General features: G+C 44.2%; 7 protein-coding genes and 1 long non-coding RNA gene across 13 annotated transcripts; 5 read left to right on the top strand and 3 right to left on the bottom strand.

Annotated features, from left to right (window-relative positions):
• Positions 1–29,202: 29,202 nt before the first annotated feature.
• LOC139833963 (uncharacterized) lies at positions 29,203–29,577 on the top strand. Its single transcript, XM_071824343.1, has one exon. The coding sequence runs from the start codon at positions 29,203–29,205 to the stop codon at positions 29,575–29,577; it is 375 nt and encodes a 124-aa protein (XP_071680444.1).
• Positions 29,578–30,730: 1,153 nt separating this feature from the next.
• Positions 30,731–32,231, bottom strand: LOC127312359 (uncharacterized). The gene is made up of 4 exons (XM_051342900.1): positions 31,739–32,231; positions 31,228–31,340; positions 31,033–31,129; positions 30,731–30,928 (listed from the first exon to the last, which is right to left on the bottom strand). Exons 1-4 carry the CDS (start codon positions 31,928–31,930, stop codon positions 30,779–30,781), a joined length of 552 nt encoding a protein of 183 aa, XP_051198860.1. The 5' UTR covers positions 31,931–32,231; the 3' UTR covers positions 30,731–30,778.
• Positions 32,232–32,884: 653 nt separating this feature from the next.
• Positions 32,885–34,084, bottom strand: LOC139833962 (uncharacterized). The gene is made up of 3 exons (XM_071824342.1): positions 33,860–34,084; positions 33,224–33,289; positions 32,885–32,944 (listed from the first exon to the last, which is right to left on the bottom strand). Exons 1-3 carry the CDS (start codon positions 34,082–34,084, stop codon positions 32,885–32,887), a joined length of 351 nt encoding a protein of 116 aa, XP_071680443.1.
• A 1,266-nt stretch (positions 34,085–35,350) lies between these two features.
• LOC127312358 (uncharacterized) lies at positions 35,351–41,747 on the top strand. The gene is made up of 16 exons (XM_051342899.2): positions 35,351–35,479; positions 35,566–35,715; positions 36,785–36,889; positions 36,980–37,051; positions 37,133–37,204; positions 37,287–37,520; positions 37,954–38,064; positions 38,149–38,268; positions 38,350–38,451; positions 39,017–39,085; positions 39,222–39,328; positions 39,847–39,930; positions 40,011–40,104; positions 40,210–40,329; positions 40,486–40,670; positions 40,946–41,747. Exons 2-16 carry the CDS (start codon positions 35,602–35,604, stop codon positions 41,232–41,234), a joined length of 1,878 nt encoding a protein of 625 aa, XP_051198859.1. The 5' UTR covers positions 35,351–35,479; positions 35,566–35,601; the 3' UTR covers positions 41,235–41,747.
• Positions 41,748–50,117: 8,370 nt separating this feature from the next.
• LOC127315190 (homoarginine-6-hydroxylase 2-ODD-233) lies at positions 50,118–54,808 on the top strand. The gene is made up of 12 exons (XM_051345704.2): positions 50,118–50,293; positions 50,414–50,529; positions 52,687–52,805; positions 52,935–52,998; positions 53,151–53,176; positions 53,306–53,391; positions 53,476–53,635; positions 53,766–53,785; positions 53,939–53,985; positions 54,085–54,165; positions 54,264–54,353; positions 54,559–54,808. Exons 1-12 carry the CDS (start codon positions 50,260–50,262, stop codon positions 54,685–54,687), a joined length of 972 nt encoding a protein of 323 aa, XP_051201664.1. The 5' UTR covers positions 50,118–50,259; the 3' UTR covers positions 54,688–54,808.
• A 592-nt stretch (positions 54,809–55,400) lies between these two features.
• LOC127312356 (uncharacterized) lies at positions 55,401–60,999 on the bottom strand. 6 transcript variants are annotated; one of them, XR_011749709.1, is made up of 4 exons: positions 60,855–60,999; positions 58,816–60,630; positions 55,964–58,613; positions 55,401–55,885 (listed from the first exon to the last, which is right to left on the bottom strand). It is a non-coding gene; the product is annotated as an uncharacterized lncRNA (long non-coding RNA). The 6 variants fall into 6 exon arrangements; XR_011749713.1 differs by having other exon boundaries at positions 57,993–58,613; XR_011749711.1 differs by having other exon boundaries at positions 55,401–58,413; positions 58,518–58,613.
• Positions 56,592–59,884, top strand: LOC127312354 (disease resistance protein RPM1-like). Its single transcript, XM_051342897.2, has 2 exons — positions 56,592–59,377; positions 59,747–59,884. The coding sequence occupies exons 1-2, from the start codon at positions 56,592–56,594 to the stop codon at positions 59,754–59,756; spliced, it is 2,796 nt and encodes a 931-aa protein (XP_051198857.1). The 3' UTR covers positions 59,757–59,884.
• Positions 61,000–64,096: 3,097 nt separating the features above from the next.
• On the top strand, positions 64,097–67,273 carry LOC127312355 (homoarginine-6-hydroxylase 2-ODD-233). The gene is made up of 12 exons (XM_051342898.2): positions 64,097–64,258; positions 64,688–64,803; positions 65,182–65,300; positions 65,413–65,476; positions 65,567–65,634; positions 65,927–65,985; positions 66,077–66,236; positions 66,366–66,385; positions 66,501–66,547; positions 66,646–66,726; positions 66,838–66,927; positions 67,035–67,273. Exons 1-12 carry the CDS (start codon positions 64,225–64,227, stop codon positions 67,161–67,163), a joined length of 987 nt encoding a protein of 328 aa, XP_051198858.1. The 5' UTR covers positions 64,097–64,224; the 3' UTR covers positions 67,164–67,273.
• The last annotated feature ends 2,833 nt before the right edge of the window (positions 67,274–70,106 follow it).

Here is a 70,106-nt window from a genome sequence, read left to right as displayed (position 1 = left end):
TGAATTTTGAATTTCATGCACATCTTAGCCATTTAGGATTTGATGGAGTATATCCTACATAATGGATCAAAAGAAAGCAAGCATGCTACAAGTATAAACAAATTACATATAAGCATGCACCAAAAACTTTAAAGATCCAAGAAAGATATACTTTGGACAAAACACCAAAAGAATTAGATAAGGCATAGAGGTGCCACAAAACAAATTTGTTGTCCAAGTTATATCTAAGAAGCAAATCACAAAAGATTTGTTCAACAAAGTTCAACAAATGAACTAAGAAGAAACCATTGAGCATAAAGGATGAAATAAAGCAAACATGCTCAAGGATTTATCTCATTCAAGCAAATAAATCATGTAAGAAAGAATGAGATAGCAAACTCCCCAAAAGAGCAAGGTTCAAACAAAATAAACCAAACCCTATACACTTTTCACAATGGCACAATGTACCGTAAGGAAAAGGTTTGTCTTCCAAAACAAACACTTGATATGAATCAAGAGAATTTATCAAAACATTTTTCAAAGGGACAAGGAAGACACATGGGAGCAACAAAGATTTGTTGGAAGTAAAATAAGGCAATAAGAAACAATCCAAGGTGAAGATGATCCAAAAAATCAACCACATACAAGGTTATCAATTGTCAAAGACAATGAGTATATTGGAAATAATTTCCGGTGGATTATTGACAATGATAGTAAGGATCAACTTCACAATAAAAGGCATAGGGTAAGTATATAGAATTATGCACTATGCACGGATGAAGATTCTTGATAACTTCAACTAGTCACACAATCACACACGGCAATGATTAGAATAACTTGAAGCAAACGGTGTCCCAAATAAGATATAGAGATATGTATTTGAGGAAAAACCGCACCAAGAATTTCATATTCAAACAAGAGCCCACAAGATGAGTAATAAAATATTTTTACTATGAATGGAGCTTGTTTGAGCAAACATGCCACCTAGAAACAAGATAATTAAGAGCATCAACTCTAAGTGGCATAACCTCATATGTTCACATTTTCTAGGCTTGTGATATGTACAAAACATATTACTCCCCCATAATGTGATAAAACATTTCTTCTAAATAAGAGGCAACTAAAATTCAACTAGAGATGATTAATGGACATTTAGAATTTGAATTTCTCATGAGTATGACATACCACATAGTGACTAGATAATCTTGCAATATCAACACTAAGTGGTGCTACCCATATACACACATTTTATAGAAAGAGAGATGCACAAAGCATATCACTCCCCCAAAATGGGATGCTCCATTAATCACTCAAAGAAAGCCAAATAAGATATCATCAAGATGCATTAGGCTCAAAACAATACATAAGTATATGATGAGTCAAACAAACATACTTGAATACACAAGATAAGCAAGTAAGACACAACACATACATACACATATTTGGTACAAAACCAAACATGCAAAGGGGCAAGTAACTTACAATAAACATGAAGAGTTGAAGTATAAGTTACCGCAAAGAGGAACATTGGATATAAGATATAGATGATAATCCATACGACTTGGCTTGGTCAAAATATAATATATGAAGATCCCTTAATTCTTCATGAAGTAGCCAAGTCTCCAATGACCTCCACATGCACCTATTGATCAAGTTTGAGATTGTTGGTCCCCAACCAAGTTGGGTCCTAAGAGATTAGTCACAATAGGCTTGGCAACCCAAATGGTTCTTTTCTTGAAACCACTTTGAGTTCCAACAAACTTGGCAAACACATTGCCATCCTTATCCTTCCCTAGAGAATAATCATTATCAACAATTATAGGGTTAGATAAGGTACCACCTAAGCAAGAAGAAGCAAAGTGCCCCTTCTCACGACATAAGTAGCAAGTGTTCCCCTTTCTCTTCTTTATTGATTTCTTCTCTTGGGGAACAATATCTTGATTCTTCTTGGGAAGTGCCCTATCTTCAACTTGAGGTCGAGCATGAGCTTGACCTTGACCTTGTGGCCGTTTCCCTTGTTGTTTCTCACTCAAGTGCTTCTTCTTCTTCAATGGGCATGATCTAACATGATGCCCTTCAACCTTGCACTTGAAGCAAACCAACTTGGCCGGATCCTTGACTTTGTCTTGGCCCTTCTTCTTGTTGCTCTTGCTCTTGGACTTGTTCTTGTTATTGGAGTTGAATCCAAGTCCACTCTTGTCATTGGGGGATTGTTGCACACTTAGCATCTTGTCAAGTGCGGATTTCCCTTCATGACGTTTTTCCAAGTCTTTCTTCAAAGAAAGGACTTGGGCCTCGAGCTCTTTGATTTCCTCTACATGGTTAGTAGAAATACAAGTACTAGAGGAAGTAGAAGCTTCATTGTTAGAGCAACAAGGCAAAGAAAGTAATCCAACACAAGGTGTATCACTAGTTTGACTAGATGGATTACAAGGACTAGCACATGGCAATATAGCATTTGTAGTAGAGATTGTGCTAACATCCATATGAGGCTCACAAGATGTTACCTTAGTGATACTTGCCTCATGAGCTAACTTTAGCCCATCATAGGAAATTAGAAGATCATCATGAGAGCTTGAGAGTTTTTTATGACTTTCTTCCAATTCCCTATAATTGTTAGTTAGCAACTCAAGTTGAGCCCTTAGCTCAACATTCTCCTTTAAGGTCGATGCTTCACAAGAATTAAAGTTAGTAGCACAAGCATCAACAATAGTTTTCTCATTTTCATGCATATAGGATTCAATTTTTTGTGTAAGCATGAAATTAGCATGCTTCTCATCTTTTAGCTCATGCTTGAGGAGAGTGAATCTCATTTCCCCATTTTCAACATGGGACTCCAACTCCACTATGGTTTCCCTATATTTATTCAAGGTATCCATAGAGTGTTCGAGATAAGCACGAGCTTCTTTATTACCACGAAGAGAAGCATATACCATTCCCATATCATGCACCAAGATATTATGTTCTTCATCATTATCATCATCATCACTCTCATCATTAGAGGATGTGTTAGGAGTCAAAGTAGGAGATACCTTTGGTCCATTTGCCATAAGGCACATGTGCATACCGGAGGATGAAGATGAATATATTCTTGAATCCTCATTTGAAAACATGTCTTGATCCATAGAGTGTTCGATTTCCTCTACATTGTTAGTCAACAAACAACTAGAGGAAATAGAAGCATTTTGATTATGGGAGCACGACAAGGCAAGCATATCCTCATGAGATCTATGTAAGCAATTTACACATGATATGCAAGGACTATCAACACAAGCATGTAGATTATTTTCAATGCAAGATGTGTTTAAGTCCAAAGAGGAAACATTGCAATGAGATAGAGATGAAGAGTCATCACTATTGAGCACAATATCAACATTGCAATTTTCCTCACCACTCACCATATCATTACCTTGTGTCTTGCAACACGTTGGTGAAGTGGAAGAAGATGATATATCATCACGACCGGAGGTGGAAGCAACTTGGAGCTCTTCATGATGTGAAGGGGAAGAGAGCTCCTCGGAGTCACCACCGACCAATTGAGAAGTGGATCCACCAAACATTTCCTTAAGCTTGATCCACATCTCATGATACGATCTTCGCTTTATATATATCAAGAACCTATGAAAATCTGGTCTCAAAGAGAATACAAGCTCATTAGATACTTGAGCTTCAAGATGTAAGTTTTTCTCATCCTCTAAAGATAGATTTTGAGGATCCATCGGAGGAGAAAAACCTACATCTAGGAATTGCTCTATATGTGGACACAAGGTCCGAAGATTACAAAGCAAGCAATTTCGCCACAAAAGATAATTTGTGCCATTAAAGACAATTGTGTCATTGTGCACTATACTAGCCGACATCTTTACTCTCAAGGCGGTGAAGCCTAAAACAAGGAGAGACCTTGCTCTGATACCAATTGAAAGATCGAGATGTCGCCTAGAGGGGGGGGTGAATAGGCAATTACAAACTCTTGCGGATTTGTCTTGTAAGAATGCGGAATTAAACTAATGTTTAGTTTACAAGCACAAACCCTAAATATGCTAAGCTCAACTAAGTGTGACAATGGAAACTAGAGCTAAGCAAGATAGGCACAAGATATATGTAGCACAAGTGATAGCAAGATATATGTACTTCAAGCACGATGGCTATCACAAGGAAAGAGAGCTCGGGTATAGAAATAACCGAGGCACGCGGAGACGAGGATGTATTCCCGTGTTCCCTTGCTTTGCAACAAGGTACGTCACGTTTGGAGGAGTGGAGGTCCCACGAAGGATTCCCCGCGCCACGAAGGCTCACCCTATTCTCCGAACCACACCCACGAAGGATAATAGCCCTTTCCTTATGGTTAGCTTTTCCTCCGCTCCGGAGATGGCAAGCTCCACAACCACTTCACAAGCTCCACGAAGGAGAAGCCCGGGCCTCTTCACAATCTTCTTGAAGAGATCACCGGAGCACCAACCGCCAAGCCAACTAGGAGGTTTCCCTCCAAGAGTAACAGGCTCACGGTCTCTCACTCGAACTAATCGTGGTGGAGAGCTCAACACTATGCAATGATGCAAAGCAAGAACACCGGAGGTGTTCAAGTCCTTCACACTCAAATCCCACCAAAGCAACGAATGCTAGGATGAGATTGGAGAGGAAGAACAAGGGGGAAAGTCAACTAAAGACTCCAAGATCTAGATCCCAAGAGATTCCCTCACTTAGAGAAGAATTGGTTTGGTGGAAGTGTAGATCTAGATCTCCTCTCTCAAATCCTCAAATATGAGCAAGAATCATGGGGGGGAACAAGAGAGAGAGCAACTTCTTCAAATGCAACAATGGAGGTGAGAGAATGGGGAAGAAGTAGTTGTCTCAAGGTAGGAGAAAGGTATTTATAGCAAGGGAGAAAGAAATAACCGTTGGGGGGGAAAAGACAAAGAAATAGGCAGAAAAACGGGCCAGAAAAAGTCCCCAGCCGGCGGCCCAATTTAGTTGAGCCGGAGGCGTGGCAGAGAGCCAACCGGCCAACCGGACAGCAGTGGGCGAGCGCGCGCCGCGTGGGCGGCGGAAAGGCCCTGTGCCGCGCGAGGAAGCGGCCCAAAGCTGCACTGGCGGCGGCCCAAGCCGCGTGAGCGCCGGCGGCCAGCCGGCGGGCGCGCGTATTCTGGCCGCGCGGGGCGCGACAGGGGTGCGAGCCGGGTGGGCCGCCGATGCGAAGCGGCCAGTCAAGTTTCCGGTTGGACCGACTGAGGAGTGAGCTGCACGGCGCACAGGCAGTTGGCCGATCGGAGAGCAGGGCTATCCGGGTGGGCGGTGTGCTTGATCGGCCGATCGGAGAGACCGGACAGCCGTCCCCCTTTTTTCTTTTCTTTACCTTTTCTTTAATAACTATTGCTCCCGAACTCCGATTAACATGAAACCAATTTTGTTTGGAAGATAACAACGAATGCTATCTAATAGAAAGTGAAAACCCAAAAATCTGTAGGAGGGGATTTTATCATGAATATAAAAGGTAGAACCTTATATCATGAATAACCGGTAAAATCACCCAACCTCGAAAACGCAATAGAAGATGCATGCGGACTCCGTTTTCGATGAACTTGGGCTTGTTGTAAAGCTAGCAACAAGCTCAAGAACCTCACATAGAGAAACACCAAGAAGCAATAAGGATATGCAAAGTATGCAAAGGATTGAGCTCCCTAAGACGATGTGATCAAGTTACCCAACCGAGAGCCCCTCTTAATAGTACGGCTATCTATCCTATAATCCGGTCTCCCATCAACCACCTCGAGACCGGTAAAAGGAAAACCTATCAAGGTCATACCTTTGCCTTGCGCATCCCATCACTTGATCATTGTCGCTTCGTGTATACTCACAAATGCTCCCCCATACACTATGATGGGAAAGCCCCATTGATGCACATCTTCACATGTCCATTATCACCAAATGGACGGCAAGCTTCAAGCATGTGATTCACTCAAGATGCTCATCTTGAACTTGCCCAACTCAACCTTGTATCTTCTCATACTCACATAAGATAGAGCATGGCTAATATTGAGTTCCACATAAGAACTCCATATTCATTTCTTCTTCTTGATCATATCACATATATATCTTCATACCGATGATCTTGATGCCAATACACAAGGTATATCTTTATCTTCATGGCATCCATACTTGAATCCAACACATGGAGAGCAAGTAGTACCTATGGAATATTCCTTCATATAAACTCAATGAAAACATTAGTCCATAGGGGTTGTCATTAATTACCAAAACCACACATAGGGGCAATGTACCCTTACAGTACCTTATTCTACCAAAGCCAATACGTTTGGTCGTTCATTGTTGGTCTTGGTCGTCCTTCGTTGCACCCGCCTGGGCCAACCGTTAACATGGGCCAACCACAGCCCATTGCCTCGCCAGGTTATAATACTTCCAGTAATCACGCATGGAATCAGGAAATAAATAATCACGCATGGAAATATCACGCATGGAATCTAATCAGGAAATAAATCAAGAAATCAAGAAACGACCATTAATCTCCCCATGAATCAGGAAATAAATCAAGAAATCACGAATGACGCATGGTATGTAATCTCCCCGATAATCACGTATGGAAATAAATCGAGGAAAAAATGACCATTAATCTCCCCATTAATCACAGGCAACTTAGCCTCGACCGAAACACGAACTTAAAATACGGACCGACAAAAAAAATGAACTTAGGCTCGGTTCTTTTCAGAAACATCTACAAAACTCCGGGCTAAGGTCATCTTCATCACGGTCGAGTTCATCCATCTTCATCTCGATCCAGTGATCCATCTTGATCGCCATCTTTGAGTCAATACCTTCTCGGTCGCCACGCCTCCAAGAGGGTAATGGCACCAAGGTAAGTTCCGACATCACGTTTTACTCATGTTCTTAGCATCACGTTTTACTCATGTTTCTCCGTTTATAATGCGGTCATGTTACATTCGCAATGTGGAACAATTGCATATCTACAACAGATCCTGGGAGGCAAGCTGCGAAACTTATTTACGGTCGAATAAAAAACAATAGAGGAGGTGATCTAATCTACCATGCTATCCTCGTCGACGAAAATGTAAGTATTCCAACAATAGAGGAGGTGATCTATAACTCCATGGGTACATTAATGTCTCATGTCTCCGGTAGCTTTAGGTGAACTTGAGCATCACCTTTGAATTAATTATTCTAGAGCAGCTCAAGTCCCTCTACGATTCGGGTGATTCATGATCTCTATAAAGTGTAAAACATGCCAAATCTCTATAATTCGGTTAAGCACGTGTTTATGACTACTTCCAAGTGTTATGGAATAGTAGGGCAAGGAGCTAATCCTTGCCACGACATAACTTTTCTAGGCAAGCACACATCGGATGTGAGAAACATCGAGAAAGTGCAAGCATGCCAAATGCAACCTGCTCAACATACTTAACTTTGAAATTTCTACACGACACCATGCTATTTGTCGACGAGAACCCTTGAGCTGGTTATTAGTGCATATTCGGGAATTTTAAAAATGCAAGCATGCCAAAATGCAACCTGTTCAACATAATTAACCTGAAATTTCTACACAGACCATGCTATTTGTCTTAGAGAACCCTTGAGCTGGTTATTAGTGCATATTCAAGAATTTTAAAAAATCTGCAAGCATGCCAAAATGCAACCTTGTTCAACATAATTAACTTTGAAATTTCTACACAGAACCAATAACCTTTAAAGCAGAGCAAGCGAAGTGTCGAGCCTTTGGATAAAAATAAAGACAATCATCGAATCGAGAGAGGAGTAAGTGATAAACAAAACAAAATGAAGACAATCATCGAATCTAGAAGTACCAACCTTGTCTCCTGGTTTCTTTGCAATGGGCCTTGCTTCCCAGGTTATCATACTTTCATTAACATAGCTTTGGCCTTTGATGACGACACCATCAAGCTGGAACCTTTTCACCAGGGAGAATCTTAATGAAATCGTTTGCTCAACTCACACAGACACTTATTTGCACCTTGAGCATTATAATGATGTTAAGCTAGGAGCTAACAATAACTATGGAACAAAATTGTGCTTGATCATTATTTCAAAAACATTGTTTTGGCAAACTATTCTTTCTTACAAGACAGTATGGAAAACATTGGTATTCTTTGATGTCGTTTGAACATTGCTATTATTTCTATCCGTTTGAACATTGTAATTTTCATAGGGTGATAAGATGGAAGCGATAGCATCTGGACAAACGGCGTTGCGTGTGAACAACGAGTTGCGAACGGGCCATGTATACTACATCGAGGTATTGGGTTCCAGCCTGGTGGAACACTGCAAAACGATTGTTACACAATGATTATTACACCACTATGCACTCTTGGACCCAAATTGATTTATTTGGGCCTACCATTTCCATACCTATCTTGCCAGAGACCGGTTCATGACTTTCGGTTGTGTCGCAACACCGACAAACAGACAACTTGCGGGTGCATAGAAATTTTTAGTAAAAACTTTGGTTCACACTTTCTTACTTTGTCGGCTATTGAATTCATATTTTTAAGCATTTTCGGATGTAATTGGGATAGTCGTCTATGTTAGCCCCGTCTGATTCCTCCCGTCAACCAATCGTAACACGCCATGCCGAGAAGTCGTCTTTGATGAACAATAGGTATGATAAAATAAACTTGAGTTTTTTTATCTTACGATTATCATTATCTAAATTCTTGTTTCTTTACAAGGTGGGAGTTCATACGTACGCGCATATGGGACAAGCACGTGTCGCGCCACATGATGAAATGGCGACGTGCCGAAGCGGGATATGTCTATCTTATACGCCATCCTTTTTGAGGTCGACACGGCACAATGTAAGTTGGGATGTACCATTTGACATTATAATGAACTTACATACATGACTATATTTACTCATATGTTGTTTTCACAAATTTCGTAGGGGCTTTGAAATCAACAGGACAACAGCCAACTTGTTTTTGATCAGGACACTCTCCTAGCTTATTATGATCTTTCATCTTTTTGTCAAACACTTCGCCACTTATAATGTGTCCACTCTAAAACGTATCGGGGCCTTTGTGCGACAAAGGCTCAAAATGGGGTTGTATGTGAACCTCCAGAATATGGAAGGGCTTCAAAAACAAGCGGCTTGCTCTGGTGGACTCGAACATGTCTTTGGGGGCCCTTTGAAGGAAAGAATATGAAGATGTAATATGTTGCCCTTTCAAAGTTGTCTACTTAGAATCTTGATTACTACGTGAACTCTCTGTTCTCCATCTCATAATGCCCTCGCACATATCAAAGGCGATCTCAATGTGTCCAGTTTTCACATGATGGGCTATTATGTTTCCATCTTTATTTATTTGCCCTCTTGACTATCTTGACATAAAAAATAATATTATGCAAGCTACTTTTAGATTTCCATTGCCCATAGACAATACAACTACATATTCATAAAGGATATGTGAATTACATAAATGCGAACACACTTGGCGTACAACTGAGACAATCTGCAATTAAAAAAAAGATGGAAAAATACATTTCAGTACATACCTGTTTTTCTCACTCTGTAAATGTTTTCAGCCAATTTAATTAATCTTTGGTGCATGAACCATCAATACAGTGTTTATGCAAAGTAGACACACGTCAGCTATTTTCTTCCAGATTAAGTATGGACCTGCCACGAAAATATTACGTCAATAGAACGATCATTATTTTGAGATAATAAAAGGCATCTCATTAATTTAATCTCTAAATTTAATTCATCAGTTTAATGACAAAATATTCAGTCAGCAAAAAGGATCAATCACCTGCATTTTTAACAAAGCATCTCATTTAATAAATCCCTAAATTACATGAATCAAATCATCACATTTAATAAACCCCTAAATTACGTGAATCAAATCATCTTATTTAATAAAACCCTAAATAATAGCAATCAATTCAATGATGAAATCAACTCGCCTCAGATAGTATCTCGGCATGCTCATATTAATTGACACGGACATCACGCTATGGTAATGTAATTAATACATTACCCATAATTGCGACAAGGAAGCAGCCATATAAAAGATATCTCAAGCATGGCTGGGGCGAGAGGTCTCGTGAATCCAGATTTCAACCTGACCTGTCTCCAAAACAATTTTCAAGGGATGTCACAAGTCAGATCTGCATATAAATTCAGCGAGTTCAAGGTATGTACAAAGTCATTACCATTACATCATTACCAGTACAGTAGTGCATGATCACACTAAGTACATAATGAGCATCTGTGGCATAATTATCATGCATGGGATATTAGAAACCCACAAAAATCACAGTACATAGATGGATTTAATTTTCAGTTTTGCACACTCCTAGAATTATACAAAGAGGTTTGACCTGTGAGAAGGTGGAGGGCTTCAGGTTTCTTACTTTTTCTACTATATTATAAAAGACGATGATATCACTCATATCACTAAAAATAGCAAGAGCCATGTTTCTTACTTTTGTATTTTTAATGACTCTTTCATACCTTTCATAGATGAGCTAGGATTTTTTTGTTTGATACATTTCATACTCTTTGATACCAATCTGGACTGTACTGCTGCATCTAGAATAGGGTCAAACATAAGAATCAGAAAATGTACTCATGTCTGGTATAGAGTACTAATTAAACTACATTTACCATTACTACGAAAGCATTAAAATTGTCGAAAGCAACTTGTGACCAATGAGTTTATTTTTTATCTCAATGAATATTTTTCATAGATGAGCTCAACCGATGTTGAGATGAGCGAGAGTCAGGAAAATAATATGAAACAGACTGAAACGGAAGGCAGCACTGAGGTTAGGCAATGAATATAAAATGATGTTAATGCACTTTACCATATTCCAGTTAAATATATATGACTACTATTCATAGATGAGCTCAACCGCTGGAGATGTAGGAGAGGTTAAAGAAAATGATGATAAACACAGTGACATGGTAGACATCGCTAAGGTAAGGCAATAAGATCATATGCGGTTAATGCACATTATCACATTCCATTTTTAAAAAGCACTTCTTCATCTTGCTGACTTTAGTTCTATTTTTTAACTCTATATGATTACTGTTTATAGATGAGCTCAACCGTTGAAGAGGTGAGAGAGATCAAAGAAGATGATAATTATCAGAGTGACATGGTAGGCTGCGCTTAGGAAAGGCAATGAATATAAAATTAGGTTAATGCACTTTAAATAAAGCAATTCACTATCTTTTTATTTTTTATCTCTATTATGACTACCTTTCATAGATGAGTTCAAGATGGAGATATGGGAGAGATTACCGAAAATGATATTGACGATACCAAAAAATACATCATGTCGTTCCTGAGCAAGACCAAACTCTTTCGGATTGATGACGCATGCTTGAGGCGCATTGATTTTGAGGAATGCTTATTTCCAGACGATGGATGGTTGGATGGAGACGTAAGTATACATTTTCATATTTATGTATATTGTAAATCAATGTGCTCATTTGACGCAACAATTTGCTTTGAACTACAGTGCATTAATGCTTACATTTACTGCTTGAGAGTGAAAGAACATCTAGCTACCAGGGCTGGTGGAAAAGTGTGGTTAGAAAACGCACATGTTTCAAACTTAATGAAACATATGGGAACAAATCCCATAAGTGTGAAAGATCCTGCCACTATTATAAAACGTGTTCATAACTACCTAAAACATGACATGGTAAGTTCAGCATACCTATTTGACTTCAATTTGAATATAGATATTATTTTCTACCACTTACTTTTTTATTTGTCGTCAGCTATTTATACCCATTCATGCAAATATGAGTCACTGGATGCTATGTAATGTCGATGTGCCCAATCGACGTATACAAATACTTGACTCCTTTGGTCCAAGCAAAGCCCGCCCCGACTTACAACGGACCGTAATCAACTAATATAATCTCTTATTTATCATATAATGTGTGAAATAATATATATCTTCTAATTAAAGCATGTCATTTCCTTTTTTTATTTAATAGCTACAAGGTCTTCAAAATCAGCTTGAACTTGCTGCTCAGATGAGTGAATTAAATCTAGGTGACAAATGGAAAGACCTAGCGGTAACTACCTGGAAATGGGTGGAGTGTATTCAGGAACCATTACAGACAGATAGGTATGTTACATGAGTATTACCTTTCGGGACTATTCTAAAATTTCTTATACTTGCAGATTCATGTAGACCAATATTTGTTTACACTGTTGCAGCTCATCATGTGGTTTGTTTCTGCTAAAATTCATGGAAGAATGGACAGGCCAGGAACTAGCTCATCCTGTAACGCAGGTATTTTCACAACGGTTCAAAAATGATATTATATGAAGATCAATGCTTCCACTAATGATTCATAATACCTAATTTGCAGGATGGTCTCAAACTATTCAGGAAACAGTTACCTTACATGATGCTTAATACTGACTTAAATATTTTAAAAGGAAGACCAGAATTACCGCAGCCTGATCAAAAGGGAGAGGCAAGTGATGTCCTGATGTGGGAAGGTAATGGTCCTCCTCCGACTGAATTATCACAAGGAAATCAGGTAGCCAATGCCACCTCACCTCCTTTCAAGAAAATCAAGAAGCCGATTAACAAGGATGAAGCAGTTGCCAAACTTAGAAAATATATCCTGTCTGTTAATGACGACGAAGCCAAGACGTAAGTCAAACTTATAGGCAATGGGCCATTTTAAATTGTTATTGTTTTTATCCAGTGGTTAACTCTCTGGCTTTTTTCGTAGACAAATTTGGGTTCAGAGCTCTAACCCGTATCCTCTTAGTATTTCTCTTAAACAAATTAAAGACTTGTTAAAGGATACTAATGGTATGGACAAGGAATGTTTCAACATGGTTGTACGGGTTAACGCAACAGACGAAGCCCGGTTGTTTATGGATACTAATGATCACATTTTTGATCTCAGATTTTCCGTGAGTATTCATGATAAAATTCATCTTACACTACTATGGAAATGTCCTGTTTTATCTAATTACTCTAATAATTCTTACTCTCATCTCAGACTTTAGTGGCTGACTCCTCCATAGACCCTAAGAAACGTTTACTGTTTGACGACAAGCGTGAGATAATGGCAAGGATATGTGACCACTGGCCAGGGATGTTGTACCATGTGTCAGAGTGCAACTCGGTAAGACTGCTATATTCTATTTCTGTTCACATTTACTGTTCAAAATTCATGTTTGCATCTAATTTCCATGCACTCTGAACCCATAAATGATAAACTTATTGGTCTCTTGATTTGCATACTTGGTAAAATTTCATAATTCAATTTTATGCAGATCTGGTTACCATTTCGGCCATATGGGCAATACTACATTCTGTTTCTGTTTGACATGGATAAACGAACAATTACTCTACTTGATCCCAGCCCTGAAAGGGAAATTGTTAAGCCAGAAGTTCATCACAAATATCTATTAAAGCTGAAAGAGATATCAATCTACCTAAACATTACTCTCCAATATGCAATAAAAGGCTGGAAAGATGATGTTTTCCATTGGCATCTCATCACACCATCTGTGTTGCCAACAAACCATGACAGGTTAGAGTCCATGTCATAAATTAATGGTTTTCAATATCTTCAGTCTACAGTTTCGCTAACAACAATGTGTACTTTCTATATAGCCGCATGTCAGGATTTTTGGTTCTAACATATATGCGGTGGTGGAATGGCAAAGAAGTTGTCCGAGCAGATGGCAAGGTGTGTATTGATTTCTGGTTCTAACATATATACTATAAATTTGACCTCTTTGGGAGTACTGACGGAAAATGCATGTCCAGGTTGCTTACGCCTTGCGGATCAAAGCGGTGGTACACATGCTATCCTACAGGGAAAACGAGTGTGCTGACAACATCCCACAAATTGTTAGAGAATTAGTCAACATGGCAGGTCAAGATTTTTTTGTTTGAGAAGTTGCCTTTTCGGCTATTTTGAACGCTTCCTGTAAAAGCCCTTTGCGGCTTTCATTTGACTGTTGGATAATGCTATAATCTGATTATATAGCAGTTGATTCCTACACTATGATGCAACAGTGTTTTAGACAAGTGTTGATTCACAACATGTTAATTACCGGCTTCTTTTAAGGTGTAATGGTTATATGAATGTTTGATATGTCCTTCCATGTTTTTTTGAAAAGAATAGTAGTTTTCATGCTTGAATAACTGTCATGGTTCTGTCACGACACTTCTCTGAATCCGTCTACTCCCAACATGTAATGATCCCTATAGTTTTCTAGCAATGTCTTAGTAGTTAGGACTTAGGACACAGATTTACGGGCTCATTTGCTTTCTTGTAACAGAAATAAATTAATGTTTCATCTGAATATACATCAAACGTAAGCTCACTATCTCTTGGGGAGCTTGCAAAAATAAGTGAAAGAATAAAAAAGATGGATACGACATGAACAAAATTCCATCATCTTGCTTTGAAGAAAAATGGATACATACCGCTGTAGACATATCTTCATTCCATCTACGTGTTAAAAACCGGCAGTAGTATAGCCTGCACCTGGCCGCTCAGCACCACCAAACCCTGGCCCAACATCAGCTTCCCCAACTCATGTCCTGCAGCATATGGAAGTTATCGGATCTGTTAATAAATATATAGCACGATGCTAAACTCAGCAAAAGCAGTATACGAGTCATGTGCTGCAGCGCAAGTTCATTTTAATTGAGTCCGTGATAGAACAAAGCCATGTTGCTGTAGCTAAAAAGAAGGAAAACTTAAGATTTAGTCTCAGGTTCAGTCATGTTGCCCAGTCTATTTTCAGCTAACCAGTGTATTACACAAAGTTAATGCATGTAAATGGAATAAATAGATATAAAAAGAACACATCAATTAGTCCAACGTGCATTTTTTACGGTTGTTTTGATGTCCTACATCCTAAAAATGAGTTGTACGTGATACCTTGTGTGGGGCTGTCACGTATTGGTTTGCAATTAGTCCATCTCTTCATAATTAATATGAGAGATCACCTTCCTTGTTCAAGAGGATTTATAATAAATACCTTCCAAAAATTTGGCCTCTTGCCCAGATTTGGCTCTACTCCCAGCCAAATTTCAAGAGGATTTATAATAAATACCTTCCTTATACATACCCACATAATACTAGCCAAATTTCGGCCTCTTACCCAAATTTCGATCTACTACTCCCAGCGACTCACCTGTCTTTTACAAACAGACAGAAAACTCACGAATTTCATCCACTTGCCTATGTGTTAGCTCTACTCCTCCCAGACCTATGCATGCAAACAGCTAGGGCGGTAGAAATTTCGAAGGCCCCGTCGACGAATTGATTTGATTTCTGGTAAGTTCGACGAATCGTTCATGTTTCTACCGCCTAACTACCATCCGACAGTGGGAAAATCATTTGAGTACTACACTTATACCTTGCAGATGGATCCATCGAAACGATCGAGTGAACGTACTCCTTTCAAAGACTTGTCCAACACCATCAGCACAAGTAACAATGATGATATATAATGTGTAAGTCAATCAACTTACGATCAACAACTAATTATGTTGTGTATTTTATTAGGTGTCGCAGGACACAAGCCAATGGTGGGGAACCTACGGATAGAAAAGAACGCAATAGACAACGTCGACGGAATTATCTTGTGAGATGGATCCACAAAAGAAAGATGAGCTACTTAAGAAGCGGCGTGAATCCTATCAACGGAAGAAAGCTAAACTACAAAGCACACAATCTGTTACGAGCACACAACGATGCACTCACTCAAGCTGGAAAGCACACCACATTGTTAAAGGTGCACTAAACCACATGTTCCTTGGGTTTTTGCAATTTATAGCTCCTATGTTTAATTCATGACTATAATGCAACTAATCCACACGCTCCTTGGGTTTTAACCAGGAGCCACTGCTGCGAACACGGAAAATGTTGTACGTGCTGAAAATGAGGCATACCAATTGCAATCACCTCATATGTCATCTCAATGGCAAGAAAGTCTCGTGACTGGTATGAAGGCACCTACATTGTCCACAAAAAAATAGTGCAGCTATCTAATAATCCATATCTAATGTAGCTACATATGTGATATTTTTTCTGTGTAGAAACTGTTGACATCAATAATAGTTGTACTGATGGACCCACTTCATTGAGCATTCACGCAACACCCATATGTCCAAAGGAGCGGAGGAGGCAACAGGATAGGGAGCGATATGCACATATGGATAGCACGAAAAAAGAAAACTTGCTGAAAAGACACCGTGAATCTCTTCAAAAACGAAAATCATCAGCACTTAACAAGGAAAATGAAGTTCCTTCAGTGAACAAGAAAAATGAAGTTCCTTCAGTGAACAAGGAAAATGAAGTTCCTTATAAAGATGATGAATGGCTAAGAAGGAATGACAACTATGAGAGGCAGTCAATTCCTATGCCATTTCAAGGGCCAGAAATCATCCCTACTGATGTGATTGCAACTTATTGCACACAAGAGTCACATGGAGGTCCATCTGCACTTTGTCAACTAGAAAGCACACCTGCTGTTAAAGGTACACTAAACCACATGTTCCTTGGGTTTTTGCAATTTACAACCACTATGTTCAAATCATGTCTATAATGCCACTAAAAAACATGTTTTTTGTGTTTTCACCAGGAGACACTGCTAGGGACAAGGAAAATTTGGTCCCTGATGATAATGATGCATTACATATGCAATTACCTCATATGTCATCTCAAGGGCAAGGAAGTCTGGTCACTGGTATGAGCGCACCTAAAACCTCTATACAAAATAAGTTCAGCTATCTAATAATTCATATGTAATGTAGCTAAAACAGTGAACAAGGAAACTGAAGTTCCTTTAGCGCACAAGGAAAATGAAGTTCATTCTCAAGATGATGAATGGCTAAGAAGGAATGACAACTATCAGATGCAGTCAATTCCTATGCTATTGCAAGGGCAAGAAATCATCCCTACTGGTATGATTATAACTGCATCGTGTTTAATGTGTGAAGTTGCTTTGCCATATAGACTGATATAAAAATTATTAACGTTCCACTATGTAGATATAGTTGACATGGAGAACTGCAATAGTAATGAACCCACGTCATCCCGCATTCAACCACAACCCGTTGTTGATAGCACGGAGAAGAAGAAGCGGGAAAGGGAACGATATGCACAAATGAATATCGATAGCAAAAATGAACTACTAGCAAAAAGACATGCAACTTATCAACAAAAGAGATTATTAGCAGGCAAGTGATTTGTTATTGATGATTTCTTCATAGCTACATGCACTCTTGCTTACAAGAATTTTATCATTCACGTTATCAGAGCACATTGAAAAAAGGCGCGCAAAGGATAGGCTCCTTTATGCCGCTATGAGTCCTAAGAAAAAGCGTTCTAAGAAAGCTCGCCAAGAGTTACGCCGCAATAGTCTTAATGAAGAATCCATAGCCATGGAGAACCCATGTTGGATCCCTGAGGTTGTTCATACCCCTGATACTCAAGGCTACATACCCACATGTGATTGGCATATCCCCGATTTCAGTGGAACACCTATATATATTGAACCTATTCCAGAGCAAATGTCAGTGGAACCTATTCCAGAGCAGAAGTCACGGAGAAAACATGTAACACCTGGAGAAAGGCATGCCTTGCTAGGTCTTCGAAATGAAGCATTTTATGCAAATAGTAAGAAGCATGCGATATCATCGGCAGATGAAAACCCGTCGATGAGCATGGAAGGTGTAAATGGTTCCGAGACACCAACACAATCAGCCGTGGTTAACAATGGTAATGTTCATGTCTTCATTTTCTTTTGATCCAATTAATTCGTTAATGGTTCTAATGATCATACTTTCATGCATTAGTAGTGTATAGACCTTCAATTACCTATATGTTTTCTTGTGTACTATTTATAGGCCGAACCTACATCCACATTTCAGAAAAGGGGTATTAATTCATCTATTACACTCCGGTAGTTTGCAAACAATTAAACACAGTATACATGCTACAGAAACTGACTTGACGAGATGATGTTAGACTTGATCAGCCTGCCATTCAACTCGACAACGACCTTGCCAGATCTGTGATCATCGACATACTTCAACTCACCAATGTAACTGAAGTAATAGCATTTCACTGCAGATAACTTAACTGAAGTAATTGCAACCAGTAGTGTTTCTAAACTATTACGCCTAGGAGATGGAAATAGATGAGGTCAATGATGACCGTAATTATTTTCCTAACAAGTGCAGTGGCTGACTCATATACTTTCATGCTGTGTATGTAGAAACTACACCTCCAACGCCCGAGATTGTTCAACAACTTCAAACACAGTCACCAGCCAATGATGACCGTAATTATTTTCTCCATATTCATTAAATGCCTATTTGAAACATGTTCTCATAGATGGATAATTATTCTTCAGGCGAGGATGAGGGTGTCATATTGGAAGAAGACTCCGAAGATGAGGAAGGTTACATGTTTGCTGGACAAGGTAATTTGATCATGTTCTAGGCCATATTGTGCACATAATATTAAGACTAATGCAGTTATCCACCATTTCAGAAGATGATGCCGATGAGGATGTGGAAATAGATGAGGTCAATGATGGCTCAGCTTCTGTTCCAAACATCCCAGATCCATATGACATGGTGTACAACAAAATACCAACTGAGACGCACATGCTCAAGCCTGTTGACAACTGCAAGCATACACATTGTGGTGCAAAGAAGTTCGAGCATGAGCCACCGGGGTTTTGCTGTCGTAATGGGCAGATTAAGCTAGCCAACACGGATACACCACCCGAGCTCATGAGGCTTTGGACGAGTGAGGACCCTGATGCTAGACATTTCCGTGATAACATAAGGTTTTTCAATGGGCATTTCTCGTTCACCTCACTATACTGCAACCTTGATGGTGATACCACTAACACATCAAAGCATCCTATCTACACTTTTCGTGCTCATGGCAAAATGTACCACAACATAAGGTCATTTGGCAGAATAGATGGTCTGCAAGGCAGTCACCTGGAGCTTTACTTCTTTGATGATGACCCCAATTTAGAGCACAGGTATCGTAGCTGCCGCAAAGAGCAGTGCGCAAAAGACAAAGAAGTAATCACACAGATAGTCAATATACTGAAAGGAAACCCATACTCTGAACATCTACGGAGTATGGGAGAGGTTGAGGATATTGATGATTATCGTATCACACTAAACCTTGACCAAAGGATGGACCAGAGGACGTACAATGCACCTACCACTTCCGAAGTAGCCGCAGTGTGGGTGGAAGGAAGCGAACGACGAAGACAGTTCGACCACAGCGTGATCTTGCAAGGAAAAAACAGAGATATTTATGGTATCAAGTCCTATCATGGATGCTATGACGCACTATCCTACCCACTATTCTTCCCTAGAGGCGAGCTTGGGTGGCATACCGATATCCCGAAGAGAACTGTGTCCTATGATACTGTGATGACGGCACGTGCAGCTCGTCTAGCTCGTCGCAATAACGACGAGTCCTCTCAATCCCCCGACAATAACAATGATGATGGCGACGAAGATAATGATCCAGGTTTGTGTTTTAATTATTTTTTACATGCGAAGTCCATGCTAAGACATATGATCTCCCGTTTCTAACACCACCCATTTGTTATCACCAGATTTTAGACAAATCCAGAGGTGGGCCGGGCTTGGAAGATTACATGGAAGATTTCTAAAGCGGCCTGGCACGAAAGGTTTTGGGCTGAATTGCCCGTGTATCTTTATTTAGTAGTTTATTATTTTAGATAAGAGATAGAATCTTACTCGTGCACGGTTTAGTGCACGCCCTCATTAGAAAGTCCCTTGGACTATAAATATGTACCTAGGGTTTATGGAATAAACAACAACTCACGTTCAACCCCAAAAACAAACCAATCTCGGCGCATCGCCAACTCCTTCGTCTCGAGGGTTTCTATCAGGTAAGCGACATGCTGCCTAGATCGCATCTTGCGATCTAGGCAGCACAAGCCCCACGTTGTTCATGCGTTGCTCGTACTGAAGCGCTTTTGATGGCGAGCAACGTAGTTATCATTAGATGTGTTAGGGTTAGCATTGTTCTTCGTTTAAGCATGCTTACGTAGTGCAACCCTTGCATATCTAGCCGTCCTCACGCCTATCTCAGGTGTGGGGGCGGCACCCCGCTTGATCATTATTTAGTAGATCTGATCCGTTACGATTGCTCCTTGTTCTACAAGGATTAGTTTAATATCTGCAATAGTTTGGCCTTACAAAGGGGGGGAGGATCCTGTGGCACGTAGGGTGGCGTTCGCAAGTCCTAAACGGGATGTTCCTAGGATCAACTTCATGTTGGTTTTCTGGCCTTGTTTAGGATCGGCTTACGAGCACCGTGCGTGGCCATCTGGCCCAACCTGGAGTAGGATGATCCGATTATGTGGTGAAAACCCTAAATCGTCGTAGATCTCATTAGCTTTATCTTGATCAAGCAGGACCACCAAGTATTCGTACACCCCGTACGGATCATGGGTGGATCGGCTCTTTGAGCCGATTCACAGGATAACCTGAGAGCCGATCGAGGCTCGTATTTAACGTTTACATGTATGCCACCGCAGAAACTAAGCGAGGCAATCTCATCACCTTCACGACCGGGTATAGGTCGGGTGGCACGCCTGCACTTCGCAACGCCGCGTGTGACCGAGAAGAGCATTGCGGGCCGTCGCTCGGAGGGTCTCGGCCCGGCCCGCGGCTCTAGGCTCCCCGCTCTACGGTGTTGACAAGGCCGCCGCCCGCCGGTGGGTTTTGGCGATCAACACATTCTCGGCACGCCGGTGGGACGATCGTCTACATCAACCACATCGCCATCTACATACGAGATGGCGGACGGCACGCCAGTCACCTACGAGGATCTGCCTGACGACCTCAAGAAGCAATACAATGAGATCAAGGCTACCCTCGAAGCCGACCTCATCGGCTCTTTTCAGAGAACCCGTTCTGGTGGCATCAGATGGAAGGGGTTCTCACCAGAAGGTGCACTCGATGGGATAGACCTTTCTTCCCCGTCGGAGGAACGCACCAGGGGTCTGCGGCAGGAGATCAACTACACAGTGGCTCGCTCGCTACACCGCCACTCGAGAACTTGGTTAACGTCTTTGGAGCGTGTCGCTCTGCGCGTGATCCAGAGATCATGAGCCACCGGTACTCGCCGTCGGGACCGGCTCTCGGGACGCATCAAGGAGAATTGCCATTCCGATCCGTCCCACCGCCATTTGCGTTGGCGCAGCACTCTTTGAAGTGCCGAAACTACACCAGGCATTCCTCGTCTGAGAATTGGTGGCGACCCCGGTGACTACCGAGTTCTTAATGGAGGCGCCTAAGGAGATCCCTCATGGGTACGCATGCATGTATGTGTAGGATTGTGGTGACCGGGCACTCACAAACCGAGGCTACAACATCGGGGACTCGGCGAAAACGGGAGGAACGTCGGCGCGAAGCGAGACGTGGCTAACTAAATACGCCACACCGACGAAACTCCGAGCCCGGCTCTGCGGTGGCTCGGAGCTGGAAAAGCAAACGTGGCAGGCCAAGTACGCCACCCGGCGAATCTTCGAGTGCAACTCCTACGGCCGACACGGCGGATCGGATCGATACCATGCGAGAGACCGGTTCGGCATGATGCCGAAAGAAGGGCGATCGGCTATTCCAAGCCGTACCACGACGATTACGAGATGATCCGCTGCCACCAAAATATCGGCTCCCCGACTTCTCCAAATTCGGTGGATCGAGATGGCTCCGGCTCCATCGAGCACGTCGGCCGATATTTGGCTCAACTAGGACCGGCTTCGGTGTCGGATCGGCTACGCGTGAGGCTCTTTTCACGGTCCCTCACGGGATCGGCTTTTGGATGGTACACCTCTCTACCGGCGAACTCCATCCGGTCTTGGAAGCAATTGGAAGAACAGTTCCATATGCAATACCATTCGAAGCTTAAGTCCGGCATTGCCGATCTAGCACAATTACGTCGAAGCGCGGGAAACGGTGACGAGAATACATCCGGCGCTTCGGGGAATCTTAGGAACCGATGTTATTCGGTTCGTATAAGCTGAAAAGGAAGCAGTCGAGTTGGCAGTAGCAGGCCTTGCAACACAGCTCAAGGACATGGCCTCCCAAGCAGATTATCCCTCACTGGCGCACATGGTTCAGAAACTATCGGCATATGAACAGCGCCACCCCGACCTGTACCAAGACAAGTTCAAGCGTGCAGTAGTCATGGTCGATACGGAGGAGGATGAAGTGCCTGCGGGAGGCCAAGAGATAGCAGTGGCTGAGTGGACTCAGGGAGGAACCCCTGTGGCCTGCAAATGGGTAAAGCCGCCAGGGCCGCCCAGGGGATTTGATTTTGACGTGACCAAGACTGAACAAATCTTCGACCTCCTGCTCAAGGAGAAACAGTTGACGGTTCCTGAAGGTCTCAAGTTCCCCACGGCGAAAGAGCTAAACGGAAAGCCGTACTGCAAATTCCACAACTCGCTTTCCCATGCCACCAACGACTGCCGGGTGTGGCGTCAGCACATCCAAGCGGCGATAGAGAAGGGGCGGCTAATTTTCAACCAGTACGCCATGAAGGTCGACACCCAACCCTTCCCCGCCGTTAACATGGTAGGAATCACCTACCCTGAAGGTTGCCAGCCAGGCCCCTCGTTCAGCATCAACATGGTAGGGCCTGGAAACCACTCTGGCAAAGATGGAGATGAGGGCAGCTGCTCTCACAGCAAGGATACAGATGAGGCCGCTCCATGCGATCGGCTCCGTCATGATGGCAAGCGCTATGTCACAGAGGGAGAGGTGAAGAATATAAGATATCAGCGACCCCTCTCTGATCACCTCCTCAACAAATATGTTAATCAGTATGGTCAACGCCGGCGACCCTATTACAGAGAAGATCGTTTGGCTAGAGAAGCCAGAAGATATCGTCGGCAGGATCACGATGAGGAGGAGCATGAGCGCTATGCCACGGAAGCATCAAGGGAGCAAGACGACAACGCCAGGCATTGGGACTGCCCCTTCTTCAGACACTGCTGGGATTCAGGAATGAGCCGATTGCCCACAATCGGCAATTGCCCAGAATGCAATCAGAAAAAGAAGGAGGCAGCCAACGTGTCTGTGTTCGAGCGCTTAGGGCCTCTCCCACCACAAAGCAAACGTGCTGAGTCACCTCGTTGGGCAGATCTTGAAGATTCAGAAGACGAGGGAGAAGTGGAAGAAGACAGGTACCACCGGCCAAGGTGGTGCCCTGACGGACTTAGCCGTTCCCAGAAGCGCAGGGTTCAGCGATTGCGCGGCCTGGAGGAAGCCGAAAGGTTGTACCTGCATACGCTAAGAAAGGCACGGCCCGATCTGGCTGCAAAGGTTCAGCGAACCCTGGATGAAGAGGGTCGTCCACAGAAAATGGAGTGGCGTCCTAAACAGAGGAAAGCCGATGATGAGACATCGGCTGGCACAAACATGGTACTCGTCTTGCCGACAGAGCGTAGCGCTCCACGACTCTACGGAGCACACAAGGTGGACGACAGCAGGCGCATCAAGTCAGAGGTTGGGTTGGTTTCATCCAGCCTGACAAAGTAGCAAGATCAAACCAATGGGCAAACCAGGAGAGGCTGATCCTTGTGATCGGCCCCAAAAAATTTACGAAGGGAACTTACAAAACCTTCAACGAACAAGCAACGTGGAGGCCGATTCCAGCAATCGGCCAAAATTATCCTCACCTACCTCTCTGCCTGGGTTCAACATGTTATCCAACAGAGCCGATACCATCAATTTTCTTGACAGAATCGGCTTGGGGGGGCACCCAGGTATATGGAAATACGAGGATATACAACAGAAGCATCTCATCTTTTGTTGATGGGTAGTGGAATATGGGGGCCGATGCACAGGTCGGCTGTTTTTAAAAAAAAAAAAAAGATGCAAATTCGAAAAAATTTCGAACACAGCCGATGCAGCAGGCATCGACTTAAAGATATGAAAGCCGATGCATGGCCATCGACTCAAGAGGAATAGCCGTTACGATCAGAGGGTCAATGGAGCGCAAAGGGAGATTGTTTATGAAGGAACTCCTCAATGGAGCAGTTTTGAAGCTCAGATCCTCTCTTCAGGAACAATGTCAGGAGCAGCATGGGCGTGCGGATCAGGTCAAGGGTGGAATGCATCAGGTCCACCAGAGGGAAGGAGCCTATCTGGCCTGCAAGAACTAAGGAAGCTCGGGGGGCAGCTCGCCTTGAAGGCTCTCTGCTTTGAGAAGCCGATTTGTGTTCGAATCGGCTGGCTCTGCATAAGAAGCTCCCTCAGACATGATCAAGACCAGGTCCAGGCAGCTATTTGGCGTATCCTCGTCTCTGTTTTTGCCTTGGCTGAGACTCGGGGGGGCAACAGGCCTATGAATGCCTCGTCCTTGAAAGCCGATGGGAGTTGCTTCGGTTGTTATTTTGTCATGATCGTCTTAGGGAGAAACTGGGAGGGAAAAGCCGTCGTCTGGTACGTGGTTTGGACTGTGCTGGTGCTGCGAGAAAAAGAGGGGGGATTGGTTCCTCAAATTAGCCGATGAGTAGTCATCGGCTGCGGGGCTGCAAAACGCCGCGATTGAGAAAATCAATAATGACCCGATTCGTCACTATCGGTCTTGGTGTGGCAAGCGGAGGGATGGAGATTGGATTAATGAAAGGAGAAATTGGAAGAACAGTTCTCATTAATTCAAAGGAGCAGCTTTACAAGAAGAGCCGATGGCTCTCAAAAGAGGGATCTGGTGCCTAGTGCACTGCTACTACTAGTCCTATTCTACTAGTCGTCGCTGTCCTCATCGTCGCCGTCGTCAAGGTCGTCGGCGCCGCTCCCAGGGAGCTCCTCGTCGTCACTGCCCCAGCCGCCCGCTGGAGCCTCCTCCTCCTCCTCATCATCATCATCGTCCTCGCTATCCGCCCAGCCGCGGAAGCGCTTCGTTGGAGGATACCCGATGGAGGCGGAGGAATCGTCTTCCTCCTCCTCGTCTTCTTCCTCGTCGTCATCGTCGTCCTCGCTGTCCGCCCACATGCGGGAGCGCTTCTTCGGCGGGAGCTTGGCGGAGGAGGAGGCTTTGGCCTTCGCTGCTTCTCCTTCTTTCTCCTCCTTGTCGGAGGAGAAGGGATTCACTGCGGGGTGGAGGCTGTCCTCGTTCTTCTTCTTCGGCGAAGATTGGGGGAAGAGCTTTGAGAAGGAAGAGGAAGAGGAAGACATCGCTACAGGAGGAGAGGGTTTTTTGGTGCCGATAGCTGGGATGGAATAGAGGATAAAGAGAGCTAACCAGTCGGCAGGTTTAAATAATGAGAAATCTGGTGAAGGTTTGATGCCATTACAGCTTCCAAGGGATTGATGCTACAGCTGTCAGAGTTTTTAGAGAAGCTGAGAAGACAGGGCATAATGATGACGGATGCTGTAACGGCTATGCTCTGCCACGACATGACCCTTCGAGGGGAAAGCATAATGATTTTGGAAATGTTATTTCCAAAACCAGGGGGGGATGTGTTATCACCAGATTTTAGACAAATCCAGAGGTGGGCCGGGCTTGGAAGATTACATGGAAGATTTCTAAAGCGGCCTGGCACGAAAGGTTTTGGGCTGAATTGCCCGTGTATCTTTATTTAGTAGTTTATTATTTTAGATAAGAGATAGAATCTTACTCGTGCACGGTTTAGTGCACGCCCTCATTAGAAAGTCCCTTGGACTATAAATATGTACCTAGGGTTTATGGAATAAACAACAACTCACGTTCAACCCCAAAAACAAACCAATCTCGGCGCATCGCCAACTCCTTCGTCTCGAGGGTTTCTATCAGGTAAGCGACATGCTGCCTAGATCGCATCTTGCGATCTAGGCAGCACAAGCCCCACGTTGTTCATGCGTTGCTCGTACTGAAGCGCTTTTGATGGCGAGCAACGTAGTTATCATTAGATGTGTTAGGGTTAGCATTGTTCTTCGTTTAAGCATGCTTACGTAGTGCAACCCTTGCATATCTAGCCGTCCTCACGCCTATCTCAGGTGTGGGGGCGGCACCCCGCTTGATCATTATTTAGTAGATCTGATCCGTTACGATTGCTCCTTGTTCTACAAGGATTAGTTTAATATCTGCAATAGTTTGGCCTTACAAAGGGGGGGAGGATCCTGTGGCACGTAGGGTGGCGTTCGCAAGTCCTAAACGGGATGTTCCTAGGATCAACTTCATGTTGGTTTTCTGGCCTTGTTTAGGATCGGCTTACGAGCACCGTGCGTGGCCATCTGGCCCAACCTGGAGTAGGATGATCCGATTATGTGGTGAAAACCCTAAATCGTCGTAGATCTCATTAGCTTTATCTTGATCAAGCAGGACCACCAAGTATTCGTACACCCCGTACGGATCATGGGTGGATCGGCTCTTTGAGCCGATTCACAGGATAACCTGAGAGCCGATCGAGGCTCGTATTTAACGTTTACATGTATGCCCCTGCAGAAACTAAGCGAGGCAATCTCATCACCTTCCTGACCAGGTATAGGTCAGGTGGCACGCCCTTGCACTTCGCAACGCCGCGTGTGACCAGAAGAGCATTGCGGGCCGTCGCTCGGAGGGGTCTCAGCCAGCCGCAGCTCTAGGCTCCCCCCGGCTCTACAGTGTTGACAAGGCCGCTGCCCGCCGGTGGGTTTTGGCAGTCAACACCATTCTAAATTCTCTGTGCAGCTTCGGGAGGAAATAAATGTGTGTCAGTGAGAGACTACTACTGCTATAAATTCCAGATGCGTCCTGGGATATTTAACCCGATCCTGCACGGAAAGCGTCTTTTTCGACGATTCGCGGTAGACACATATATCAAGATCGAGAACTCACGGTTGGACTATATGTGGAATCATCAAGATAAGATAAGGGCTGACCTGTACCAAGGCCTGATGGACAGCTTGCATGCCGGTGAGGGTAGCGCCGATGCTATTGGAAAGCGGACAGTGTTGTCCGGAACATTTATCGGTGGTCCACGTGACAAGAGGCGTCGCTACATGGATGCTATGGCCTTGGTACGGAAGTACGGCAAGCCGGACATCTTTCTCACGATGACATGCAATCCTAACTGGGATGAGATCAAGCGCGAGCTCTACCCTGGCCAGACACCTCAAGACCGCCCAGACCTTGTCGTGCGTGTATTTAGGGCAAAACTGGAGGAACTCAAGAATAAATTGTTTCAGAAGGACATCCTCGGGAAGGTAAAAGCATATGTGTACGTGGTGGAGTTCCAAAAGAGGGGCCTTCCACATGCACACTTCTTGCTCATCATGGAGGGGCGATACAAGCTCACATGTCCTGAACAGTATGACAAGCTTATCTCAGCAGAGCTACCTAATAAGATAAAGTACCCCGAGCGTACAAGATGGTAGTGAAACATATGATGCATGGCCCATGTGGTGTTTTGAACCACGATTGTCCATGCACGAAGGGCCGTCCTTCTTGCAAGAATCGCACCCTCGACCTTTCAATGCGGCTACCTTACGGGGAAAGGACTCATACCCTCTATCTGAACGACGTAACGATGGTTGCAAAGTAATGGTCCGAAAGGCCTGGCTAGATAATAGGTGGGTTGTCCCATACAACCCTCACCTTTTGCGACACCTGAATTGTCACATCAATGTTGAGGCATGCTCAAGCATAAAGGCCGTCAAGTACCTATTCAAGTACATATACAAGGGGCATGATCGGGCGTCTATCACAGTGAGCGAGGTGACGGACAGATGATAGCAACGGGAACATAGATGAGATCAACCGGTATAGAGATGCGAGGTGGGTTACTCCTCCGAAGCCTTGTGGAGGATATACGGCTTCGAGTTGAGTAAAAATTACCCACTGTGATGCGGTGCGACTCCATCTAGAAAATTGTCACATGGTTTCGTTCAAGCGGGGCCAAGATATCCAACAAGTAGTTAACCGCCAAGGTGTTGAGAAGTCAATGCTTACAGAGTACTTTGCGGCAAACAGATTACATGAGGAGGCCCGTGGTATCTTGTACAGGGATTTCCCCGAATGGTACACTTGGCAGAAAGGTAAGAAAGGTGAGGATAAACACTGGCAGAGAAGGGCTGTAAAAAAAGATGGTACACGTACAAAAAGGATACAGGTTGGAAGGATTGTGTCGGCTCACCCAGCGGAAGGCAATCGCTATTACCTGCGAGTCCTTCTAAACCATGTCACCGGGCCACACGCTACGATGACCTAAAGACGGTTGATGGCCGGCCATCGGGATCCTTTCGTGAAGGCTGAGAGAGAAGGGGGTTGATCGAAGGGGACAACACATTGGATGAATCCCTCACTGAATCTACACTCTTTGAGATGCCGTCATCTCTACGAAGGCTCTTTGCGACAATATTGGTATTCTGCGAGCCTAGCGATGTGCGCGGGCTCTGGGATAAGCACTTGGACGCAATGTCGGAAGACTATCGCCGCAACGATCCATCCAATGTTGCTGAGCAGAAGGTTTTAATAGATATCAGGAATATGCTACGATCGATGGGCAAGGACATAAAGTCATTTCCTCTTCCCGATATCGATGAGGAATTTGACAAGATTGCACCTTGGTGTGGAAAGGGAGATCTTCGAGGAGTCTATGATTGAGCCCAACGAGGAGGACATAAATCTATCGAGACTCACTTAATATAGATCGAGAAAAAAAGCGTATGAAAAAATTATGTCCGCAGTTCGTGGCGATGAGGGTGGAGTGTTTTTGTGGATGGACTGGAGGTGCGGAAAGACTTTTCTCATGCAGCACCGCTCGCAACAAGACGTCTGTGATCGAAAAAGATAGTCGTAGCGAGCCTACATCCGGTGTTGCGGCTTCCATAATGCCTGGAGGGAGAACGGCTCATTCCCGATTCAAGATACCACCGAGCATTGATGATGGCGGGTATTGCACCTTCACCAAGCGAGCGGTGCGCCAAGCTCCTACAATCGGCTTCTCTCATCATACGGGATGAGGCTTCCATGACAAAGAGACGAGCAGATGGCGTTGGACAACGGTATGCGCGATATAATGAGCCGTCCGGACCGCCGTTTGGTGGAAAGACGGTCGTGTTCGGTGGAGATTTCGAGCGGGTCCTTCTGTTGTCCGTAAGGGGTCAAGGGCTCAGATAATTGATGCGTCGCTACGTAGGTCTTATCTTTGGGATTGCATGACTCACCTAAAGCTGGAACGCAATATGAGGGCACATAGTGACCCTTGGTTTGCGGATTACCTACTGCGCATCGGTGATGGTAAGGAGGAAGCCAATGGTGATGGCGACATCCGTCTTCCTGACGAGATATGTGTGCCGTGTACTGGGAAGAAGGGCTCCGACCTTGATAAACTAATAGACAGCGTGTTTCCCAGCCTTGGTGCTAACATGTCAGACCCAAACTATATCACCTCCAGAGCAATCTTGTCGACAAAAAATGATTGTGTTGATAGGGTTAATTTGAAGATGATCAATCGATTCCAGGGAGAACAGATGGTGTACCGTAGCTTTGATTCTGCGGTGGATGACCCTCATAACTACTACCCACCTGACTTTCTCAACACATTGACCCCTCTTTAGTGCCTCCACATTCTTGGCTGAAGATAAACTGCCCTATCATATTGCTCCGAAATATTGACCCCGCAAACGGACTTTGTAATGGCACGAGGTTGGTGGTTCGAGGATTCCAAAAGAATGTCATCGATGCAGAAATAGTTTTGGGCCAACATGCTGGAAAGAGGATCTTCCTGCCAAGGATCCCACTTTGCCCCTCTGATGATGAAATGTTCCCTTTTCAGTTCAAAAGAAAGCAGTTTCCTGTTAGGCTGAGTTTCGCCATGACGGTTAACAAAGCACAGGGGCAGACTATACCTAATGCCGGTATCTACTTGCCTGAGCCGGTGTTCTCTCATGGGCAATTGTATGTCGCGCTATCTAGATCAACCTCTAGAAAGAACGTGAAGGTTCTTGTCATCCCAGATGCTGATAACAAGAAAAATAAATCTAATGAAAGCAAAAAGAAGAGGCGTCCTGTCGATACCTACACGAAGAACATCGTCTGGAAGGAGATACTTACATCTTAGGTGAGATACTTCGCACTTGTACTATTTGTCAAATATATAGTCCTATCTTGAATATGTACTAATACGAATCGCATGTCATTTGTGCAGGCAATAGTCCAGGTTGTTCTCGTTTTTAGAATTCCGCACCACCATGTTGGGTGAACTATTTGAAACTGAGAGGACTTTTGTCACGAATGTCAGAACTTCAATAAATTTGTTGCTAATGCAACTGATAGAGATGAACATGACTTCCGGAGCTAACCGGGGAATGTGTTTGTTTGTTTGTTTGTTTCAAAAGCATATGCTTTCTTCATAGATATTAAACACCCCACTCGGCCTAGAATATATTCTTAAAATAACAGAAGCTGTTTGGTTGATGTGTGTTTCACTGTTGATAGTAAATATATTCCTAAAATATTCTTAAAATAACAGAAGCTGTTTGGTTGATGTGTGTTTCACTGTTGACAGTAAATATATATTCTTAAAATGAAGCAAAATAAGATAAAAGAAGAAGAATAATAGGTTCCAAATTAGCTAGGATCATATTAGGTTCTGCATATACTGCTACTCCGCAAAAGATATGCAAAGACGAATGAAGCATAGAGACAACCTGCAGTACCAACTACAAAAAATTGTCCAGATTGATTGTATAGCATAAATAGCACCACCAGTTTACCAAGAATCAAAAGTAGCAGCTTACTCAATCCACCAGTTTAACTCTAAGCACCTTTTACCAGACATATATTTGCACCATAAAACTGTGAGGAGCATAAAACTCCAGAATCTGTGAGGATGATATTTCCTTGGGCATAAAACTCCAGAATTATAAAATGTGCATTACTGCCAAGTCCAAATTGAAAAAGGACCATCTGCAGTTCAATCAAAGGCATCATTACACGGTGCAAGCCTCAACAAGTACAAAGCTGCTGAATTCAAAAAGATTATCCAAGAGGAAATGAAATTAGATGAGTACCCTATCATATCCTAGCATACGGACATCTTCAAGCCTCTTGCTACGAACGTGTTTCCGCGGCTTGAGAGTGAATCCGGAAGGTGTGCTGCTCTTGTCGCTGAAGACATAGACACACGAGTGGGTCTGTGCATTAATATTCTGAAACAATTGACATCAGATAAACGTATACATCAACAACTGTGAGCAGCATCTAACCGAACATATTGAGTGCTGTGCAGCCTGACACCACTTTCCATCAGCAACAAAACCTTCTCGCTTTCCCCTGACTCAGTAATTCCGCTGCTGTTCATCAGCTTGAAGATATAAGTCTGTCCAAGCGCAAAACAGATCATGTTAAACATCACCTGGTAGACAGCAAAACGAGATGCAGCGTGCAATGTTGCTACAACTAAAATGTAATCCACTAGAGGAGGCAGTTCATGGATCGGCCAGAAGTTTCGGCGTGGAAACAGAAGATGTTTATAGAATCATTTGCTCCTCTAAGCACTAGATAATTTTATCGCATGAAATGTGTAACTGCATAATAAATGTAACAAGATAGTCAGCCCACGGTACAAAGAGTCTTAACCGATTTGGCAATTTTGACTACAGAATTTTAGGAACACAGCCACAGCAGAAGGAAACATTTACAGAATCTGACACGATGCAACTTCGGAGCATGCCGAAATTGCAAACAGGGCGGCACACTGGGATGGCCTACACTTACCCTAGCTGCCGGGTCGAACTGCTTCTTGCAATTCTTGCACATGCGGAGCACCGGCCCGCTCACGCCCCCTGGGACGGCCGCGGTGGTGAAGGACACCGACGGCCGGAGGTGGCGGCGCCGGGGGATCTGGGAGGCGGGGCAAGTCCTGCGGGGTGCCTGGAGCAGCAGCACACGCGCGAGCGGCGTGGCCATGCGCGGCGCCGGCGCAACCGCGTAGCTGTCTGGCTGGCTGGGCTCTAGGGACCGATTGGGGGCGGAGAGAAAGTAGAGCAACCGCCATCGAATGGCACTCCGCCTCCGTTGGCGGCAACCGCCGACCGGCGGAGAAGAGCTGGGTCGTGCTGCGAGGCTAGCCGCGGGGAGGAGGGGAGCGGACAGCCATGGCGCCGGCGGTGAAGAGATGGTCGCGAGCTATGGTCGCAGGATTGGGGAATAGAGAGTGGGAGAGAGAGGAAGAGAGTGAACCGGTTGGTGAGATTTTTTTTTTTTTGACGGATCTCTTCAGCTGGTTGCGATGCATATGGGCTCTGGTACGATTTTTTTTTTTTTTTGACAACTAGCAATATCTTCTTATTTTAGTCTCATGCTATTATGAAAAACTTATTTTACAATAGATTGCTCTCATGAGCTCGACCAAATGTATATTTGCTTTTCATCATCATATAAAGAACCACTGTAATAGTTAAGTATATCATGTACTTCTGATAAATGTTGAAAGCAACATATTTTATTTCTCAATGGTTACCCTGGAAAAGGAGAAACCATGCAGAAATTTCAAACCCACTTCACCGGTAAAACAAAATGTCAAATGGTTATCCCTGCATAGGAAAACCAAACCTCCATAGCAAATGAGGTATTTGACGTATGCCAAATCAAAAACTCCTCAATGCTTCACCATGCTCATCCTTAGACAAAAATAACATAATTTTCTGAAGCTCAAACTGCATTAAACTGAGACTAACACACTGAATAAATTTGCAGCTGACTAAATTTATTTTTCAGATAACAATCTGTTTACACAAATATCAAATGAATAAAAGGCAATAGTGACTTCATTACAGCAGTGACTCCATTACAACAGGCAACAGTGCCTTCCTTATTTATGCAGCTTGCAACAATGCATTCTAATGCACCTCGAGTTCTACATTAAGTTGGGTCTTCTGGAATAGTGATGCACAGTATATCCCCTTCATTGTAGTCGACATTCTGCAATACAAAAAAAGCCTGAGACGATAACTTTCAAAATTTCACCTAGAAACCTAGAAATTAAATGCGCAGTATATCACCTAGAAAGATCCTATCATACTTTCGAAATTTCATGTGTGATATTTTAATTATATATGTGTATTGAGAAAAATAATTTGATGACCCGTGGCAACGCACGGGCATTTGTACTAGTGAAATGAAAATCAATCAACTCGATCTATTCTACTCCCGAAAAAAACCATCTTCGGCTCCGTCAGCACGTCGCTGCCCCGCCTTCACCATCAAGCCATCAACACCTTGGGCGGCCGTGTCGTCTTCTCTGCTCGTCCCCATCAGTAAGAGCATCTACATTCAAAAAAAAAAAGAGCATCTACCCCAAAACCGGAAACCTCAAACATGCGTATTCAGGCCACCCTAAACACGTTTTGAAGGCTGAAAAAGGCTGTCGTTTGGCGCGTCTGAACTACGCGGCCGTTTTTCGCCCGCAAGCAAAACCGCAACAAAGGGTTTTGCAAAATATCACAATCAACCAATTGACATAACAAATATTTCATAAAATACAACAAAAATACGAATTATTACACAAATATTTACTGTCATAGATTACAAGCAATACAAATTAAAGCAAATGTTTTGAAACAATATGAATCAAATGATACAAAAACAATTGAATAAATAACAAATGCTTGAAAATACAAATAAATCCTAGTTGTCGTTTCTCTGCCAATGTGGCGAACGGGATCTTCCTAAAGCTGTTTTGCATTCTTTATCACTCTAAATCTGCCGGTAAGTTTCAAGAAACGTTTGCACAATATCCGGATTTCTTGAAGGTTGACCCGGGGTACCAGCATTATCAAAGAAAAATAATAAGTTCAAAACCCTCTCATCCTCGATGATCATATTGTGTAGAATCACACAGGTGGTCATGATATCGCTAAGTGTGTCCATATCCCAAAATTGGGCTGGTCCTCGGACTATTGCAAATCCAGTTTGCAAAACACCGAAAGCCCGCTCAATATCTTTTCGAGCTGCCTCTTGTGCTTTTGCAAACTCAGCTTCAGCTCTGTTTCCTGGCTCCCTCATGATTTTCGCAAATGTGGCCCAATCCAGGTATATACCGTCGGCAAGGTAGTACCCCATTGTGTACTCCCTCCCGTTGACGGTGTAATTGCAAGCTGGGGCATCACCTTTAGTAAGCCGGGCAAGAAGATGAGATCTATGCAACACATTGATATCATTGAGAGAATCGGGAAAACCAAAAAACTGTGCCAAATCCAAAGATCATGCGACGCAACTGCGTCCGATTGCTGGTTCTTTGCTCCGGCCACAGTACAAGCTTTGCCAAGCTTTTGGACAATTTTCCATGTCTAATGCATACAATCTATGCTAATGCATACAATCTATGCTGCCTAGCATGCCCGACCAACCCCATTGTTCGTTCTCCGGCATTAATCTAGCGGTATCTTCGTCACTGGGAGCTCGAAGATATGTCGGCCCCGTACACATGCATCATAACCTTGCAAAAATGACGGACATATTCCATCCTGGTACCGGAATGCCGTAGGCAAAGAATTTTTTTTTGGTGCGCACTAAATCTTATGAGCCCGGCCGCATTTCTCTTGCGCTTGAAGTAACGCGTGTTGTCCTCACACATAGCGACGATCTTGTTGAACAAAGATCGTTGCATTCAGTACCCGCGGCGAAAGAGATGGGGCGGGTATGTCGGTACCTCGGCGAAATAATCACGCATGAGCAGGTTGTGGCCAAGGGTTGACCCCTTCCGCTTCTTCGGACGCACGTTCGTGACCTCCTTCGTCGCGGGTATCACCGTCGTCTCCTCCAAATTGGAGTCGTCGAAGGAGGACGAATCCTCCAAAAAAAAAATAGCACACACGGGTCCATCTACAAGGCGCAACAACCGTGGCGAATCATGAGAACGGCAGCGATGGATCCACGACTGCGAGGAGCTTGGGGGAGAATACGTACCGGCTGACGGCGAGGCGTATGCGGCGGCGGAGATTCCGGCCGATTGGTTGGAGATTCGCCCGCGTCGTTGGGTGGAACGGACGTGGCGGGGCGGCGCGCGCGTTCCTGCCGGTCGAAATCGGAGGGGGCGTGGTGAGAGGAAGAGGAAAGAGGAACGGCTGAAACTTCCTTCGCGCCAACAGGGGAAAAGGATGAGTTTTGTGCTCGCATAGCCTATCCAACCGGGGAAGTTGGGATTTCCGCAGCACAAATGGGAATAGCCCGCAACTTTTTTTATGGAGGTCTGATGCGGTGTCTGAACCGAAAAATGGCGGTTATTACGCGGGACTACTAAAGATGCTCTAAAGCCAGAGAAACCGGTCTAGTAGGTAACCCGGACGGGAACCGCATCTCCTACACCGCCACGTGTCACCGGTGTCAATAAACTCCTGTCAGTCTCCACCACCGTTTCCTTCTCTTCCCCCCACTCCCGCAAAAACCCTAGACGACTCCCGCCTCGCCGCCGCCGCCGCCGCCACGCCGCCGCCCTTCCTCCTCCTGGCGAAACCGGTGAGGGCTCCCTCTCTTCTCGCCCCCCTCCGTGCTCGCTCGCTCGTCCGTCCAGCTGCTGATTCGTGTGCCGAATATATCTGCAGGGATTCCAAGCGCGAAATTCTCCCAGGGAGGCGGCGATGGGGGCGGAGCTGCTGCGGTACGACGGCATGGAGGACGAGGAGGAGGTGTGGCACAGAAGCGACCTCGCGGCCTTCCGCCATGTCGAGAACGTGCTCCAGGCCACGCGGATGGTGCGTACCTCCAGCTCCCCCTTTGCTCCCCTCTCTGCATCTTTTGGGTTGGATTGGACCGGTGCTTGCTGGGCCGGAGAGACGCTCGCTTTGGTGCCGCCTTTGCTGGCCCCGAACGCCTCTAGTGTTTATTATAGGATTGCGTTCGCCACTGAATAAATTAGCCTCTCACCAAGCTTCGTTTTGTACTGCGTTTAGCCTCTCAAGCTTCGTTTTGTTGCACCCACAGTATACCTTGTTCAATTCTGTATCGTGTCGTGAAGTCCAGTTCGGAGAACCAGGTGCCTATGCCCATCCCTTAAATGTTCAGGGCATCTGTTGTGTAATACCAATATAACAAATGCGTTCGCTTACCGTGATATGGATAATGCATTTCTTCAGAATAATACCGAGTAACGGGGTTCAAGCTCGAAATTTTCAAGGCTGTGAGACAATATGCCAGATGAGTGTGCAGTGTGGAGTTAGGGAATTTTGAAGGTGATTATTTTCCTACCAATGCAGTTATTGAATGCCAATTTCTGGGTGTGTAGGAAGCAATGCGTAGTAGGTTCTCTCTTCTGCTCAAACATGAAAATCACCAAGGAACCTCCAGATGTTGCATGTTCTCCTGGCGAACAAATAGATTTATCTGGGGTCATGCAGTACCTTTTCTCAGAGACTACTTACTGGTGTAGATATGCATTTTATGGAGGACTGCCATAAGCCCATAAGCGACTGGGTAGATAGATCTTACAGATGTATTGTTTATGGACACATTTTGAAGTTCTGCCTTGTTCGAGTAATTAACTTGTTCTTATTGCTGTAGATATGTATTTTACTGAGAATGACTGCCGTACCATGCTTGCCAGATATAGGACATAAAATACTGTTTTTTTATGGGTGATTTACGTTCTGTGAAAATTGTTTTCTCTTCTGCCTCTGCTTATCGAGTAATTGACTCTTCAACTTGATCCCGTTTGAAGAGGAGTCCATTTCAGCCACGGTTTTTTTTCTTGGGGTGGCATAGATCAAGAACGTTTATTTCAAGAACGCCTTCTGAAACCACTGACAAATCTCGTCTTCATTTTAGGATCCGAAACTAGTTGACCAAAGTGTTATGACGGAATATTGTAAGTTGGTAAACATTATAGACCAGTCCAAGAGAAAATCTCCTGATGAAGAGGCTTTGCGTGTGGTAAGCAGCCACTGGTCATGTTTTCATCTATCTACTTTTCTTGTGCTTAACATTGCTTCTGATAAATGCAAGTATTACCTACTTTTCCAGACGACTCTGAAGGCATTATCGGAAGCAGTATCAAAAATTGACATCGTGTACCATCATTCGCTTTTGAACACTGTATGCCTTATTGAATACTCACTCTTAGAGGTCCATTTGGTTTGTTCAATCACTTGGATCTTACTAAAACATTTGCTGCAGATATTTACCATCTCCATCTGGTACCTACAAAGACATACAATGGATGTTTTCTTGTATCTGATAACCAGATTGGTATTTTTCTCATTGCACTTACAGTAATTTCCAACATAATTTGTGTAAGCGTTTCTGACTAATTGACTATTTGTGCATACAGGCTGCAGTGGCTGACCAGTATCTCAGAGAATGTTTGCAGATGCTTGTGAACAACTTTACTCCCCCCTATATTGTGAAAAATGAGCTGCCTCCATGGGTGGTTCCAAGGAAGAAGGATATTCATTTTCGTTTGTGCGAGAGTTTAAAAACAATCTCTGACACTGTACCCTTAGCACCCATGATGTTGAGGGATATAATAGATAGAAGTATGCCAAAGTTATTTGAAAATAAAGCTGTGAGTGTGAACTCTTAAGATATTCTCTGTTTGATGGTCTGTTGTGTTTATGTGTTGCATTCCTAATTAGATTGAATATTCACTAGAAAAGTTACACTCAAATGCTGAGAAGGTGTATTGGTCTCCCCACTTCACCTTCCAGTTAACTTTAATTTTTTAACGCCTACATCTTTTCAACAACACTTCAGATTTTTTAAGTACCAAGGCCAATCTTCCATCAATTTAGCTTCTGTATGTGTGTTGCATGGTCTTATCTATGTTAGAAGCTTCTTCTATATAATGTCATAGTTGGCATTGGGCTCCCTTGCTTATCATCTTTGTGTTGGCAATTTGTGACTTCTATTTTTTTCACTTATACATGGAGAAGTCAGCCTCCAGCTTTGTCCCCTATTTCATAGAGCATCCTTCTTACTTTTTGGTAATGTATTTGCAGAAGATGGTCTCATTTGTTGAGTGCATGTTGGGGCTAGATACTGAAAGAATGGGGGATCTTATTGGGGCTGTTTTATTGGCGAAAGTTGTGGAGCTACTTACAGAATTGGATGTATGCTCCTTTTTTCACCACTAGTCTACCCTGCAAGGCTGCATTTAATTCTTGACCTAATTAGTTGATGGGTTAACTTTGCAGGTTAGTATAACCTGGGAAGATATTCTTCAAGAGGAACATAACATTGGTATATTTGATATGGAGTTTGAAGATTTGGATGGTGATGAGGATGAGGATGTCCTTGGACAAGCAGGAACAAAGGTTTCTGCATTGTACTTTTTTTTGTTTCCTAACTAATCAAGTAACCTAAGTTGCCAACTCAACTATCATTTTGTTGGTTAGGTCCTTTTTGGAGGAAATCAATGTGCCGACAAGCTTGACGGTTTAATGGTTGTTGTATGCGAGCACCTTAAGTCATGTGCAGAGCGTGGGTACCTACCTAAGGTGACTGCACACTACACACTGTATCCAGGTCTTCGAGCATATTTTATTGTCATATTTTAGCATCCCTTAATGCTTCTACTCCCTCCATTTCACAATTGATGTTTTGGACATATCTTCAGTCAATCTTTAAAACCTCCACTGCCAATCAACATCAACGTATTTCTATTGGGTTTCATATCCATAGGAATGGCTGGGTTTTACGTTAGCTCGTCAATCCTATCATAACCCTCCTCCTTTACCTGGTCTTGGAACCGGCTATTCCTTCACTGCCAATATCATTTCAAATATTTGTATTGGAAACACGAAAATCATATGTTCAGATTTGTCTTGAAAACTAGCTCTAAAATATTGTAGTTTTCTTGGGTTAAGCATATTACTCCAGTACAACTTAGTTGTCAAAATTAAATCTTGAAGACCGTGTCAATGTCCAAACGCCATCCTTTTTTTAGGAAGTCAAACTCTGTCCTTTTGGTGAACTCGATGCTGGATAAGGACATATAACTGTTAATGCTGGATGCTAGTTTTTTAATCTGTCACTTCTCAAGTTCTGGTTTGAAATGGACAGGAATATGACATTCTGCAGACTATATTTCGAGCATCTGTGCTGAGGGTGCACCGGTCAAAATTTGCCCAGGTCAGGATTCATTGTTATTTGGTGTGTGTAAACTAGATTCACTGGGCTTTCATGCTTGTATTGAGTTTTACTCCCCTCCATTTATCTTACTTGTTTCACCTTCTTTTATTTGACTCTGCCCCTTCTGACTTTGCAGTTTATCATGTTCTATGCATGCTCACTAGATCCTGAAATATGTGGCCCTCAGTTTGCTGTTTTTCTTACTGATATTGTTATAAAGAGGGAAGAGGATGCAATTTCAAGGTATGTCTGAGCATGCCAGGAATTCACTATATGCACATCACTTCTATTTATCTGTTGTGTATTATTGGCTGCGGTCACAACTGTCTTTGTATGTTCTGATGATTCGTATAATCTTTGGCTTGCTGCCACACTTTGCTTTACTCATGTTTGGCAAGTTTGATAATCTGGTGTTTGGACTGTGACAACAATTGCGATGATGTCATAGGCATGTCCTTTTGCCAAGTTGCCACAATTGTGGCAAAAAGTGTTCGACAGACAATGCATGTATACTCTCCTCATATTTTCAGCCATGCTTCTATCAATCTTTCAGGCACCTGTTGTAGGCATGCTGTTTTTGCCAAGTTGCCACAATTGTGGCAAAACGTGTTTACACAGACAATGCATGCATACACTCCTCATATTTTTAGAGTCTACTACAGACAGTAGTATATTCTGTTATGATTCCCATTTGTTAGTTTAATTTGGTAGTGTGTACACGTTGAGGAAATGATAATTATCATTTATGTTTCGATGTGCAGAATGTCTGCAGTTTCGTATCTTGGAAGCTACTTGTCGCGGGCAAGGTTTATTTCTGCTAATACAGTTGTCGCTGTACTTGAAAGGTGGCTATAGAAATATATCTCTTTGCAATTTACCTGATGTTCTTCTCAGATCTGAATTTGTCTTTCTTCGCTTTACACAGATTAGTGGGTTGGTGCGTTGGCTATTGTGACCATCAGAAGACCAGTGGGACCGCAGCTATTCCAAATCATCAAATATTTTTCGCGACCTGTCAGGTTAGTTATGCCATCATATTCATATTTTCTTTTTGATGTACATACAATTAGTATTAGTAGCGGGATTCCAGTTAACACTTTATTTTCATATTTCTTAACCTGCAGGCTGTGATGTATATCCTATGCTTTCGCTTGAGATCTATTGTGGATTACGGAAATCTTAAATCACAGCTGTTTGACTTGCCTTTTGGATTTCTTTTGACCCATCCACTGGAACCTCTAAAGGTTTGCATAAGAAGCATCCTCTGACATATCTCCTTTCATGTTTCATATGTATACTAATACTCTCCATGTGTGCTGCATTTTGATGTTTGGAAGTCATTACTGCTAATGATATGTTTTTTTACCTTTGGCAATTAACATTATCTTTTGATATACTAGGTGTGCTTGCCTTCAATAGTAAACGAGTTCCTAAGACAGGCCAAAGATGCTAAGTTGTTCACTGCATTTAAGGAATCAGCACTGAATGATGCAATTGAATCTGATTTGTCGAGGACTTTTGGAGGAATTGGTAGACTTGACATGTTCTTCCCATTCGATCCTTATTTGCTAAAAGAATCTGACAGGTTCGCACCACTGATACTTCTACTTCTTGAGCCTATTTACTACTGCTCTTTTACTTGTTTGTGCTATGTGGATTACAATTATGTTTATTAAAGCAAAGCCTTGTTTTTGTTGGACCGTTGAACTTTTATTATGTCCAAGGATTATCCTTGGATTTAAGCTTTTTGCTATTTCAGTTTCTGTGTGCTTGGTGCCTTCGTCTATTTTGGAGCACACTCTAGCCCAGTAACTACATATTCACTTTGGCTTCTTCGTGACAACCATTTGTGCCCTGCAGATATATGCGCCCAAATTTTGAGTTCTGGTCCATGGTCAAGACAACATACATTGATGATAAGGAAGATTACGACGATGAGCTCGAGGATCTCGATGGCCCTGGAATGGATGATGACAGCTCGGATGATGATAATCCTGAGGTCAACAATGACCCCGATGACTTGGATATCCCGATGGATAAGATGTCTATAACTCCATGTGATTCTTACTTTCTTCAATTTGCCAAGGAAAGCCATGCTGGCCCTAGCATGCCTGCAAAGATCAGACCTTCAGTGAGCCCTCCATCATGATGGGCCCTCAGCAGGATCATCTTAACGAACTTGTGCTTCACTTTACTGAGCCAACTTGTACGAGGGTATGACTGTCAAGCTGATATATGGGGAGCTTCCGTCCAACTTATACAACGGTCTATTAAGCTCTAATATATGGGGAGCTTCCATGGTAGTTTGTGTTAGGGTGGAGCAACCCCATTCACTTGCAATGTACTACCTCAGGTCTGTTTTAATCGACGCAAGCATGAACTAGCTGCACCCACATATGAACTAAGGCCTGCGTCAATTAAAACCGTCCGGAGGGAGTACTTAAAAGCCCAAATAGGTCAAGGTTTTGTGTTGGGAGTGGAGTACTGATGCTTAGAGAACACGTAGTTCTGGTTGTTGTGAGATTATATACTAGGTTTGTATGTACATCTTCGAGATGTATGAGGAAGACATCATGTTCTGATGTAGAATGGTTTATCGACAGGTTTATATGTCTGTTTTATTTGCCTGTTGTATATCAGCTTTGCAACTGGTTCATGAAAAGATGTCCCTTTTTTCGAATGTTTGGAATTACTTTCATAGTGCAAATAATTAACTCCGTACTTGTGAACTAAGGTAGTAACTACTTCGTAGGTCCGTTTACCAGTGATTTGATTACGGTAGAATGTCAATGAGCGGCAAAGAGTCACTCGGTGGCTCCAAATTCGCAATGGCCTGAAATATCAAGGAGTGATTTGTAATTGACGTGAGTAGCTACGATGTGTAGTGAAAAGGCACTATCAGCCACAAATTGATTTTACAGCGCAATATTATTGCGTCTCCGTTGAAGATACTCTAATACTTCGTAGGTCCGTTTACCAATGATTTGATTACGGTAGAATGTCAAGGAACGGCGAAGAGTCACTCGATGGCTCCGAATTGGCAATGACCTGAAATCAGAGCATCTCCAGCCGTGTCCTCTAAAGCATCTCCGCGTGCTTTAAGGGCATCTTCCCGCCTCTTCTGGCGACGTCGACATCTATAAAGCCCCCCGGTTCAATGGCAGTCACCACAGGCGCCGGCACCCCTTTCTCCGCCGCAAGCACAACCTGGTCGCATAAACACCACTGTGTAATGATGAACCGTCCCGGCGCCGACCAGTTCCCTCCACCACCGTTTCCACCACCACCGGAAGCACCGCAGTTCGACATCGACCCGGAAGCTACGGAGAACGAGGTGTGGGAGTAGGCGGCGCTGGCGGACACCATAGCGGTGTTCGACGCCGCCACAGAGGAAGAGGCGCGGCGGCGCCGGGCGGAGCGGTGGCGTGCAGAGAGGCGGCGCCTACACATGGAGCGGGATCTACAGTACTGTGAACGGAGGCAATGGATCATCAGCGGCAGGAGGCGGTCGACCGTCAGCAGCGGGAGGCGGCGCAGGACTGGCGGCAGCGGGAGGCGGCGCAGGACTGGCGGCAGCGGAGGCGGCCTGGGGGCGCATGCGGATGCGTTGGTGGCGGAGGTCAACACGTTGGCGGCACAAATGGAGGCGGAAATGGAGGAGGAGGACGAGGAGGAGGAGGAGGAGGTGGCAGAGGTGGCGGTAGAGGAGGAGGACGACGACGACTTCGAGTGGTCTGACGATGACGGGCCGCACCCGGACGAGGCGGCGGATCAGCAACGAGCGCTCGTCGAGTTCTTCGAGTCGTAGAAGCAGCTCCAGGACGACGCCCGTGCTCGCGAAGTCCCGCAGATTCGCCGCGCCGTCGATCTCTCCCTCCAAGCGGCGCAGCAGGGGAGGGCATGCAACGATGCGCTGATGAAGCAGCGGCGTCTGGCCTCCGCCCTACGCATGGAGAGGCGGCACGCGTAGCACGATCTATGGCGGAGGGGAGGCAATGTCGAACGCACCGCCGGGCGGCCAGTAGGCTAGGGTTAGATGAAATCTAGCCGTTTTCATTCGAACTTGTAATATATAATCAAATTTGAATGAAAACTTATATTTTCGTGCACTTTTATTTATTTGGGGTGCGTTTTTGGGGGGCGCGACTGGGGAGCGACGTATCCCAAACGCGGCACGAACGAAACACGTCCTCCAAATGCTCGATCCGACGCCGGTTAGGAGACGCTTTGAGGGACACGCGTTTAGATGCTCTAGTGATTTGTAATTGACGTGAGTAGCTACCATCTGTAGTGAAGGCACTATCAGGTACAAATTGAGAGCACATAGTTTGGGAAAAAAAACTACAGCGCGATAATACCATCGATTGACTGATGTACTCCTAACGTGGTGGCGCAAGTATAGCTGTCGACGAAAATAGAAAATCAAACTGAATTGCCATTTGGAGTCCTCGTCCGAGACTCGAGAACAATGGAAGCATATCATATGGACTGGGTTAATGGTCTTGGGGGTAAATCATTTCCGCTTTCTAAATACGTTATTTATACAAAGATGATGACAATATGTTCGTCCCTCTTATCCATAGAAGCGTCCATCTCATATTTATACAAAGATTATGACAATATGGTCTGGTGGATATAACTTGGAAGCTTCCATCTCGTTCCGTCATTCATTAGACGTAGCACCAAACAGAGGCGCAGAGCGGAGCACATCACACGCGAAGCACGTGCGTCCCCCATCAAGTTGGTTCACTGCGTAGAACAGTGGTCACTTTCGCTGCATCGTGACGAACAGCAGACGTGCCCTGGCACACATGACAGGTGGGCCGCATCGCATTGTATGAGTGCTGACGGCTCAATCAATGCTTTGATTAAGTGATTATTCTCTTACTCTGTCGAAATTCATATGTGTCTAGACATAATTTTCCGAATTTAAACAAAAGTTCGACATGTTTCATTAGACGGAGGGATAGAATGCATTGTTTTTGACAACCGCTATTAAATTCAACACTAGAAAATAATTTGCACACTAAGCTCATGATTCATTCGCATTGCAGTACAATGGTTTATGCAACAGTTAACAAGAAAAAAAAGCAATCATGAGGGCAGTTTCTTCGATTTATCTTTACATGCATCTATAAGTTGACCGAGACGAGATACGAAGAATGTCAGCCAATCCATCTCAAAAGGCACAATCTGCCGACATTTAATCGTGTCGAAGCCAACCACCTTCTTCATCTCCCCTGTCACAATATTTGCAGTGTACACGTTGTTGTGGTTGTCCCTGAGGAGCAAGATGCCGCCCTTCTCTCCCAACATAATCAAGTGCATTAGAGACCGGCGATAATTAGGTGGTTTTAGCTCAACAACCGGCGCGCGGAGCCACCTTAAAGGACCACCGTCCTCTAGCCGCGTCCATATCTCTAGCTGGTAGCCTCGCCGTTGCAAGTGAAACAATGAGAGTTTTCCGCCATCAGTGATAGTGAGTTGCGGTTCATCATAATCTTGAGCTATGCCACGTACGATTGGGGTCTCAACCTTAGTCAGGGATACACAGCACGTCTCGGCGTCCACATCAATGGTATGCCAACCTGAGTTGATGTAGCCTGCTCTGAAGGAACGCACGAGCCAGTGAGCCGTGCCACGCCACACAACGACACGGGGGTGCCTTGGCAGCAAGTATCTATCCCTCTCCTCAGAAAGGAAAGGAAGTTTGTCCGGCCCTCTCCAGATCGTGTCGCCAGACGTGAACTTGTGGAGGTTAGTATTGTCGAGAATGAGCACTTTGAAAAAGGCCGAGTACCCGAGCGGTGCCCGAGGTTGTTGTTTGGCGTTCGAGGAACAATCTGCGCTGGTTAGGATGGCATAGCCACTCTCGGCGAAGCTCCAATAATATTGTAGCGGTGGGAGCTCGTGACACGCGCCCACAATCAAATTGCACACGGCCAGACGAACAATGACATCAGGTGAATCGGGTGGGTCCAAGCGCACGAGGAGGAGGCCATCGCGGGAGGCAAGCGGCACAGCATTATGCAAAAGATCTGCTACCGCTGTAGGAAAAAAAGACTTGAGAAAGCAATGATTAGAACCGAGCATGGATCGCGACGTAGGGTTGAAGGATGTCACGAAGGTAGGGGTCTTTTTATGGATAACTTTTTTCCAAACAAAGAATCCAGAGAAGAACATCGACGTGTGTTCGAGCCAGCGGATGCGGCGAAGAAAGGAGGCTTTGACTACGAGGAGGCGCCACCGATTACACGTCACGGCACAACGAAAGAGGTCAGCCGCGTTCTCCAAGCGTACAAGAATCTCACGGACGACATCGTCCGGCAAAGAGGCCGCAGTGGCCGTCACGGCCGCCGCCATCTCTTCTATCTTCGCGGGTAGCGTGATCGTGTGCTTGGGCGAGGCTGGAGTGTTCTTTTGTTGACAGCCTCGACAAGGAGGCTGATTTGTACTGTAGTATTAAAGGGCTTTGGAGACGAACTAACCTTGAGGAGATCGGAGTCCAAATTGGACTCCTTGTCGGATTCACGTTCGTACATTTTTCCATATTGAAGTCGTTAAGGCCTCCCACCATCACGGTCCGCGTGAACTATGCGAAGAAGGCAGCCCATAGGAATAAGGTGCATGCCTGCAGGCTTAGCTGGTTGTAAGTTACGGTGTATATTGCAAGTGTATTCCTCAAGTTCATAATAAGTGTTGTGATTTTAATTTAAATTTTCCTGAATTTAAACTAAATACACAAAATTAATTGTGGTTCGGAGGGAGTAGTCGTATGCCTGCTCGTTAGCATAGACAACAAAACAAAATACTCTATCCGTCTCAAAACGTAAGACACTCTTTAATTTCGCTGGTCAACAACTTAATTTTGAATTGGCCATAGGACACAAGTCCCTCTACCACAATGCATATCCCCCGCCCTCCCCGCACACTCTCTCCAATCTCATGACAAATCAACATTGTTATGCCTGCTCGCTGGTCAAAAACTTACTTTTGATTTGGTCATAGGGTTGCTTAGCAAGTTTCTATAACATCTTGGCAAAACACAAGCCCCTCAGCCACAATACATATCTATCCCCGGCCCCTATATGTTGACAATCTCACGACAAATCAACATTGTTATACCTACGGTATGAGCAATGTTGAGGAAATCGCTTATCGGGGTTAACTCGGTCGGCGGACGATTAGCGATTAATAGGAAAATCGGCCGATTAATCGGACGATAAATGAGTTAATCGGGTGATAAATGAGTTTATCGGCTAATCGGTGACCACTGAATAGGGATTAATCGGGCGATTAATCGTTGAATCGGACGATTTTTTGAACAGTGGGTATGAGTATACATTTATTCCCCATCTCCTCCTGACCTCTCTCAACAAAGGTGTACTTGTTTGTCTCCACAGTGAGTATGCATTTATTCCAACATCTATTTCAAAATGTGCACTATTATGTCCATAGTAGGAGTATTTCTAAAATTTCCACCCGTGCCTCCCTATCCACCCCGTGCCTTAGGCAGAAGACGTCCCGTCTTTCTACTCCATTCCTATTGGTAATGTGAAAGAGAAGCAAGTGTAAGTTTATAGATCCAGAAAGAGGTGCAATCTGCAAGATGGAGCATAGTGCTACTGTTAGACCTATTTTGGACTATACTCGCTACGTCCTCAAATAAGTGTACTTCTAGGTTTGAAATTTATCCCAAAAATGTTATAATCTACATTACCAATGCAGTTAATTAATGCAATTAGTTCCTCGTAATCACTCCCCAACTTCATCCTCCAATCTCCATTCCTCTCTTCCACCTCAACCACCAATCCTCATTCCTCTCCTTCAATTAGTAGAATGAAGACTCAAAAAGATGAGAGAAAACTAAGTTGTCTCTTATTTCCTAGAAGTACACTTATTCGTGAACGGAGGGAGTAATTATGAGTGAGTACATGAATGAGCAACCTATAATGTGCAAGTTAGGAGATTCATGCATAATTGAGGTGCAATATATAGTATGGAATCACAATTCACAAAGCATACTTTTATTCCTAACTGAATGCATATACTACAATTTGAAAACTGTGAATCTCTTTGCACCAATGTATTGAATTGGGCAAAACATGAACAAAGCCAAGATAGCATTTTTTACTTGGCTCAGCAATAGCAGAGTAATTAAAAGAGAGGTTCGACAAATAATTTTCATAAGGAATAAAGAACAAATTCCACAGAGAAGAAATAACCCTTTTCACCGAGAAATTGTTGGGCCATGTCATTCCACATGGAGGTGTGTTGGCAGCCCAATATCAACCTAGAAAGTCTAACACATATCAACCGTTGATTGACGTTCGAATCGAACAATTGATTTGCCTCCTTGAGAGGTAAAATGAGAAAATCGTAGCCACCCTTAGTGGCTGAGAGAGAGAGAGAGAGAGGGAGAGAGGAGAGGGGGAGAGAGAGAGGGGGAGAGAGAGGGAGGGAGAGAGAGGGAGAGAGAGGGAGAGAGAGAGAGGGAGAGAGGGAGGGAGGGAGAGGGAGAGGGAGAGGGAGAGGGAGAGGGAGAGAGAGAGAGAGAGAGAGGGAGAGAGAGAGAGAGAGGGAGAGAGAGAGGGAGGGAGGGAGGGAGGGAGGGAGGGAGGGAGGGAGAGAGGGAGGGAGAGAGAGAGAGATCAATAAAAACATGGTTGCTGCTGTGAGAGGGTGAGAGAACACGCTAAATTACCACAAGTGAGAAGAGGAAGAAGGAGATGTCATTTATGTCCAGATTTCTGAGATCCGCCTGTCTTCAATATGGTGTTTTGAGGATCAACCGTTCTTGGATCGGCTCCAAACACTTTGAGTTTGTTCCTTACTTTGAGCGCTCCAATCTGGTTAGCTGGTTTGAGATTTGGGTCAGTGGAGAATCAGATTTGAGAGGGGTTGGGTCGGTTTGGACTGTTGTAGTTTCAACACAAAGCAGTTTTGAGAGATGAACCGTTTGGGCAGTCAAACAGTGTCCGATTGAGCTGATTTATGGTCAGTATGTTGGCAAATCCTATATCTTTTTGTCTGTCAAATTTGGTGCTAATTGGATCTGTGTTTAAGAGCAATTTTCTGATTACCGAAGAGAACATAAACTGTGTTATCTATGCTTTGTTGTATCTTGCCTACAAGCCAAAGTGTGTTGTAATCTCCAGATGTGTCAACCGGGTACCCGGACAATTTTTGGATGGTACATAAATTACTATGATTCGAGTTGTTTTGGCTCATGAGTTAGTTAGGTTCGGTAAGATTATTAGTAGCGTAAGGAGCATGCTTCGGACTTTCGGAGCACCTTATTAGCAAAACTAAAATGTTAAGATATAGTTACATATATAAATATAAATATAAATGTAGGGGTTTGCTAGTTCTTAGCTAGCGGGCAACTAAGTTCATGTTCAACCAGATCATAGACCGTTTAATTGCATCGTGATTCATGTATATGAGTTGTAAGTTGGGTTGCAATTACGTTTTTTTAGTTGTAAGTGAAGTTGTAACTAAGATCTTTTCAATTGCAAGTGAGAATACAACTAATAAAAATTCTCTGGATCATTAGATTTGATGACATCATCTAACTAAGAACGAGAAATAGTTACACCCATTATATCAGACTTAGCCATCAGCTAAACGGTACGTGAGGCTCTCGCGATCTAGGTCTTCCTCGCCTCCTGCCGGCGCCGCCGCTGATCTGCCCCGCCTCTGTGGCCTTCGGGCCATGGGGGTGCGGTGGACCGCGGCTCTTGACGGCGGGAGGGCTTCACCCCCTGTTTTGTGGGTTCCATTCTCCGTTCGTATGGTCAAAGTTTGTAGGGGCGGCGCTCAGGTGGTGGTGGCACCGCCTCGTGCAATAAAGTCTCCCCGGCTTCAACCCCATCTCGACGGCAATGTCAAGAGGCTTGTGGGAATGGTGTCGTCTTTGAGGTTTTCGTCTGGCTGTGGGGATCTTCGTAGTCAAGGAGCTTCAGCGGCAGTTCATCCTTCTTCTTCGTCTTCGGAACGGATGTGGTCTTCTTGATCCGTTCAGCGACTTCCCGTCCGCAACCAACAATGTCAAGCCGACTCAGGGAGGAGCGCACCGTCGACACGGTCTGGAGGTTGAAAATGAAGAACTTATCAAGGATCGCGTTGTAATTTTCGTTTTTCTTGGGGTGCTTTGTATTGTATTCGCAAAAAAAAGTTACACCCATATATAAATATAAAGATAGATAGATAGTCGTACACATGGGTCCAGAATCCAGAGGCGCACATCTCCGGATTAAGAATTCTGAGATGCTCGGTGTATAACGTGCCCCATGAATTCGGTACGATCGTGCACATGCGGTGCGAAGCCGCGAATAGTAGACGCGCCCAACACAGCGTGGCTGGCATGTGCGCCAGCACCCTATGATTGCTGACGATGAGTCACTGCCAATTCCTTTTTTTTTTGAAACGAGGCAAAAGCTTTGTCTTTATAGAAGAAAAGAGTTGGCCCGTTTATGAGGAAAACTGGCCAAAAATCGTTACAACACGACACCACACACCAGCCCCGAGGCTGCGTTCCACACGGGTCGACGACCAAACAGGTCGACACCACACCTCAACGCAACAGGCGGAGGCGAAAGACCGAAGACATCGCTCCAAACTACCACGCCGACCCCAAGGCCGCGCCCCTCCTGGCCGAAGACGAGACCACCTCCGCCGAACCGCCGAAACACTCCGCAAGACCCTCTGACCGGTGGACGTCCAAAGCGCGGCCCCAAGAGGCAAAGCGACACAAGAGCGCCGTCTAGGGTTTCCCCCGGAGAACCCGGGCGGAGATTAGGAAAACCCGCTTCGACGACGTCTTCAAGAAGGATGCGGCGCCCACGGGCGTCACCGTCGTCGGTCCTGACCGGCCGCCAAGACAAAGCTTTCGCCTAGCAGGGAGTCCCAAGACCTCGCGCCCGCCCAAACAAGGACCGGCACAAACCACCAACTGCAACCACCGCAACGCGATCCCCGGAGAGACGCCGCACGTACCCTGCCACCGCCGCGCTACACGACCTGTAGTCACTGCCAATTCTGCCGCCATTGCCAGCCATCGCACTTGCTCGCTCGCCTACCTAACAGGATCGAATCCCAAACTTTCTCGACTCATTCTCCCTCACCCCATCTCCTCGTCGCCGGCTCTGCTCGCCGCCGGCCAGCCTCCCAGCATGGGTTCCGACTTCAAGGCTATCCCACTCATTGGTACGCACGCTTTCCGTTAATCTGTTCTACTGATTTTCCGATAGACGATGCGACTGTTCAGCAACCTTAAAAGGTACCACCACTTTTATTTATGCCATTTTCTGTATGTGCAACGATCAGATATTAGCCCGCTTGTGGAGAAGATCGATGACCCAAGCATGGTCAGCGACGGGGACTTGCTGGAAGTCGTCGGAATGCTGGACGGCGCCTGCAAGGAGGCCGGGTTCTTTTACGTGGTAAATCATCACTCAGCAAAGCTAACTTCGCCTAATTTAACTTGTGACGGGCGGCGTGGTTGTTCACTCGAAAATGGAACTTATAAATAGCATGAGTAGTGTGCGATGAAACGTTGTGTCGGCATGGATATGGTGTCTTTTCTTTTCAAGTAAACGATAGGATCTCTTAGCAGTCTTTTGTTCGACCTTTTTTCTTTTCTTTCAGAAACCATCAGCCTCTACATGGACATATCTCAGAGCAACTCTAGCAGATCCTAAATATCTCAAATCTAGTTATCTCGGATCGGGCGCTGGATATGTGTTATCCGGTACGCTTTGTCGAGCAATACAGCAGATACGACAAAGTTATAATGGATATTTGAGAAAAAAGTTGAGTACGCTGGAGTTTCCGTGGGAGAACATTAGTTCACTTATAAACATAATTGACATATGATTAGCACTAATTAACTAAGATCTAATCCTAGATCAATATAACCTAGATCTAAACTAGCCCTAAGAGGACGCGGATGCATCGGTCGTAGCATCACCGGTGAACAAAATTCGGCCGCACTCTAAGTCAGGGCGCTTATCTACGCGTCAGGAGGTGGCAGCAACTAGCCCGGGGATCGAAATGCATTCTCGCGGAACTGGAGTCATAGCCGCGGCGTCGAAGGTGCTACACTACGCGCCGAGACACGGAGGCGTCAGCGCCTCACTTGTCCTCGTCGGAGGACGAGTATGCCATGTATGCCTACAACACGGCCTCAATGCGCCACACCGCACGATTCACCTCATTCTACTCGGAGGCAAAGATGTACACCTCGAGATGGTCGGTGTTGTATGCCTCGACCTGCTGGCAGTGTTGCCCCTCGGGCACGGCCATGCACACCGAGCGGGCGAGCACACGCTGCAACACTTTCTCCTCGGGCTCTGGCACGGCACGTGCACAGGCACAGCCTCCTCCTCATCAGACGACGGGAGTTGCACCATGTATATCTCGGCCTGGTGGTACCAGTCCACGACGCGCCGCCACCCAGGAGCTCTCTGTGTGTGCTCCATTCGCCCGATGAAGTTGTACACGTCAAGGTGCATCCGCATGGCCCGAGATGGTCTTTTTGCGTGTGGTCCTTGACAACGGAGAGGGGGAAGCGGCCGCGTGGCGCCCGTTGATCTAGAGGCCGCGACTCCCCGGCCCACCTCCAGCTAGCGATGAATTTACCAGATACATTTTGGAGATTCTTTGGGTGATGGGCCAGAATCGCTGGACAGAGGCAGGGGAGGTGATAGAGGCAAGATGAGGGGGAAATGGGGATTTTGACGGCCAAACCTATTCATCGCTCATTAGGGGAGTGAATCGCTCCCGCCTAAAGCGATCGGCGGTTGGGCTGGCCCATTTAGCGACAACAATAGGTGGTTTTTTAGATGGTTTTTTCTTGGTTCTACTGAGTTCGAGAAGTTTCTAGAAACTTTCAGCCAGTTTTCCTGATTCAGTGTTTCTCTAGTTATTTCTGGTTTAACTAGTTTTTTTATTTTCTATTTTTTGCTATTTTCTGTTTCCTATTTTTTACATTTTACAAATTTCTAAAATGCGTAAATTAATTTTTTTAAATGTTCAAACTTAAAATGTTCAAATTTTAGAATATTCAAATTTAAACTGGTCAACTTTTTTTAAAAGTTCTAACATAAAATGTTTGAATTTAAAAAATTTCAAACTTAAAAAATGTTCGAACTGAAAAAAGATTCATTTAAAACAGTTTAGAGAAAATGTTCATTTTAAAAAAAGTTCAATTTCCAAAAATATTAGATATTTTTTAAATCTTCAGATTTTGAAAAAAAATCAAAAGCTGCTTCAGTGCGGCCTATGGGCACAAGGCTTCAGCGGGAGGACCTTCGCTCCCGCTTAAAGCGGGGATTAGGCGCTACCGATTTTGACCCTGATTCTGCCCTCCGACCCTGTTATATAGTGTGCGGATAGGCCATGATCGGGTACCCTGGATAACTTTATCCAAGCTGCTATTTATCTGGATCTACTCGGGAAGCAAATTTGGCGCAAAACTGGATGACTCGGTTATCCAATTTTGGGCACTTACCCGGATCTGTATTTGATGAGCAAAAACAGGTTCTGAATGTTGTACAATTCATTGATTGGATGCTAATTGGCATGTGAATTGCTAACAGAAAGGCCACGGGATTGCGGAATCAATGATGATGGAAGTCAGGGATGTCACGCGCAAGTTCTTTGAGCTTCCTCTCGAGGAAAAACGGAAGATCCGACTGACACCTGGGACTGGATATAGGTGTGATCGCCTACACATTTTCAAATTTTACTTGTTACCTTTTTTTAGGTTAATTGTACTTGTTACCTTTATATTGTTTCCTGTACGCGCATGCGCAAATGGGCCTAATTTTTTACGGCTTATCGACAGAGGGTACCAGAGAGTGGGCGAAAACATTACCAAGGGTAAACTTGACATGCAGGAAGCAATTGATGTAAGTTCTCATCTCTATATTCTTTTTTCTTAAGGCAAGCATTTTCGCATTTATCAGGTTCAGTTCTTGCTCATTTTTTGCACATAATATTGACTGTTAATTTGGTTTTCAAAATATTTGGTATGAAGTACTATCTCTAATCCAAAATACAGGTCATTTGCCAGTCAAGATTTTCCAAGTTTGATCATATATAAAAGAAACTTAGTAGATTTATCATGAAATATACCACTTTCGTTAGAGATAATTATTTTATGTGACAATATGTTTGCAAACTTCGGGATGTTTTGTTTAGTGCTTGTATTTAAAGATTCGTTTTTATGTACCTTCCACGCAGGCCCGATTACCCATCAAATTTTAAAGTACTCCTGGAAAATTATGCAAGCCTTCTACGAGGTTTCCTACTAAGCTCTGTTTTGATTACTATTTTATGCTCATGGTCATTACTAGTGGTATTTATCATGTCATCTTCCATTATAGATCTTTCAAGGAAGATCATGCGAGGTATAGCCTTGGCACTTGGTGCCCCGTCGGATGCTTTCGAAGGAGAAACGGCAGGAGACCCCTTCGGGTATCTCAGGTTGATTGGTTATCCAGTCTCAGCAGATATTCCAAAAGAGCAACGCACTGATACTGGATGGTAAGCCAAAGAAAAAAAAATCACCATTATTTTTTGTGCCATGTCATGCAAGAATTATGCTCACTTTGGTTGGACGCATCTCACTCTGTTTTTTTCCTCTGTGATCCATCCATATTCTATGACAATTCAGTGGAGCTCACACAGATTATGGTCAGTGCACTAGCTACCTAGTATATATACTTTGCTTGCTTCATGGAACACATAAAGTTTCTTGATTTTGTTATCTAAAGATCAGTGGTGTCTTGCACTGAATTTTATAACCAAAGTCTTGAAAATCATGTTCCTCATTTTTTTTAACTGCAGGCCTTCTGACACTGGTTAACCAGGATGATGACATTTGTGCTCTTGAGGTACTCGTTTCTTCAGTAACAGTTAACACCGTAACTTACATTGTTTCTTCTGTATTCAAAAGGGATAAGTTTGGAAAATCTTTGGTACCAATGTTTCAGGTCAGAAATCTGTCTGGCGAGTGGATACAGGCCAAGCCAATCCCTGGAACCTTTGTCTGCAACATTGGTGACATGCTCGAGGTTTCTTTCTATCTTCCAAACTTAAAAATGCTTAGTCCTACTCGAACTTTGTGGAAGAAAATGCGGGTTTATTGACTATCTTAGCTATTTGGTTTTAGGTTTGGTCGAATGGAATATACCAGCCCACGTTCCATAGAGTTTTCAACAACTCCCTTCGTTACCGCGTATCCGTTGCCTTCTTTTACGAGGTATACATATGCGTCCACAAAGAAGAGGACCATTTTTTTTCCCAAGGCAGAATAGGAACATGTCAATCAAGTTGTTAATACTCCTTCGATCCCTTTTAATTGATTCTGATTTAGTACAATTAAAAAGCATTGGAGGGAGTACATAACCCCCAACCCCCCCCCCCCCCCCCCCCCTTTCATCAGGACTAATGGCGTTTGTATACAGTCGAACTTCGATGCCGTCGTGGAACCTGCGGAGTTGTGCCGGGAGAAAACAGGCGGCGTTGCCAAGTATGAGAAGGTGGTCTACGGGGAGCATCTGGTCAAGAAAGTTCTCAACAACTTCGTCCTGTAATATCTGGCGCACGTGCATGCGCCGGTGTTCTAAGCTGCCCTTTTTTTAATCCTGCCGGTTACATTTCGTTGATTATGTTGTATATCTTGTAGATGCAGCGAAATATGTTAGCTTTTTAATCTCGATTCTCCGTTGTATCTGCATGTAGTTAGTGTAAATCATCTAGTTAATCGTGCAGTTTAGTTCAGAGGGATGCAGGTGAGATGCTGCTGGGCCGTGTGAAGCGGAGAGCTGGCGAGATGCCATCGGTGGCGAGAGGCTGCTGTGCATGCCCTACTGTTATCTGCACTGCACGTATGCATTTGTGGCCAGGTCGTGTGGTGCGTGAGCGCATGCATGACTAGTGGAGTTAGTGGCCGGTGTGGTGTTAGTGCTTGGGTTAGTGGGTGCGTATGAGCCTACTTATAGCACTGTAATCAGCATATTTACTTCAAGACAAGAGAATACAGAGAGAAGAAAACTCGTGGCTGTGTGAAGCAGCACGAGACCAAATCCTTGTGTTTGAGTTCTTGTCCAAGCTACGTGAAGTAGCAGAGGGAGCTGAGCGATTCACCTCCTACAAAATATATCTGTTATATCTTGTTAAGAGCAACCTGGCAGATACACAAAACGCGTAAAACAAAACCCGTTTTGAGCATACCCTTGCATTTCTAGAGGTCGGTGCCATCTCAGATATTCAAAGTATTATTTCATACCAATATAAATCAATCTGATTATGTTTAAACATAGCGCAATACAAAAATAGTTCAATTCAATAAAATAGGGTCTGAACCAATCAAATGGTCCGAATAAAACACGAATAAACATGAATAGAGAAGAACAAATAGTATGAGATTAGCTCCCAAATAGTTGCGGTTGACGCTCAGTGAGATCTTGGCGAAATTGATCATAAGAAGCCCGGTATTCGATCTGCTGGAAAACCTCAAGGAAAGCTTGGATCTAGACCGAGTTCTTTCATGGTTAAACACGAGTGCGGATATTGTCATACTCAAAGTCCAAGTCAAGGCCCCTCTCATACTCGATGATCATATTTTGGAGGATAACACAAACAGTCATGATGTTGCCAAGGGTTTCTTTGTCCCACAAACAAGCCAGACCTTGGACAATAGCAAAGCAAGCTTGCAAAACACCGAAAGTTCACTCAATGTCTTTCCGCAAGCTTCTTGGCAAGTGGCAAACAAAGATTATTTCTTGATATCTGCATAAGAATATGATACACTTTTATTAAGAAAAATTGAGTTAATAAATTATACTGTACAGAACACAAAACAATTACCATTCTTGATATCAGATGTTGAAATAAAGGAAGGTGGTGACATCAAGGTCAGCCAAAGTGCCATACACATTCTACATCTATGCTCGCTGACAGCAAAGCTTGGATTGACTTCCTGTAGAGATGATTAGTAATCCTCACCCACCATGCATTTTTTTATACTTAAACACCTACTATGCATCTAAAATGCAGACTAAGCGGAGGCCACGTTCTATGAGGTCAAGGGTAGACAGAACTGTACGGATCTATTGCATAAAATAAGTTTTTGATCTTAATAAACAAGTCAAGGTATCAGAGTATGCTAGTGGTACCCCAATATTTCTTTAGATGAGAATTTTACATTATCAACTTGGCAAATCACATTCTTTTACTAACTAGTTAAGTTTAACTTGGTCAATTATTGAGAGTAGCATCGTCCATATTTAATCCACAAAATCATGTAGTACACTGCACGACGCCTCCAGCTGGTAGCAATATGATACCTGGCGTTGAGAGAATTTCCTTATTCACTCAAGGCATTTAGGTTGAGATTCCTTTATCAGTTGACCTCCAAAACACTAAGGCAGACACAGCAACCAGGTACCCAGGTCCACTTATTCTTGAGCTCTCAGGCAAAGGTCACAGTTCAACCATGGCGGAGGCTGTTGTCGGCCTGCTGATTGGCAAGCTTGGTGCGGCGTTGGCAGCCGAGGCAGCAGCCTTTGGTGTGTCAGTGGTCTTCAAGGAAGCATCTGCTCTCAGGGGTCTCTTCGGCGAGATCCGTGAAGCCAAGGAGGAACTGGAGAGCATGCAAGCCTATCTGCAAGGGGCGGAACGGTTCAAGGATACTGATGAGACCACCGGTGTATTTATCAAGAGGATCAGGGGGTTAGCTTTTGAAATGGAGGATGTTATCGACGAGTTCACATACAAGCTGGAAGACAGGCATGGAGGGTTTGCTGCAAAGATGAAAAAGAGGATTAAGCATGTGGACATCTGGTGTCGTTTGGCACTCAAGCTGCAAGGCATCAGAGGCAGGCTTCGACACGCTAAGCAGATGAAGAAGGATTACATGTTAACAGAAATGGAAAGGTACAACGGAGCCAGTCTTACTCATGCGAAACCAGCCACTCAAGCTTTCGGTTTCACAAGGGAAGATGACCTCGTGGGGGTCGAGGAGAACAGGGAGAAGATGATACAGTGGCTCACAGGTGATCTGGAGGAACAGAGAAGCAGAATCTCCACCGTTTGGGGGATGCCGGGTGTTGGTAAAACCACTCTAGTTTCTCATGTGTACAATGCAGTAAAAGTAGAATTTGATGCCACAGCATGGATAACAGTGTCAAAGAGTTTTAGTTTTGAAAATTTGCTGAAGAAGATTGCTCGAGAGTTTGGCATCCCAGTTGATATTGCCAACGTAGAGATGAGAAGCCTCGGCAAGGCCATACACAATTACCTCCGAGGTAAAAGCTACATCTTGATCCTGGATGATGTTTGGATTGCTGATGTGTGGACGGAGATAAGGAATCTCTTTCCAACTGATAGTATTGGCCGATATGTTATCACGTCAAGGAACCATGAAGTATCACTGTTGGCAACTGGAAATGGTGCAATTCACTTGGAACCACTACAGGCGCATCACTCTTGGTTGTTATTCTGCAGAGAAGCTTTTTGGAATGATACTGTGAAAGAGTGCCCAATAGAGTTACGGAATTTGGCTGAGAGGTTTATAAAGAAATGTAATGGTTTGCCTATTGCTATTGCGTGCATAGGCCGCCTACTGTCTCGGAAACATCCAATTCCTACTGAATGGGGAAATGTGTACATGGAGTTAGAATTGCACTCGGTGAAAAATGTGATGCCTGATGTTGACATGGTTCTGAAAGTCAGCTTGGAGGACCTCCCATATGATTTGAAGAATTGCTTCTTGCATTGTGCATTATTCCCAGAAGATTACTCAATAAAGAGGAGGAGAATAATGAGGCACTGGATTGCTGCTGGATTGGTCAAAGAAAAGGAGAACAAAACATTAGAGGAAGTGGCAGAGGGATACCTGAATGAGCTTGTAAACCGAAGCTTACTGCAGGTGGTGGAGAGGAATTACATGGGACGGTTGAAATGTTGTCGAGTGCATGATGTCATACGTCTTCTTGCCCTCAATAAAGCTGGGGAAGAATGCTTTGGCAGAGTGTACGATGGCTCCAGAACATTCTCCGGAGAGCACCCACGTCGCATATCAATCCATAGTGAAAACCTTGACCAACTGAGTCGATCGGGTTTAACACATCTTCGCGCAATTCATGTTTTTAATAGGTATATCAATACTGATTGGTTGAGGCCCATCCTGATATCTTCAAATCTTCTGTCAACATTGGATCTACAATGCGCTCGTATAGAGATGCTCCCTGTTGAGGTATTTAACTTGTTTAATCTGCGGTATTTGGGCCTCAGAAATACTGATATCAAAAGTCTGCCTGAAGAAATAAGAAGACTGCAGAACTTAGAAGTCTTGGATGCTTACAACACCAAGTTGTCGTACTTACCAAACAACATGGTGAAACTTCAGAAGCTGAGATACCTGTTTGCATGTACTGATGGTGGAGGATCCGAAATTAAACCTTTTGGTGGAGTCAAGCTGCCAAGTGGCATACATAGCTTGACGTCACTGCATGCTCTGCAATGTGTGAAAGCTAACACTGAGATTCTGCGTGAAGTTGGAGCTTTAACAGAGCTAAGAACATTTGGTGTATCTGATGTGAAAAGTGAGCACTCTGCTTACTTGAGCAATGCTATCACCAAAATGAAACATCTTATTCATCTAGAAATTACATCTATAGGGGAGGAGGAAGTGCTGCATCTTGAGGGACTTTGTTTACCTCCAACCCTTTCTAAACTTGGTTTAGAAGGGCAGCTAGAAAAAGCATCAATGCCTCAGGTTGTGTCATCTCTGTCCCGGCTTCATAACCTCACTTGGTTGCAGTTATCATTCTCCAAAATGGATGAGGAATCCTTTTCCAGGTTGTTGGGGTTACGCGGTTTATGCTTCCTTCAGCTTCTCAATACTTTCAAAGGGGAAAACATGCATTTCTCTTCAGGATCATTTCCAAAACTCCGGTTTCTATCTGTTTGGACCGCACCAGAGCTAAATCAAGTTGAAATAGAAGAAGGTGCATTGGAAAGCCTCGTTGAGCTAGTGTTTGTAGACTGTCCTGAACTAATGTTTCTTCCTCACGGTATTGAGCACCTCAGAGCCCTTGAAAAACTACATCTTATAGAAACTTCAGAAGAGCTCATAGAGAAGCTTCTACAAGAGCCTGAACCAAATGAGTGCAATGAGGATCTTATGAAAATTAGACACATAAAGGAAACCATTGTTCAACTTTCCAGGGAAGGCATACGGGAAAGGATTAGGTCATCACAAGACATCTCTGCTCCAAGGTAAGGGTTCGATGTTTCCTATGTAGGTACAAGTAAAGCAAGTATATATAATTTGTATGTGATTTTACGATGTTGTAAACTAAATATAGCACAAATCCTTTTATATTTTTTTGTGTCTATCTTCATCTGGATGTGTACAGACTATAGAGCACAGAACTTATATGACCATAGGAAACTGTGGTGCAGCTTTCCAGTTTTCTCATATGAAATTAAAAAGCTATGTTTAAAATAAGACAATAAGTAAATAAAGCAGCTAAGTATTGTTTTTTTTTTCTTTTGAGTCTTCACAGGCTCTGATTAGCAGCTGTAGTGATGATGTTTTTCATTTGTTCCATCAAGCAAGCTAAGTTTTTTTTTAATCATTCTCAGGGCATGGTGATCAAAAGCTGTACCAAAATCTGCAATACAATAATGTAACAGAGCACTGCGAACCTTTTTGTGCGGCTGCATGAGCAAAATGGCGTTCAACAGTAGCAACGCAAAATGGACCTTTCAGAATGGCAGCAGCTGGCACGGGCGATGTTTCAAGCACAAGCTGAACTAGAAGATTGGACCAGCGACAATGGCGTCAGAAGCTTGAGGAAGACAGTCCATCATCATTTGACCGCGGCTGAATCTACACCAATCTGAAGACTTAGGTTATGTCTTTATCTGTTTGATTAAGGACACTAGGTCGATACTGTTTGTTATCTTCGCTTCATCTTGTTATTTGATACTCATGATTTCACGAAATGTAGTGCTATTTTTTCATTTCTGTTAACCAGAACTTCTGTCGAGCTGTATATTGGTTTTCACTTTTCACTCCACGATTACCAGCAGGACATCACAACATTTTTTTGTTTGTTTAATTTCTGCTTGGTAATATAGCCATGACGTATCATTAAGTCAAAATAGTTTGGGTTCCAAGAGAGCGACCTCTGAAGATCATATGCCAACTGTTGTACATGAGATAATTATATATGCTACAGAAAGAAGTAAATCATCACAGCCCAATTACTAATGAGGTTGTGATTGATTTGTGTCTGAATTTGCTTGGTACATCAAAAGCATCAGAAGGTGTTGAATCAGTATTCACCCTGCAGCCATTTGCTATGCTAGGTGTATTTTTTCTTCCCCAAACCTTCTTAAGATGAACATCTAACTATCTAAGCACACATTACTGCACGCACCTGGGCCGGCTCCTCTCACTCACATGCGGTTCAATCCATCCGTGCTATACAAGTGGCGGAGCCACACTATAGATGTGTAGTATTCTGCACACATGGAGGTAAGCATGTACAGGATTAAGTAAGCTAGTTCTACACACGCTGATGGCTTCAGAGTTGGGGTAAACACAGGAGTATTTTTTTTTCGAGAACCCGCAGGAGATTGTATTAAGCATGGGACGGACCAAGATGTCCAACACAGGAGTACTAGGTCATGCCCGTCAATAACAGTTCTGAATAAGAGAAAAAACATGAGATGGAGTGGCTTCTACCTTCCGGCGGCGGAGATGAGGAGCCAGCAGATGAGTTCCGGCGGCGGAGGCATGGAGGTCGGCCACGTGGGAAGGGAGCCACCGTACTGGTCTGGGCCTTGTAGGCGAGCAGTGGCGGCCAGAGGGGATGGGAGTCAGCGAGGAAAGGCTGGGCGGCGTCTAGAGGGGCTGAACGGGGCTGCCCCAAATATGTCAAAGCTTTTGGGTTGAAAGCGAAGTACACAGATGTTTAAAAACAGAGTTTAAATTTCAAATTTGACATTTTGATGTCTTATAAAGGCGAAACATTCATCAGTGGTAGACGATATTTCCGTCGACAGCGAGGCGTGACTTTATCAATTTCAAGACAGCCCGGATCAAGTTTATGACCAGTTTCTCGGAGGTGCTCTTAGAGGTAGAGTATGTGTATGTGTTTTTATAGAGGTAAATGTGTACGTATTTATTAGCGTCTACGCATGTACTATATTTCACAAAAAAATATATTTAAAAACCACAGAACTTAAGACTGAGCTGGTCAGCACAATAGCCCTAAACAACGCACATACAGTGGTCATTTCTATTAACAGGCCGAAATAATACCAGCGAAACCTAACTGAAGGGATGGGTGACGGTCCACCCCGTAGGGCCACCCTCGCCAAGATCATTGCCACTATGTGTGCCATGTCAAGGCAATGATCACCACATTGACAGTGGCAACACACTACCATGATCAATATCATTGCCACTCTGTTGCTCTTCTCTTGCTAAACCTTGTGACTACAATACCTTTGTCGAAAACATTGCAATCATTTCACAGCCCGACAATTGCACTGCCCATAGAATGTATATGTATCACCTTGACAAGCTAACCTAGTAGCGCATGCATTTTTGCCTTAAAGTCGCCCAACCGATCGCCGGACATAGCTCAATCAATGGCGGTTACCGATTTCGACCAAACCCTAACCGCTACATAAATCTACGAGAGATTGTGGACTTACATTGGAGAAATCGGGTGCTCCTATTGGCAGAGGAATGCTCTGAGACCTGTACCGAGCGGCCGGAGCCCAGGAAGAAGACAAGCGCCTGTTCGAGGTGGCCGTCTAAGGAGGTGAAAAAACCCCAGCCAAATCGGCGAGGGTAGGACTTTCGAATGCAGGTGCCTTGCCCGGCGCGACACTATCTAGACCTCAAACCGCCGCCGATGACGATCCCTGGTCAGATCTGTCACCTCTGAGGCAGCCAACATCATCGCTTCCGTCCTCGTGCGTGGCCTCGAACAGACCGGAACGGAGCCTTCAGTGCGACTGTCAAGGTGCCTTTGCCGGCCGCTAGCATGTCGAGCTGGCGTGCCACCCACACTTCTTGGGTGGAGCGCTTCCTAATGGTGGGGAGGTCGTCAGACGGAGGGGGAGGAGGAGGAGCGGCGGTCATGGAGATTCCGAGGAAGGTGAGTGTGCCAATTGAGGGAGAGGAGTGCAGATTAATGGGATACGTCTCGTTTCCGGCTTCCGTGCTTCTCAACGCGTGCAAAACAGTAACCACGCGGTGCTCGGCAGGTCTGTTTCTGAAAAAATGGCCGAATCGGGCACTCCTGCGAGACTAACTTTTGACCTGCTTTAAACATTGTGTAGTGCAACATTTCGATGCAAGCTGGACTTCCAAATGGCCGAATTTTGGTTCACTACATACGGGAAGGAAAACGATTAGATTCCCTCGGGGATGGGCCTCCCGCAGCCTCCTGCTTGCGGAGGCGACGTGTGTCGCTGGCCCCACCTAAGAACCGAACAGGTCGTTTCCTACCTCTATTTTCCCTTCCCCCAAATTCTCCAATGCCCGACCCAATCCATGTGGCTGCTTCCGGCGACCCGCCTCGCCAGCAACCTGCAATCCGCCGACCAGCCTCCCCACCACCGTGAAGTCTCCCAGACGGCCAGCCCCACGCCCGCTTACCTCCCTAGATCCACATCGGCCAGTTTTCCCATGTGCCTCCTTGATTTCTACACAATCGTGGTGGTCTCCCGCATCACCTTCCACCGCACCAGCGACCCCGCAGGGTGGCCGTCCTCCCTTCAGCGCGTGCCTATCGACCCCACAAGATCCAGGGGCACTCCTGCGTCCGAGTCGACGTGGGTGCCCCTCTTGGTACAACAAGCCCGACCATAAGATCCACCGGCAGCGGCGAGCGTGTCCTCTACGGTCAGCAGTTACGCCGTCGGCCTTCAACCCCTCGAGCGCGCCGCCCCAATCCCATCCGCGAGCGCACGACGGCGTTGCTGCCAGCGGTGTGGCAAGGTGCTACAAATGGTGGGGGACGTGATGCAGATGCACGCCAACGTTTCTTCCGGCGGGGGAGAGGTGCTACAAACGCATGAAGGCATTGCTTCCGACGGTGGGGGCGAAGTGCTACGACGGCGGCGTTACTGTTCCCTTGTTAGGGGGCCGTTGTGTAAAAAATGATGCTAAGATCATATGATTTTGTTGCTACAATTGTTCCGTTGTTTTGCTAATTTAGTACTGAAAATTTTCTACTATGTTTCCGGTGAGTTCTCGGCGATGTCTTCGTTGAGATCATTTTTGCTATAATACCATATAATTTGAGGTACAAACATTTTATGGTTTTGCTTCAATAGTAAACTATTTTTTGGACGGAGTTGCTGCAACCTTGGGCAGCGTTCTCCGATGAGGTCTCCGTCATGTTTGTGTACCGTAGGAATATTTTATTTTGCTACAATTTTTATGCGGTTTTGGTCCAATTACTCTGGCGAAGTCTTCGGTGAGGTCTCATTGTTGTCTCCGACGATATTTTATTTTTGCTACAATAGCATTTTTTTTTGGTACAAGGTCTCCGGCGAGGTCTTCGTCAATATTTTCCGATGATATTGGGTTTCGGTACATTAGCATTTTTCTGCTACAATAGCACGTGCTCTCCGGCGAGGTATCCGGTGTGCTCAGCCTTTTTATTTGATTTCGTGACTGAACCGCTTTTTTTGCTACCGAAAGATGTTTTTTTGCTACATTCAGTAAAAGCATATCTAACCGTTTAAGATGGCCGATCCGACGGCTGGAAAATGAGATCCCGGGGCCCAGCAGTTTCCACACGGGAAAACGCTTTGTGGTGTGTTGTACGGTTCAGAGTAATACACAATCCGAGTAGTACTAGAGTTAGTCACCGAATCATCTAAAAAGAAAAAAAGAGTTAGTCACCGAATAGGATTGGTTTAGCTACTCCGCTATATATACGTGCGTAACCTCCCTCTGCGTCGCATCGTACTGACGTGACGCACGGTTGCAAATCCTGCCGTCAACACCACTCTCATCCGGCCCCACCTCACCTGCCATCGCTTATCCCAAATCCCAAATTCCTCTCGAGCCTCGAGCCTCTCTCGACAGCATGGGTTCCGACTTCAAAGCCATCCCTCTTATCGGTACGTTGTTTGCTCAATCATTTCATCGGTTATTAGTTTATTATTACCATAATCTTCTGCTGGATATGGCATCTTTGGGATTCAGATTCTGAATCTGGCCTGATCCCCCCATCCTTTCTGAAAGAAAAATTTCTGGCGTGCGATCACTGAGTCAGGAATTCAGAATAAATCTTCTTGCCGCAGTCTTAGCTGTAGCAACTGGCAGTAATCGCGAATTATTGAGAACTCTGGGACGAAAATTTCAGAACTTTCCATCCTTTCTGAATTCAGGAGACTCGCACTAACTTTCCCTGAGTATATACGAGGAAGGAATTCCTTGTTTTCCCTGAGGAATCGTATTGCAGAGATTCCTTGCTCGAAGCAGATGATACAACTGACGCACCATTTATTTATCTGAATGAAGTTCTCTTTTCCTCTTTGCATGATCAGATATTGGCGCGCTCGTCGAGAAGATCGATGATCCTGACATGGCCAACGACGAGGGTTTGTTGGACGTCATCCGGTTGCTGGACAACGCTTGTAAGGAGGCTGGATTCTTCTATGTGGTAATGACTCCTTGAACTTTTGTGATAGCAAATTGACCTTCTAAGCAGATTCTATACTTCATTTTAATGATGTAATGGTGTTTCAACTCAAAAGGGAAATAAAGAGCAGCAGTGATTTACAGACAAAATGTTCTACTGACATCAGTAACCGAATGTTATGTGTGTGTCATGTTCAGTTTTTTTGTGCAGTTGGTTTTCCCTTCTGTTTGATGAACAAAAACTATTCTAACTGAAGTTATCTTAGCGACGCACTCCCAGGCTAGTTCGAGAAGAAATAAATTATTCTGAACAATGTTCAGTTCATCGGTCCCGTGCTGAGTAACCATGTGTTGTTGTGTATGCTAACTAACGTAAATGTTGGCTTTACAATTTTAACAGAGAGGCCATGGGATTTCGGAGTCGCTAATGACAGAAGTTAGGGATATCACGCGCAAGTTCTTCCAGCTTCCTCACGAGGAAAAACTGAAGATCAAAATGACACCTCAGAGTGGATATAGGTGTGATTGCTTAAAATAATCCAACTTATCTTGTCTGCTCCCTTTATGTTTAGATCATTTTTTATCCTTGGAAGACTTTAACATATAGAAATATTTTCTTATGACATGTCAGAGGGTATCAGAGAGTTGGGGAAAATGTTACCAAGGGTAAACCTGATATGCATGAAGCAATTGATGTAAGTTTTACCTCATTCTCTAAATTTTCTTCTCACGCTTATTTAATTTGTTCAGTGTTTAGAGCTAAACCATTATAACAAACATGGCAGTGCTACACGCCTATCGAACCAGGCAAATATGGAGATCTTGCTAAACCAATGGAAGGATCTAATTTGTGGTATGTTTCCAACTCCCCATCCCCATTCTTCGTTCTCAAGATATATCTCAGAGAAGCACATGTTATGCAATTCATGATAAAAGGGTTCAGTTCCTTCTTTCTTATTGCATCAGAAAATGGAAAATATTTGGTTGGAAGCAGTTCTACACTTGTACTATGTATCTTAACTCCTCCTATCACATTATTGTACAGTACACCTACCAATATTACATGATATAATGTTCACAATGTGAAGAATGCTCCTTGAGTACTTTATATGCTTGAAATAACCGGATATTTATCTTCCATGCAGGCCGGAGAACCCATCAAATTTTCACACGCTGCTACAAAACTATACAAGCCTTTTACGGGGTATACCTATCTGAATCACTTTAATTCTTCTTCTTTGCTTGTACATAAAAGCTAGCAAATTAAGATGTTTATTATGACATTTTCATTGCAGATCTTTCAAGAAAGATCATGCGAGGTATAGCCTTGGCATTGGGTGCACCGTTGGATGCTTTCGAAGGCGAAACAGCAGGAGATGCTTTCTGGGTTCTCAGATTGATTGGATATCCAGTGTCAGCTGACATCCCGCAAGAGCAACTCACTGATACCGGGTGGTAAGAAAAACATTTCACGTTGTTTTTTTGTGTCATATCCTGGAGTGCAAAAGTTATGCTCACTTGGGTTCATACATCTGACTCTGCTTCTCTTTTGCACTAATTGCATGCATACTATGACCGATTCAGTGGAGCTCATACAGATTATGGTTAGTACACTTCCTCTCTTGGTTGTCTAGTATTGTCTTGTTTAAAAGTCAATAGTAGTACAATTTTCTTGCTTCTATATATACCAGAATGATCATAGTATTTGGTAAACTGCAGGCTTTCTGACTCTGGTTAACCAGGATGATGACATATGTGCTCTTGAGGTATTTCATTCTTCATTAACAACACTGACATACATATCTTTCATACGTTAATGCCCTCGGGATTGATGTACGTAAAATCTTTGCTAATATGGTTGCAGGTCAGAAACCTGTCTGGTGAGTGGATATACGCTAAGCCGGTACCTGGAACCTTTGTTTGCAACATTGGTGACATGTTAAAGGTCTCATGCTTTTCCAAGCTCGCTGAAATTTTATCTATTTTAGCAACTTTATTCATTCTGTTTCTTTAGCAACCTTATTAACTGCAAATCATATCATATTATCTTGGTTAGGTTTGGTCCAATGGGATATATCAGCCCACACTCCACAGAGTCGTCAACAACTCCCCTCGTTACCGTGTATCTGTCGCCTTCTTCTACGAGGTATGTATACGCAGCTGTCTCGCGCACAAACAGATTTGCGATCAGTACCAACCGTGGTGCTTAGTTACTTATGCCCAATCTTCTTGTATTTCCTCAATACCGTACAGTCGAACTTCGACGCTGCGGTGGAGCCCGTGAAGTTCTGCCGGGAGAAGACGGGCGGCGTTGCCAAGTACGAGAAGGTCGTCTACGGGGAGCACCTGGTTCAGAAAGTCCTCACCAACTTCGTCATGTAAACGGCTGGGGCAGGGGAGGGGAAAGAGAACATATTCTGTAAAAAGTACTGAAAATGTTGGAGCCGCTCATGGTGTTTCATCAATCAATAAAACCTATGGCTTTTGCTTCAGTGTCCCCGCTTTTCAAACTTTGACCCCCTATAGACAAAGCAGTCTCATTTCTGGCCGGGCAAACGATGTTACGGGGCATGGAGATATGTGAGGTCCAATCGGATGCTCCATGTGGTGCGTCAACCTTTTTTTTTTTTTTTGCGAGAAATCCACCGATCTATTAATAATCATCAACAGTAGTACAAATAACCCAAAAGGTAAAGAAAATTACAAATTGGTACTCGGATCACCTAGCGACAACTACAAACACTAGCACGAGCCGAAGGCGCGCCGCTGTCCTCGCCCCTCCATCGCCGGAGTCAGGCAAAGCTTGTCGTAGTAGAGCTTGTTGTAGTAGACAGACGGGAAGTCGTCGTGCTAAGGTCCCAAAGAACCAGCGCACCAGAGCAGCAACCATCGCCAATGATGACAACCGTAGATCGGAAGAGACTATCATGAAACCACACCAATAAACACGAAAACCGACCGGATCCCAGGAGATCCGACGGGCATACAACTCCACGCGCCCTCCGTTAGCGCTAGATGCACCACCGGAGCGAGGATAGGACGGGGAGGACCTTATTCTGACTTCAGGATGTAGCCGCCGCCTCACCATCCCAAAAAAGAGACTGAAAAACAAACTAAATTAAGAACGGAAACTCCCCGCCGGCGAGGGACCGTGGTCCGCCACACCTCCAAGGCCCCAAGGCCACCGGAGGTGGAGCGGACCGGCGGTATCGCCGGCGAGGAGGACGGAACCCTAGATGGGTTTTGTGGCTTCTTTCCGCCGCCTCCTAGTTTCCTTCGCACGTAACTTTGGTGCGTCAACCTTGAAGCCAGGGTATATCATAGTTGCTCCGTGGGCAAAGATCACATATTTCAGATTTTGCGCTTTCTAGAGCTCTTTAGTTCTAGAACCGAGCTATTCAAAAAAAAAAGTTCTAGAACCGAGGATCAAAAGTCAGAACTGATCGCAGTTTCCAAGTAAGATTGTAAAAATCCTCTGAAAATGTCACTATTGTTCTACGAATCCACATAAACTAGCAACCATCACCAATAAAAACAAAATTGAGCTTCGGATTTATCGTTTCTCGTTAAGTTCCATACATGTACCCAAAGAACTTACAAAAGGAGTATTTTTTTATAGAGAAATTGATCTGCAAGCGGAATGGGCAGGGCGAGCTTTGGTTGAATCGGTCTATTGTGGTGCAATTTTATTGGGAATAACAAGGGATTTCCTAAATACCCAAAGTTTTATATCTAAAGCAAGTTTTCAAGAAATTGCTTCAGTTTTAGCAAAAGCTGCCCTACGATTGCTTCAAAGGGTTAAAAGAAAACGTAGTTATGGGAGATTATACCTGTTGGTACCGGATTCCAAAAGAAAATCCACCATTCCCCACAAGACAAGAACCTTTATTTCGAAATTCAAAAAAAAAAAATCTATTCGCCGTCGGAATTGAGAGATACTCTTTACACCTACTTATTTCAGATTGGCCATGTATGCATAAAACAAAAACTCCTCGAAGCCCTCGCAAATGTGTTTAAGGTACTAGTTTTCTCGCCAAAATAATTATTGAGATTCATCACATGACAAAAAGGGTGGACGACAACGGCAAGCCTAGGCATCCAAGGATTAGGGCTTTAACTGCCCGGGCATGAAGTTGCCCCTGATTTGGAAAAACGATACGGAGCTAAGAATACGATAACTTCCCGTCTATCTACCACGACAAGCTCTTTTTTTGAGAAACACAGACGTAGACGCTCATATATATATGCACATACACTCACCCCTATGAACGCACGCACGCACACCCTATCCCTATGAGCACCTCCGAGAGACTGCGTCCAAGAAACTTCATCCGACGGGTCTTCAGATTGACGAAGTTACCATAGGCGCCTCGCTGTTGACGGGAACATTACCTCCCACTGAAGAATATTCCGCCTTTAATGAAACACCAAGGTGTCAAACCTGGAGTTTAAACTCTGGTGGGCTAGGGGTGCCACTGCCCCCTAACCACCCAACCACAAGTTGGTTCTCTACCACGACAAGCTCTACTACGACAATGTTTGGCCAGCTCTGGTGATGGTGGGGCGACGACGGGGGCGCGTATTCAGCTTGCGCTAATGTCTGTATCATTGTTAAGTGGTCCAGTGACATAATTACTTTTTATACTTTAAGACCTCTTTTATACTTCTGTTGATGATTATTAATTACTTTAGAAGAAGATACACCATTCAGTATAACATCTTAGATAATTATTTATTTTAACTGAGAAAAATAAAATTACAACTCTCATATATATTAAGATAAATATTGCATGCGGTCTCAATCTTTAATTTACAGTGAGAATTGCACCTTATTTTTAAGCAAACAAAAAAGTTTTATTACTCTCTAAATTAATTTATGCATCTTAATAGATATGATAATGTGTATATGTTTCCTTATTTGTAGTATCCTCAAACATCTGAAATACTTGATAAGATGTACTGTATGAATCTAACAGAAAATTTGATACATGTTTCCAGAGTACATGTCTCTAGTGCGTGGACTAGTTTGTCTTGGAATTTGATCTCGGGTAACAAACCGAAAGAGAAAGGGGTGTGGCTCACCGCACCTTTCTCACGTGTGCACAATGATCGGAAGTGCTAATAAGACTTGGTTTTGGTTTCGTTTCCCTAGCATCACATATATAAGGAATACCAGATCGTTTTTCTGGGCATGACCTAAGTGGCCGGTGCTAAAAGGGGGCGAAGACCGTCTACCACCGATGGCCTCCCAGGCAGTGCCGACGGCGTCCATGTGTTTCTGCCACGACTACCTCTACACCATCTCCAGTTACCAATATGAATCTA

The sequence above is a fragment of the Lolium perenne genome, chromosome 7, assembly GCF_019359855.2.
Source record: "Lolium perenne isolate Kyuss_39 chromosome 7, Kyuss_2.0, whole genome shotgun sequence".
Taxonomy (NCBI): Eukaryota; Viridiplantae; Streptophyta; class Magnoliopsida; order Poales; family Poaceae; genus Lolium; species Lolium perenne.
The sequence above is the reverse complement of the archived record's forward strand: the minus strand, read 5'-3'. Positions and strand labels throughout refer to the sequence as shown.

Bases quoted from the DNA above. Each gene is read 5' to 3' on its own strand.
- LOC139833963 (XM_071824343.1), top strand. From the start codon at position 29,203: ATGAGGGCACATAGTGACCCTTGGTTTGCGGATTACCTACTGCGCATC.
- LOC127312359 (XM_051342900.1), bottom strand. From the start codon at position 31,930: ATGGCCACGCCGCTCGCGCGTGTGCTGCTGCTCCAGGCACCCCGCAGG. The intron at 31,341-31,738 runs GTAAGTGTAGGC...GCGCTTGGACAG, and splicing joins AGTTCGACCCGGCAGCTAGG to ACTTATATCTTCAAGCTGAT. The intron at 30,929-31,032 runs GTACTCATCTAA...ATTGAACTGCAG, and splicing joins GTATGCTAGGATATGATAGG to ATGGTCCTTTTTCAATTTGG.
- LOC139833962 (XM_071824342.1), bottom strand. From the start codon at position 34,084: ATGGGGTACTACCTTGCCGACGGTATATACCTGGATTGGGCCACATTT. The intron at 33,290-33,859 runs GTGATTCTACAC...TTTTGAATGTAG, and splicing joins GCGATATCATGACCACCTGT to ATGCTCTTACTGATGGGGAC. The intron at 32,945-33,223 runs GTGAAGGCGGGG...TTTGTATTGCAG, and splicing joins AAGGTGTTGATGGCTTGATG to AATGTCGACTACAATGAAGG.
- LOC127312358 (XM_051342899.2), top strand. From the start codon at position 35,602: ATGGGGGCGGAGCTGCTGCGGTACGACGGCATGGAGGACGAGGAGGAG. The intron at 37,052-37,132 runs GTATGCCTTATT...CATTTGCTGCAG, and splicing joins ATCATTCGCTTTTGAACACT to ATATTTACCATCTCCATCTG. The intron at 38,269-38,349 runs GTTTCTGCATTG...TTTGTTGGTTAG, and splicing joins TTGGACAAGCAGGAACAAAG to GTCCTTTTTGGAGGAAATCA.
- LOC127315190 (XM_051345704.2), top strand. From the start codon at position 50,260: ATGGGTTCCGACTTCAAGGCTATCCCACTCATTG. The intron at 50,294-50,413 runs GTACGCACGCTT...TGCAACGATCAG, and splicing joins CAAGGCTATCCCACTCATTG to ATATTAGCCCGCTTGTGGAG. The intron at 53,177-53,305 runs GTTTGATCATAT...TTGTATTTAAAG, and splicing joins TGCCAGTCAAGATTTTCCAA to ATTCGTTTTTATGTACCTTC.
- LOC127312354 (XM_051342897.2), top strand. From the start codon at position 56,592: ATGGCGGAGGCTGTTGTCGGCCTGCTGATTGGCAAGCTTGGTGCGGCG.
- LOC127312355 (XM_051342898.2), top strand. From the start codon at position 64,225: ATGGGTTCCGACTTCAAAGCCATCCCTCTTATCG. The intron at 65,477-65,566 runs GTAAGTTTTACC...CAAACATGGCAG, and splicing joins ATATGCATGAAGCAATTGAT to TGCTACACGCCTATCGAACC. The intron at 66,928-67,034 runs GTATGTATACGC...AATACCGTACAG, and splicing joins CTGTCGCCTTCTTCTACGAG to TCGAACTTCGACGCTGCGGT.